This window comes from Mustela nivalis (genome assembly GCF_964662115.1).
Source record: "Mustela nivalis genome assembly, chromosome: X".
Classification (NCBI taxonomy): Eukaryota; Metazoa; Chordata; class Mammalia; order Carnivora; family Mustelidae; genus Mustela; species Mustela nivalis.
In genome coordinates, this window is record NC_139040.1 from 81,238,453 (window position 1) to 81,310,541 (window position 72,089).

Below are 72,089 nucleotides of genomic sequence, written 5' to 3' on the forward strand. Positions count from 1 at the left end.
GTTATATCTCATTTATGAGATGTTATTTGCACAAAGACCCAGGAAGTGAAGGAGGGTGTTATACAAATATTAAAGGAAAAGATTGCTCTAGGCAGAGCAAGTAAGTATATAGACTTTGTGTGAACAGCTGGTCTGTTACTTTTGAGGAAAAGCAAGGAGGCCAATGAGGAGTTCATAGTGGTGGAGAGAGGAAGAAGGTATTGATGCATGACCTTCTAGTACATTGAAACGCCTTCAGTTTTTATTTAATATGAAAGGGGAAGATACCAAAAGACTTCCAACAGCAGAATAAAATCATCTGACTTGATTTTTAGGTTAAGTTGCTGGACCAAAATAAATTTGCAGGGAGAAAGGAGTGCAGCATGTGTGGAAGTGGGGTTATCAATCAATAATTCAGGAACATATGATGGTGTTTTTAGCATGCTGGGTGGTAATAGAAGTGGTGAGGTATGGTTTTTATTTTGTATATATTTTGATGGTGAATATTCTGGTGAACAGGATGGAGTATGTGCAGGACAGACAATATCAACATTTATTTTACCTGCACAAACAGAAGGGTGGAGTCTTCATTCCTGATATGGAGAGAACTCTGAGTTCAAATGTTCTTTCTGATTAAATGGCATAGTGATGATGAGGATTTAGTCAGACAGTGAAAGAGAGCAGTAAGCATAGTGTTAAGCGGTAAGACATTATAATACATTTGAACATCAAAAAACGTTGTGTTGGATCATCTGTTTATGTGAGTAAATAAATAAATAAAGCTTCCTGGGGTTCTGATAGAGGTAAAGAAGACTACTATATGATCCAAAGGGGCACGTGCACCAAATGTTTATAGCAGCAATATCCAAAATAGCCAAACTATGGAAAGAACCTAGATGTCCATCAACAAATGAATGGTATATATACATATATATGTATATATATATATATATATACACACACGATGGAATACTATGCAGTTATCAAAAGAAATGAAACCTTGCCATTTGCGATGACATGGATGGAACTAGAGGGTATTATGCTTAGCAAAATAAGTCAACCAGAGAAAGACACTATCATATGATCTCCCTGATATGAGGAAATGGAGGTGCAATATGGGGGACAGGAAAAGAGTAAATGAAACAAAATGGGATCGAGAGGGAGACAAACCATAAGAGACTCTTAATCTCACAAAACAAACTGAGAGTTGCCGGGGGGGTGGGGAGGGTTGGAGAGGGTGTGGGGTTATGAACATTGGGGAGGGTAGGTGCTGTGGTGAGTGCTGTGAAGAGTGTAAACCTGGCGATTCACATACCTGTACCCCCGGGGCTAATAATACATTAGATGTTAATTAAGAAAAAAAGAAGAAGAAGAAGAAGACTACTATATATCCCATGCTATGGTTTTCAGCAAAGGGTGTGTAATCAGGCATATTTTATTAAAGTAACAAAGTAAAATGATGTTCGAAAATTGGATTAACAGAAAACATAAAAATCAGAGATTTTAAAAAGAGATATCGGAAAGTGTAGAGAATATAGTCAATGATATTATAATAGTGTTATATGGTGACAGATGGTGGCTATGTTTGTAGTGATCATAGAATAATGTATGGAGATATTGAAAACCTGAAACCAATGTAACACTGAATATCAACTATACTCAAATAAAAGAATAGTAAAAAAAAAAAAAACATTTTCATTTAAAAAGATAAAAAGAGGGACAAGAATTTGAAAATTGAATTTCAAAAAGAGTAAATATGAGGCTAATACATACTCTAAACCTTGAGGAAAACACCATTTTGAACATGCTTCATATTTTGAGAAAACTCAAATAAATCAATACCATAAAAGAACCCATTTTAACTGAGAGATGTAATGAATGCTCAAGAAATAATTTTATGACAGGATAATTCTTCCTTATGAAACAGCATACAGAAACCAGGGGAAAAACCTAGAAGCAAAATCAACTATACTGAAAATAAGAATTAGGAAAAAGATAAATGATGAAAGATAAGAAAATTAGACCTGCGACAGAGACCTAGTGAAGAGAACTTTTAGCTTGCGGTTTAATGTTTTTGAGAATAATCTAGAGTTCATAACTGCCTTGAGGCAGGCTGGTTGTAGGCAGTTTAGGCAGACCCCTAAGACAGGCCTACTTTGGGCAGGTGGTGTTGGAGGAGGCCATTGGGCTGGACAAAGACAAATCCAACCATTTGACTAAAGTGTCTGTGAAGATGTTGAAGTCAGATGCAACAGAGAAAGACCTGTCAAACCTAATCTCAGAAATGGAGATGATGAAGATGATTGGACAGCACAAAGACACCATCGACCTGCTGGGTCCTGCACACAGGACGGTCCTTCGTACACTCTCACGGAATATGCCTCCAAAGACAACATACAGGATTACCTGCAGGCCTCCTGACCTGGAGTACACTGTTACAATATCAGCCACAATGCAGCAGAGCAACTCTCCTCCAAGGACCTGGTATCCTGTGATATCAGGTAGCCTGAGTCATGGAGTACCTTGCCTCCAAGAAGTGCATACACCAAGACCTGGCCACCAGGGAAGTGCTGGTGACAAAGGACAACATGATGAAGATCTCAGACTTCAGCCTTGCCAGAGATATCACCATATCAGTTACTATAAAAAGACAACCAACAGTGGACTGCCTGTGAAGTGCATGGTCCCTAAGGCCACGTTTCACCAGATCTACATCCACCAGAGTGACTTCTGGTCTTTTGGGGTGATCCTGTGAAAAATCTTCACTCTGGAAGCCTCCCATATCCTGGAGTGCCTGTGGAGGTGGTTTTCACGCTGCTGAAAAAGTCATTTGATGGATATGCAAATAAGTGCACAAGAGAGTTATACACAATAATGAGGGGTGGCTGGCATGTGGTACCTTCAAGCTGGTGGTAGAAGACCTGGATCATACTGTGGCCTTGACCTCCAACCAGGAGTACCCGGACCTGTCCTTGGCCCTGGAACAATACTGTCAATGCTTTCCCAACACCCAAAGCTCCACCTGCTCCTCAGAGAAGAATTCCACCTTCTCTCATGTGCCGTTGCCCAGGGAGGCCTATCTTCCATGACACCCAGCCCAGCTTGCCAATGGTGGACTCAAATGTCTAGTATCCCTATTACTCCTGTCCATATTCTGTCATAAGCTGTAACCCTTACCCCCCACCCTCCCTGCAAGACTCACTGCCTTCTCCTTTGTCCCTTTCCTACTGGCAGGAGCCAGCTGCTTACCTGAGGCCTTCACCCCTTGAAGTTCACCTCTCTTCCCCTTCCTCTTCCTCCTCCTTACAACCTGCTCAGGAAAGAAAGGCACAGAGAGGCAGGTACTTGCTCGTGGCTACTTCCTTCCCTCCCATATGTTGGACCAAGACCCCTCCCTGGCATCTGCTACTGCCTGGACGTCTAGGGAGTGGGAGATGAGGCATGCCAGTGAAAGATGTCGGAGCTTTCCTGCTTTGGTTTTGTCTGCTTAGCATAACATGTAAGACTGAGTTCTGGTGGCAGGGACCTAGTCCTTGGGGCTAGAGCACTAGCGAGGGGAGGTCAACTGCTCTGGGCCTTGGCTAAGAGCAAACCCTGCTCCAGAGATATGGTGCCAAGGGCTTATTAATTTGGATACTAATTTGCTTTGCTGACCCAATACCTGGTATCAAAAGATGGGAAGGCAAAGACTGGAAGCAGTGTTGTGACCATGGGGTCCAGCCCCAAACTATGAAGAAAACACAAAGTGTATAAATCTGAGTAAGTATATATTTACACACCTCTTTAAATAGGTTGTTATCAAAGATTTAATCAATGGATAATATACTCCTCGTGGCTGTGAAGCATCAGTTGCCATATATTAAAAACAAAGAAAAGAGGTGTCTGGGTGGCTTCATCCATAAGTGTCCCTTCTTTTCAGGTCATAATCCCAGGGTCCTGGGATGGAGCCCCACATCAGGCTCTATGCTCAGTGGGAAACCTGCTTCTCTTTTTCCCTCTGCCCTGCTTATAGTTCCTCTTCCTGTCTCTCTGTCAAATAAATAAAATATTAAAAAAAAAGAAACAAACAAAATGTTTTTAAAAGGTCTTTTTTTTTTTTAATTTTCTAGGGTTCCCTGGATGACTCAGTTGTTTAGGCAGATGTTTGCCTTTGGCTGAGGTCATGATTCCAGTGTACAGGAATCCAGCCCTGCATGGGACTACTTGCACCCCAAGGAGCTTGCTTCTTCATCACCCTTTGCACGTAATTACCCCCACTTGTGTGCTTCCTGTCTCTCTCTCACTCTCTCGCTGTCAATAAACTAAATAAAATCTTTTACTAAATAAATCAATCAATCAATAAATAAATTTCTAAACCTACTTTCAGTTTAGGTCCCTTAACAAAAATTGCTACTGATTCATTAAAAAAAAAAGAAAACATAATTTAGAAAGATGCTTCCAGAGCTAAAAAGCTGTTTTTTTTTCCAGGATTAAATATAGAAGTGCTTTGTAAAGTAAAAGAAAAAATATGCTACATTAACACTAATCACACTATAACTTTGGTGGTTATATCAAGATAATGAAAAGTGATTTTAAAGCAAATTTCATTATCAGACATAAAGATCAAGTCAAAATTACAGAAGAGTAAAAGGATGAATTCATCAGGGAGTATAATAATGCTTGACTTTTAATACTTAATAACAGATTTGGGGATATATAGGGAAAACTAAGAACAAAAATCAGAACTTCTACCTTAGAAGAGAAATGGAAAAAAATTTCAACACCTTTATTTTAAGATTATATAGACAAATGGTCATCAAATTGGTGAGATATGTAAGACTTGAATAAAATTATCAACTAACTAGATATGCTTGATATTACAGAACACTCCCAACAACCGCAGACTACATATATCTTAAGCCATGATTTTCTTTGCAAAGGTCAACATTGTTAATGTTCTAGTCATACCTCCGTGTACCAGGAAAGAAGTAGCATATTTCTTGAAAGACACAACTATCAAAGCTCCATTGAGAAACCGTAAAGATGGAGAAGGGCTTTGCAAATTATATATCTGATAATGGACATCAACTCTGATTGTTAAAATATGAATAAAAATAAAAAACCTTACTAATAATCAAACAGAGTATCCAATTTTACATGTGAAGAAAATTATTGAAGAGACATGTCACCAAAAGGATATGGATGGCTTATAAGCACATGACAAATTTCTCAACATTTAGACATTAAAGAAATACAAATTAAAATCATAATGAGACATCTATTAGAATGGCTAAAATTATAAAGGCTAATTGTACTTCGTCTGAGCTAGATTGAGAAGCAACAAAAAATCTAAACTGTTGTGGGCATGTATCATGATACCACCACTTTGGAAAATAGTTTGAAATTTTTTTTAAATGCAAAATATGTTGCAGTTACACGAATAGCCATTTTACTTCTAGGCATTTAACCAAGAGAAACAAACCCTATGTTCGTACAAGTACTTGTATATGAATTTCATAGCAGCTTTATTTTTAAGAATTGAAAACAGTGGAAATGTTCATCAATGTCCATCAATAGAGCAAAGACAAATTATGATCTATTCATTAAAGAGATTACTATTCAACATCAAAATGAACTATTAACAATTGGAGATTCTCAAAGTAATGGTGCTGAGAAAAGAAAAGCCAGGCAATGAATAGTATATACTATGTGATTCCATGACTATAAAAAATCTAGAAAATACAAATTTATATATAGTCACAGTCATCCAATATATTGGTGTGATTTTAGTGCCTTCTTCTGTGCTCCCATAGCTTCCTACACTTGGATCTCTGAGCATTTGTTACACCATGTGAAAATATGAACTCTTTTTCTTTATTCTGTCTTACTAGAATAAGAATCCTTGAAATTTTATGGACATTTGAACTCTCAGTTATTAGCAGAAATTCTATCACACAGTAAGTTTCCAAATATAAAAGCCAAAGTTTTACAATGACTTCTAAGCTTTTACATGATCTAGCCACTCATGTAACCTCTGTGACCTCTTTCCCTGCTACTCTTCAGTCCCTCACAGTGGCCTCCTTGCTATTCCTCAGATATGCCAGGCACGATCCAACCTTATGGCCTTCAAGATAGCCAATTCCTTTGTCTGGAGTGACCTTATTGCTGATAGTTCTGGCAATTGCATCACCTTTCCATACCTTTGTTCAATTGTTAGCTTCATTGTAACTACCCTGATCTTCCTATTAAAAATTTTACCTCCCCATCCCCTGCCTAGCAACCTTGATTTTTCTCACCCTGATTTAAGTTTTCTTTTTCCCCATTGTACTCATCATTTTTGAATGCACTATGCAATTTTTATTAATGTTTATAGCTGTTAATTGACTCACCCTTTAAAATAAAAGTTCTACAAAGCCAAGTATTTCATTTACCAGTGTAGCCTGAAGTAATATCTGCCATATAATAGACAGTAGACAACTGGTAAATTTTAGAATAAATTAATGTTGAGAGTATACTGAATTTCATAAGTCATTTCTATATTTTTTTCCAAAAAATAAACTATGAAAAACATACCTTAAATTTACTTTCTAAATATTTTATAGCATATAATGGACAATATACATAAGCCTTAAAGAAACAATCATATAAATAACCATTTTATACCTACTTAAAAATTGTATAATACCACACTCCTAGATCCTCTCTGAATGTTCTAAAATAACACTTCAAAGGAAATACATTTTTAAAAATTACAGATTTTTTGGCAAATAATTTAATAAAATAAAAGTTTCATTCATCTATATAGATCATAATAAATGTTTTTAATAAGCATGAAATTATAACTCTGAAGTGTGGTAAAAATAAACCACCTGCTAAGGGTGAGAGAACAAAAATAAACATCATTTTTCCAAATAAGAGGAATTTATTACCTTTGAATCAAAGCATGTGGATTTGTTCAAACGGGCAATAAAGGAATATGGAAACACAAACCATAGAATGTCATATTTTAGATTTCTAAAAGACTTCATAGTGAAGAGTATACATTTTTTAAATGCTACATTATGCTACATAATAACAAGATGACAGGTTGTGACAAATAGCATTTAAAAAGCTCTACTCATAATGGAACGGAATGTGTCATTTCCCTATAATTTTATATATGTCATTAATTTACTGTATCTGGATACAACATATTACCAAACAGATGTTCATCCAAGACTAAATTATTTTTAATGGAACATAATATTTTGAACCTACATATATTAATCATTTTTCGATCTAACATTTATAGTCTTGCTAAATAATTTATCAGTTGTCGACAAAAAAAAATACGATAAAAAGTCGTGTTTGGAAAAGTAGATTTTCTTTGAAATTTGCATTTAAATAAAAATATTTGCTGATATTTTTAAAACTTTAAATGTAATTTTATATATATCTGACCTATCAGATGGTATAAAATTTTTTGAGAAAATATGACATATTTTTTTGATCTCGGTTGAAGGTATTAATAAAGAGCAACTGTTTGTATTATTTGTACTGTGATATCTTATTTAATAAACATGAATAACTGGTATAAAATATGTTTTTTTAAAAATTTTATTTATTTACTTGACAGAGATCACAGGAAGGCAGAGAGGCAGGCAGAGAGAGAGGAATGGAAGCAGGCTCCCTGCTGAGAAGAGAGCCCACTGTGGGACTCAATCCCAGGAACCTGGAATCATAACCTGAGCCGAAGGAAGAGATTTTAACCCACTGAGCCACCCAGGTGCTCTAAAATATGTTCTTTTTTTATATAGAATTATAGTTCTTGCCAAAATATGGAACTAGCTGGAACTGAATGCCTCCTTCAAAGTCAGCTCTGGAGAAATTAGGCAAGTGTAATATGGAACTATTTCAGATATGAACCAAAAACAAAGAAATGTTGATAAATTCCTTAAAAGACTCAAAGTTGCACTTGACTGGTATGTTTCAAGCTTTATTCCTGGTTTGAGGACAGGTTTTAATAGGCCTGCCACTGTAGAAATCAGCTGGATGTTTAGAGGCTATCAGAACTGTACAAAAACCTTGAAGGGGTAAAGACTTGAAAATTCTTTAGAGAGATTAGCTCCCTAAGGCATTATTCATCCAAACATTTTCCTCCAAACAATTAAGGCTGATGGATGAGGGGCACCTGAGGGGCTCTCTCATCACGTGGGTGGTGGGTTAAGCCTCTGCCTTCATCTCAAGTCATGGTCTCTGGGTCCTGGGATCCAGCCCTACATTGGGCTCTGCTCAAAAGGAAGACTCCTTCCCTCCCTGCTTGCCTGCCTCTCTGCTTACTTGTAGTCTCTCTCTCTGTCTCTCTGTGTCCAATAAATAAATAAAATCTTATAAAAAGGCTGATGGATGATAAATTATGAAAACTGCTCCCTCCAAATGATGCTTCTTCATAAGGATTTAAGAATTTAAAATTGTAAGAATTTAAAATTAAAACTTGATCGTAGGATTTATGTTACAGAATAACATCAAGTGAAGGCAGTTATTATTAGATCTGAAGTATTTGTGATTCTGAATTCTTGGCCTCATTAGTAAATTTATTTTTAAATTCTCTCATGGAGTGGTGATTGGCCTTCAGTCTTTCATTGATGTACATCATTGGGTCAAATGAGATGTGTGTGCCCAGAACTATGTATACTCTTCTTTGTATTTCACTGGAGATGGCATTTCTGAGTTTTTTTTAAAAGATTTTATTTTTTTATTTGACAGAGAGAGAGCACAAGTAGACAGAGAGACAGGCAGAGAGAGAGAGAGAGAGGAAAGCAGGCTCTCCACTCAGCAGAGAGCCCGATGCGGGACTTGATCCCAGGACCCTGAGATCATGACCTGAGCCGAAGGCAGCGGCTTAACCCACTGAGCCACCCAGGCGCCCCCTGAGTTTTGTTCAATTGAATTTGGACAGATGTTTTAATAGTCACTTCTAGAGTTGGCCCTGGAGAATATCTTCCTTTTTTTTTCTCTTCCCGATTCTCTGAAAAACCCTGACTAATTCACATTATCACAGTGATATCACAATTCAAGTTTTTCCAAACACTATAGCTGCAAAATAGAAGGAAGCTACTCAGAATGTAATGCTATTGTGAATGATTGAGAAAGAAAACATTATTATAGTTTAGCTACCAGGTTTCAATGTATTTTATTGTTGCTTAGAAAATCTTAGCATACCCAGACTTTACAGAGATTTGATGATCCTAAGAGGAGCTGAACTCATGGACCAAAATAACTATGCACATAAAAAGTACAATTACTTACCTAAAAAAGATGATGTGGTTAACTTTATATGGCAATCCAAGTGTTATTGGAACAGGAATTTAAAAAATAGCTTAGGTGCACCTAGGTGGCTCAGTGGAATAAGCCACTGCCTTCGGTTCAAGTCATGATCTCAGGGTCCTGGGATCAAGCCCCACATCAGGCTTTCTCCTCAGCAGGTAGGCTGCTTCCCTTCCTCTCTCTCTGACCACCTCTCTACCTACTTGTAATTTCTCACTGTCAAATATATAAATAAAATATTTTAAAAAATAGCTTATAAGTATATGATAAAATAATGATATACATATACAAAGAAAAGAAAGATACTATACTGTGAATATAAATTAAGTGAAAATTGTTGAAATAAAGAATACAATAAATGGAGACTAAGATGAATAGAGCTGTAAAATGAATAAGTGAGTTGGGAAAAACAAACAAAGAAACAAATTAATGACTTCTGCCCAAATGCAGCAGAAGAGAAAAAAAATAAAGAAAATATTTAAATAAGTACTGAGATAAATTTTGGAGAATTAAAGAAAGATAAAAGATACCAGACTTAAAATGATGCCAAACATGAGAAATCAGAAACAAAACAAACCAAAAACCACACACACAAAAAACCACTCATATAGGGCGCCTGGGTGGCTCAGTGGGTTAAGCCGCTGCCTTCAGCTCAGGTCATGATCAGGGTCCTGGGTTCGAGTCCCACATGGGGTTCTCTGCTCGGTGGGGAGCCTGCTTCCTCCTTTCTCTCTCTCTGCCTGCCTCTCCAACTACTTGTGATTTCTCTCTGTCAAATAAATAAATAAAATCTTTAAAAAAAACACTCATATATATTATGGTGAGTTTTAAGAATATCAAAAACAGAGAAGAGCATAAATGATGCCCAAGAGAAGAACAGATCACCTAAAATGTACAAGAATAATACTGACAGCAGAATTCTCAATAGTACTAGCATATAAAGGAGACAGCTGGGTGTTTGTATAGATGGAAAAGATATTTGAAACTAGATATTATACATCAAGCCAAATTCTTGATTAAATTTGAGAGCACAGTAAAAATACAATGAAGCATGTTAGGTCTTAGAACATTTATCACACAGAGACACACATTTTAGAAAACTTCCTTGGAGGACAGCTCAATTTAGATAGAGAAAACAGAATTATGTACTCAAAGGCACATTTTGAAGGAAGGATTGAATATAGTCTGCACTGCAAATATTCTTTAATCGTATGTTCTGAATTTCCTAAATTTAAGAAGTATTTGTTCAAATATTTATCTTTAAATAAACCCTAGGAGACTTTTTCTTGGATTCTGGAAAATCAGTCCATTTGGATACAAATCTTTTTGTCACTGATGGAAATTTTGATAGCCCTTAACTGTGGAATGTCTAATGTATTGTTACAGCAATTGTGATTTGCCAATACATGGGTGATGTGTGTGTGTTGTGCGTGTTTATTTTTATTTTTGATGGTTTTACTCTTCTATGAGATTTTTATGTAGACATAATTTTAATAAATTATGATTTGTTGAAATTTATCTGAGGTTATATATAATAAAATGAAATTTGTGTGGACTGAAGAAGTGCATCTCCATTTTTTTTTTTTAAGAGTAGACTGGTCTTTAAAAATTGTCCTAAGAAGTACATTATATTCATTATTAAATTTGATAATATACAATAAAGTATTTATGGTCATATGGAACCATATCAAATTCTACTATTAATTCATATTAATAATTACCATAAGAGGAAAAAGGGATATTTTTCAAAATGAAAATTAGTGTATTTTTCAAAATATAATATAGTGTTATTCACTGAACAGAGGGAACAAATGTCAAAGTTTAACACAGTTTACAGAATGTTTTAACATAAATTGAATTTAAAATCTGACCAAATTTCACAGTTCTAAGTAAAATGATAGCATTTTAAATCCTTGAAAAGTGGTAAGTGACCCAAAACATTGCTTAGAAAAACAAATTTAACACTACACTAGTCTGAGATGGTTAAGTTATGGTACAGCTTGCCATTGTGTATCATCAAATGGTATATTTTTTTCTTTTGGTCTTGTCATTATATTTTATTTTAGCCATTCTGATAAGTGTGTAGTGATATCTCAGTGTCATTTTAATTGCATTTCCTTGATGTCTAATTATGTCAAATTATATTATTTTGATGTTTAATGTTCTGAGCTTTCTCAGTTCAAGACCATGAAGCCACTTAGGAAAAATACAGTTGCAGATGCACTCATAGACCAACTCTTATTTAGAAATAAGAACAAACATTACTACCCATTCCAACAAAAAATAGATTTGTTATGCAGTAGGGATTTTATAAATTACCTGACACAAGTTATATAGTAAGATGAAATGGGACAGGTGGCTTCTTGCAGCTATATACAACATCAATTGAATTTCAATTTTCAGTATAATTTTTCCAAGGTATACACAGAATATATATTCAATGTAAATTGTGAACATTTTAAACTCTGTATATGGAAATTAATCAATTTTAAGTTTATACCAATCAAAATTAACGGAAGTTTATTTTAAATTAGTTAGCTTTCTCTATATTGCAAGACAGAATAATCAAGAATTGGTAAGAAAAAAATAATCTCTGTAAAATTACTGGGGGTGCATTATAAAGTGTTCGGTAAACGATCAAACTCACAATTTGGATTGAATGGCAAGTGACTTAAAATCTGGAACTCATTGTCAATTTTTTTTTTCTTCATTGTGTCTTAAATGTGGAACAACAATGAGGTATTTCAAAGAGGTGAACCACAGATAAATTTCTCTAAGGGTGTGATGAGGGTTACTCAAAAAGGAACTTGACAAGGCTTTTAAAGATACCGACAATCATTATAACATAACGTGACTGATTGTTACCGTGCTCTTAACTGGGCAAACAATTGTTGGCTTCCAAGAAAGACTAACACAGTTGAGATTGTTGTAGCTGCCTTCTAGCACAGGGTCTCATGAAACAGGGATTCTAGCCACTGGCTGTGCAAGGCATGAGGCCTGTTAGTGATTCTATTTTTTCCTCTGCAGAATGGGTCTTTCTATATTCCAGGTCCTTTCTACCCCAATAAATAATGCGGCGATTCTCTCAGTCAGTTGTACTTTTGGTTTAAACAGCCAACTGTCTCTTAAAAGGGACTTTTTTTAAAGTCCTTTAAAAAAAAAGTTCTTTCAAAAAAATCTTTTTTTTTATTTTATATTTTAATCCCATATGTTTACTCTGATCCTGGAACTTTGTCATTTTGACCTTCTCTGCTGATTAAAATATTCTCTCCAAAATGTCAGTTATTTGCAGGTACTTGCACTGTAGACATTCTTTACATATTTTTTAAAAAATCCATTCACGATTCTTAGTGAAAATCCCGGGAATCTGAAAGACTACCATTTGCTATTCATCGAACAGTTACTGTCTCCACTATGTGACAGGGTTTCAGAGAACGTGAGCTCAAAAGAGATGTAACCTTTTTTCCACATTCTGCTACCATGTTCATTTCTATGTTACTCAGTGGAGCCTTCTTTGTAGAAACATATTATCCAATCTTTTATAAAGCTGAATTTAAATTCTGTCCCTTCATTCCCCGCAAAGCTTAAAAAGCCAAGCAAATTTTGTTCCATTTTTTAAGAGCCCATAGATGGCACTTTTTTAATGTTGCGTTTTTGAGTTTTGATCACTCTTTATGTTACTTCTACTTCACAGATAAACAATTGCTAATGACAATGTGAACTTCCTACAAATGTGCAATCAAAATCCCTAGGTACACATTACTGAAGTTCTTCGTTCCCTTTAAACATTATTTCTCTCTTGATATGCATTCTTGTTTTGTATTATATTGCATTATAAAGTTTTTTTTAACAGACTGCATTTTTTAGAGTAGTTTGGGGATCAAAGTAAAATTCCCTTTCCCCACATACACACAGCCTTCCCCATTATCAACATCCTGTACCACGGTGATAATTTTTCACGCTCACTGACCCTACACTGACACATCATTATCACCCCAAAGTCCACAGTTTACATTAGAGTTCACTCTTGGTGGGGCACCAGGGTGGCTCAGTGAGTTAAGGCTTCTGCCTTCGGCTCAGGTCATAATCTCATGGTCCTGGGATGGAGCCCCAGACCAGACTCTCTGCTTGGCAGGGAGCCTGCTTTCCCCCAGCCCCTGCTTTCCCTGCCTGCCTCTCTGCCTGCTATGGTGCCTGTCAAATAGATAAATAAAATCTTAAAAAAATTTTTTCTCATAGAGTTTACTCTTGGTATAGTATCTTATGCATTTTGACAACTGTGTAGCGATATATATCTAAAATATCATACATATCATACAGAACATTTTCACTGGCCTAACAATCCTCTGAGCTCTGCCTGTTCATCCTCCTCCTCTCCTAACTGCTACAAACTGCTGACCTTTATACCATTTGCATAGTTCTGCCTTTTCTAGAAGGTCATATAGTTGGAACCTTGCAACATGAAGCTTTTTCAAATTGACTTCTTTCACTTATTATGACGAATTTTAAGTTTGTTCCATGTCTTTTCATTGCTTGGTAGCCATTTCTCTTTATTGCTGAATCATATCCCATTGTTCAATGGACCACAGTTTATCTATCCATTCTCCTACTGAAGGACATCTTGGTTACTTCCAACTCTTGGCACTTATGGGTAAAGCTGTTACAAACACAGGTTTATATGCAGGATTCTGTGTACACAAAGTTTTTGCTCTTTTGGGTGAGTACCAAGGAGCACGATTGCTGGGTCATATGGTAAGAATATGTTTAGTTTTGTAAGAAACTGCCCAACTGTCTTCCAAAGTGGTAGCACCATTTTGGTGTTCTCACCAGAATGAATAAGAGTTTCTCTTGTTCCTCATCGTCAAAAGCATTTTATGTTGTCAGTATTTTGGATTTTAGTCATTCTAATAGATGTGTAGTGATATACCATTGTTTTATTTATTTATTTTTAAAAAAGATTTTATTTATTTATTTGACAGAGAGATGACAAGAAGACGGAAAGGCAGTCAGAGAGAGAGAGAAAGGGAAGCAGGCTTCTGCTGAGCAGAGAGCCCAACGTGGACCTCGATCCCAGGACCCTGACATCATGACCTGAGCCAAAGGCAGCATCTTAACCCACTGAGCCATCCAGGCGCCCCTCTTTGTTCTTTTAATTTACAATTCCTTAAATAGACATGCTGTGGATCATCACAGCATCTTTTCATAACATTATTGCCATCTATATATCTTCTTAAGTGAGGTGTCTGTTCCAGCCTTGCCAATTTTTCAATCAGGTCATTCATTTTATTGTGTTTGAGTTAATAAATAAATAAATACATAATAATAAATAAATAAATAATAAATAAATAATAAATGCATGAATGAATTTATTATATATTTTATATATGTTATATATAGTATATTTTATATATTATTATATATTAAATAATAATTTATTAAAAATAAATTTACTAATGATGTCAAGAATTCAGAATCACAAATACTTCAGAATTAATAATAACTGCCTTCACTTGATGTTATTCTATAAGATAAATACTACAATCAAGTTTCAATTTTAAATTCTTACAATTTTAATTTCTTAAATGCTTATGAAGAAGCATCATTTGGAGGGATCAGTTTTCATAATTTATCATCCATCAGCCTTTTTATAAGATTTTATTTATTTATTGGACACAGAACGAGAGAGAGAGAGAGAGATCACAAGTAATCAGAGAGGCAGGCAAGCAGGGAGTAAGCAGTCTTCCTTTTGAGCAGAGCCCGATGTGGGGCTGGATCCCAAGACCCAGAGACCATGACTTGAGATGAAGGCAGAGGCTTAACCCACCACCCACGTGATGAGAGAGCCCCTCAGGTGCCCCTCATCCATCAGCCTTAATTGTTTGGAGGAAAATGTTTGGATGAATAATGCCTTAGGGAGCTTATCTCTCTAAAGAATTTTCAAGTCTTTACCCCTTCAAGGTTTTTGTACAGTTCTGATAGCCTCTAAACATCCAGCTGATTTCTACAGTGGCAGGCCTATTAAAACCTGTCCTCAAACCAGGAATAGAGCTTGAAACATACCAGTCAAGAGCAACTTTGAGTCTTTTAAGGAATTTATCAACATTTCTTTGTTTTTGGTTCATATCCGAAATAGTTCCATATTACACTTGCATAATTTCTCCAGAGCTGACTTTGAAGGAGGCATTCAGTTCCAGCTAGTTCCATATTTTGGCAAGAACTATAATTCTATATATTAAAAAAAAACATATTGTAGAGCGCCTGGGTGGCTCAGTGGGTTAAAATCTCTTCCTTCAGCTCAGGTTATGATTCCAGGTTCCTGGGATTGAGTCCCACAGTGGGCTCTCTTCTCAGCAGGGAGCCTGCTTCCATTCCTCTCTCTCTGCCTGCCTCTCTGCCTTCCTGTGATCTCTCTCAAGGAAATAAATAAAATTTTTAAAAAAACATATTTTATACCAGTTATTCATGTTTATTAACTAAGATATCACAATACAAATAATACAAACAGTTGCTCTTTATTAATACCTTCAACCAAGATCAAAAAAATATGTCATATTTAATCCAAAAATTTTATATCATGTGATAGGTCAGATATATATAAAATTACATTTAAAGTTTTAAAAATATCAGCAAATATTTTCATTTAAATGCAAATTTCAAAGAAAATCTACTTTTCCAAACATGACTTTTTATCTTATTTTTTTTTTAATTTTGTCAACAACTGATAAATTTTTTAGCGAGACTATAAATGTTAGATTGAAAAAAATGATTAATAGATGTAGGTTCAAATTATTATGTTCCATTAAAAATGATTTAGTCTTTGATGAACATCTGTTTGGTAATGTGTTGTATCCAGATATAGTAAATTAATGACATATATAAAATTATAGGGAAATGACACATTCCGTTCCATTATGAGTAGAGCTTTTAAAATGCTATTTGTCACAACCTGTCATCTTGTCATTATGTAGCATTTAATAAGTATATACTCTTCACTATGAAGTATTTTAGAAATCTAAAATATGACTTTCTATGGTTTGTGTTTCCATATTCCTTTATTGCCAGTTTGAACAAATCCACATGCTTTGATTCAAAGGTAATAAATTCCTCTTATTTGGAAAAATGATGTTTAGTAATGTTCTCTCACCCTTAGCAGGTGGTTTCATTTTAGGACACTTCAGAGTTATAATTTCATGTTTTTAAAACATTTATTATGATCTACATAGATGAATGAATCTTTTATTTTATTAAATTATTGGCCAAAAAAATCTGTTCTTTTTAAAAATGTATTTCTTTTGAAGGGTTATTTTAGAGCATTCAGAGAGGATCTAGGAGTGTGGTATTATGCAATTTTTAAGTAGGTTTGAAATGGTTATTTATATGATTGTTTCTTTAAGGCTTATGTCTTATTTTGGTTTTTTTTTGTCTTATTTTGTCTTATTTTGTCCATTATATGCTATAAAATATTTTGAAAGTAAATTTAAGGTATGTTTTACATAGTTCATTTTTGGAAAAAAAATATTGAAATGACTTATGAAATTCAGTATACTCTCAACATTAATTTATTCTGAAATTTACCAGTTGTCTACTGTCTATTATATGGCAGATATTACTTCAGACTACACTGGTAAATGAAATACTTGGCTTTGTAGAACTTTTATTTTAATGGGTTAGACAATTAAAAGCTATAAAGCTTAATAAAAATTGCATAGTGCATTCGAAAATCATGAGTACAATGGGGAAAAAGAAAAATTAAATCAGGGTGAGAAAAATCAAGGTTGCTAGGCAGGGGATGGGGAGTTAAGAATTTTAATAGGAAGATCAGGGTAGTTACCATGAAGCTAACAATTGAAAAAAGGTATGGAAAGGTGATGCATTTGCCCAGAACTATCAGCAATAAGGTCACTCCAGACAAAGGAATTGGCTATCTTGAAGGCCATAAGGTTGGATCGTGCCTGGCATATCTGAGGAATAGCAAGGAGGCCACTGTGAGGGACTGAAGAGTAGCAGGGAAAGAGGTCACAGAGGTTAAATGAGTGGCTAGATCATGTAAAAGCTTAGAAGTCATTGTAAAACTCTGGCTTTTATATTTGGAAACTTACTGTGTGATAGAATTTCTGCTAATAACTGAGAGTTCAAATGTCCATAAAATTTCAAGGATTCTTATTCTAGTAAGACAGAATAAAGAAAAAGAGTTCATATTTTCACATGGTGTAACAAGTGCTCAGAGATCCAAGTGTAGGAAGCTATGGGAGCACAGAAGAAGGCACTAAAATCACACCAATATATTGGATGACTGTGACTATATATAAATTTGTATTTTCTATTTTTTTATAGTCATGGAATCACACAGCATATACTATTCATTGCCTGGCTTTTTTTCTCAGCACCATTACTTTGAGAATCTCCAATTGTTAATAGTTCATTTTGATGTTGAATAGAAATCTCTTTAATGAATAGATCATAATTTGTCTTTGCTCTCTTGATGGACATTGATGAACATTTCCACTGTTTTCAATTCTTAAAAATAAAGCTGCTATGAAATTCATATACAAGTCCTTTTACGAACATAGGGTTTGTTTCTCTTGGTTAAATGCCTAGAAGTAAAATGGCTATTCGTGTATCTGCAACATATTTTGCATTTAAAAAAATTTTCAAACTATTTTCCAAAGTGGTGGTATCATGATACATGCCCACAACAGTTTAGATTTTTTGTTGCTTCTCAATCTAGCTCAGACGAAGTACAATTAGCCTTTATAATTTTAGCCATTCTAATAGATGTCTCATTATGATTTTAATTTGTATTTCTTTAATGTCTAAATGTTGAGAAATTTGTCATGTGCTTATAAGCCATCCATGTCCTTTTGGTGACATGTCTCTTCAATAATTTTCTTCACATGTAAAATTGGATACTCTGTTTGATTATTAGTAAGGTTTTTTATTTTTATTCATATTTTAACAATCAGAGTTGATGTCCATTATCAGATATATAATTTGCAAAGCCCTTCTCCATCTTTATGGTTTCTCAATGGAGCTTTGATAGTTGTGTCTTTCAAGAAATATGCTACTTCTTTCCTGGTACACGGAGGTATGACTAGAACATTATCAATGTTGACCTTTGCAAAGAAAATCATGGCTTAAGATATATGTAGTCTGCGGTTGTTGGGAGTGTTCTGTAATATCAAGCATATCTAGTTAGTTGATAATTTTATTCAAGTCTTACATATCTTACCAATTTGATGACCTTTTGTCTATATAATCTTAAAATAAAGGTGTTGAAATTTTTTTCCATTTCTCTTCTAAGGTAGAAGTTATGATTTTTGTTCTTAGTTTTTCCCTATATATCCCCAAATCTGTTATTAAGTCAAGCATTATTATACTCCCTGATGAATTCATCCTTTTACTCTTCTGTAATTTTGACTTGATCTTTATGTCTGATCATGAAATTTGCTTTAAAATCACTTTTCATTATCTTGATATAACCACCAAAGTTATAGTGTGATTAGTGTTAATGTAGCATATTTTTTCTTTTACTTTACAAAGCACTTCTATATTTAATCCTGGAAAAAAAAACAGCTTTTTAGCTCTGGAAGCATCTTTCTAAATTATGTTTTCTTTTTTTTTTAATGAATCAGTAGCAATTTTTGTTAAGGGACTAAACTGAAAGTAGGTTTAGAAATTTATTTATTGATTGATTGATTGATTTAGTAAAAGATTTTATTTTGTTTATTGACAGCGAGAGAGAGAGAGAGTGAGAGAGAGAGAGAGAGAAAGCGCACAAGTGTGGGTAATTAGGTGCAAAGGGTGATGAAGAAGCAAGCTCCTTGGGGTGCAAGTAGTCCCATGCAGGGCTGGATTCAAGTACACTGGAATCATGACCTCAGCCAAAGGCAAACATCTGCCTAAACAACTGAGTCATCCAGGCACCCCTGATAATTAAAAAAAAAAAAACTTTTAAAAACATTTTGTTTGTTTCTTTTTTTTTAATATTTTATTTATTTGACAGACAGAGAGACAGGAAGAGGAACTATAGCAGGGCAGAGGGAAAAAGAGAAGCAGGTTTCCCACTGAGCAGAGAGCCTGATTTGGGGCTCCATCCCAGGACCCTGGGATCATGACCTGAAAAGAGGGGACACTGATGGAGGAAGCCACCCAGACACCTCTTTTCTTTGTTTTAATATATGGCAACTGATGCTTCACAGCCACGAGGAGTATATTACCCATTGATTAAATCTTTGATAACAACCTATTTAAAGAGGTGTGTAAATATATACTTACTCAGATTTATACACTTTGTGTTTTCTTCATAGTTTGGGGCTGGACCCCATGGTCACAACACTGCTTCCAGTCTTTGCCTTCCCATCTTTTGATACCAGGTATTGGGTCAGCAAAGCAAATTAGTATCCAAATTAATAAGCCCTTGGCACCATATCTCTGGAGCAGGGGTTGCTCTTAGCCAAGGCCCAGAGCAGTTGACCTCCCCTCGCTAGTGCTCTAGCCCCAAGGACTAGGTCCCTGCCACCAGAACTCAGTCTTACATGTTATGCTAAGCAGACAAAACCAAAACAGGAATGCTCCGACAGCTTTCACTGGCATGCCTCATCTCCCACTCCCTAGACGTCCAGGCAGTAGCAGATACCAGGGAGGGGTCTTGGTCCAACATATGGGAGGGAAGGAAGTAGCCACGAGCAAGTACCTGCCTCTCTGTGCCTTTCTTTCCTGAGCAGGTTGTAAGGAGGAGGAAGAGGAAGGGGAAGAGAGGTGAACTTCAAGGGGTGAAGGCCTCAGGTAGGCAGCTGGCTCCTGCCAGTAGGAAAGGGACAAAGGAGAAGGCAGTGAGTCTTGCAGGGAGGGTGGGGGGTAAGGGTTACAGCTTATGATGGAATCTGGACAGGATTAATAGGGATACTAGTAATTTGAGTCCACCTTTGGCAAGCTGGGCTGAGTGTCAGGGAAGATAGGCCTCCCTGGGCAACGGCACCTGAGGAGCAGGTGGAGCTTTGGGTGTTGGGAAAGCATAGACAGTATTGTTCCAGGGCAAGGACAGGTCCGGGTACTCCTGGTTGGAGGTTAAGGCCACAGTATGATCCAGGTCTTCTACCAGCAGCTTGAAGGTACCACATGCCAGCCACCCCTCATTATTGTGTATAACTTACTGGTGCACTTATTGGCTTATCCATCAAATGACTCCTTCAGCAGCGTGAAAACCACCTCCACAGGCACTCCAGGATATGGGAGGCTTCCAGAGTGAAGACGTTGCACAGGATCACCCCAAAGACCAGAAGTCACTCTGGTGGATGTAGATCTGGTGAAACGTGGCCTAGGGACCATGCACTTCACATGCAGTCTACTGTTGGTTGTCTTTTTATGGTAACTGATGTGGTGATATCTCTGGCAAGGCTGAAGTCTGAGATCTTCATCATGTTGTCCTTTGTCACCAGCACTTCCCTGGTGGCCAGGTCTTGGTGTATGCACTTCTTGGAGGCAAGGTACTCCATGCCTCAGGCTACCTGATATCACAGGATACCAGGTCCTTGGAGGAGAGTTGCTCTGCTGCATTGTGGCTGATATTGTAACAGTACTCCAGGTCAGGAGGCCTCTGGGCCTGCAGGTAATCCTGTATGTTGTCTTTGGAGGCATATTCCGTGAGAGTGTACGAAGGACCGTCCTGTGTGCAGGACCCAGCAGGTTGATGGTGTCTTTGTGCTGTCCATTCATCTTCATCATCTCCATTTCTGAGATTAGGTTTGACAGGTCTTTCTCTGTTGCATCTGACTTCAACATCTTCACAGACACTTTAGTCAAATGGTTGGATTTGTCTTTGTCCAGCCCAATGGCCTCCTCCAACACCACCTGCCCAAAGTAGGCCTGTCTTAGGGGTCTTCCTAAACTGCCTACAACCAGCCTGCCTCAAGGTAGTTATGAACTCTAGATTATTCTCAAAAACATCAACCACAAGCTAAAAGTTCTCTTCATTATGTCTCTGTCGCAGGTCTAATATTCTTATCTTTCATCATTTATCTTTCTCTAATTCTTATTTTCAGTATAGTTGATTTTGCTTCCAGGTGTTTCCCCTGGTTTCTGTATGCTGTTTCATAAAGAAGAATTATCCTGTCATAAAATTATTTCTTGAGCCTTTATTACATCTCTCAGTTAAAATGGGTTCTTTTATGGTATTGATTTATTTGAGTTTTCTCAAATTGGGAAGAATGTTCAAAATGGTGTTTTACTCAAGGTTCAGAGTATGTATTAGCCTCATATTTACACTTTTTGAAATTCAATTTTCAAATTCTTGTCCCTCTTTTTATCTTTTTAAATTAAAATGTTTTATTTTTACTATTCTTTTATTTGAGTATAGTTGATATTCAGTGTTACATTGGTTTCAGGTTTTCAATATCTTCATACATTATTCTATGATCACTACAAACATAGCCACCATCTGTCACCATATAACACTATTATAATATCATTGACTATATTCTCTACACTGTCCCATATCTCTTTTTAAAATCTCTGATTTTTATGTTTTCTGTTATTCCAATTTTCGAACATCATTTTACTTTGTTACTTTAATAAAATATGCCTGATTACACACCCTTTGCTGAAAACCATAGCATGTGATATATAATAGTCTTCTTCTTCTTCTTTTTTTCTTAATTAACATATAATGTATTATTAGCCCCAGGGGTACAGGTCTGTGAATCGCCAGGTTTACACACTTCACAGCACTCACCACAGCACATACCCTCCCCAATGTTCATAACCCCACACCCTCTCCCTACCCTCCCCACACCCCCGGCAATTCTCAGTTTGTTTTGTGAGATTAAGAGTCTCTTATGGTTTGTCTCCCTCTCGATCCCATCTTGTTTCATTTACTCTTTTCCTGTCCCCCATATTGCACCTCCATTTCCTCATATCAGGGAGATCATATGATAGTGTCTTCCTCTGGTTGACTTATTTTGCTAAGCATAATACCCTCTAGTTCCATCGATGTCATCGCAAATGGCAAGATTTCATTTCCTTTGATGGCTGCATAGTATTCCATCGTGTGCATATATATATATATATATATATATATATATATATATGTATATATATGTATACCATTCATTTGTTGATGGACATCTAGGTTCTTTCCATAGTTTGGCTATTCTGGATATTGCTGCTATAAACATTTGGTGCACGTGCCCCTTTGGATCATATAGTAGTCTTCTTTAGCTCTATCAGAACCCCAGGAAGCTTTATTTATTTATTTACTCACATAAACAGATGATCCAACACAACGTTTTTTGATGTTCAAATGTATTATAATGTCTTACCGCTTAACACTATGCTTACTGCTCTCTTTCACTGTCTGACTAAATCCTCATCATCACTATGCCATTTAATCATAAAGAACATTTGAACTCAGAGTTCTCTCCATATCAGGGAATGAAGACTCCACCCTTCTGTTTGTGCAGGTAAAATAAATGTTGATATTGTCTGTCCTGCACATACTCCATACTGTTCACCAGAATATTCACCATCAAAATATATACAAAATAAAAACCATACCTCACCATTTCTATTACCACCCAGCATGCTAAAAACACCATCATATGTTCCTGAATTATTGACTTGATTGATAACCCCACTTCCACACATGCTGCACTCCTTTCTCCCTGCAAATTTATTTTGGTACAGCAACTTAACCTAAAAATCAAGTCAGATGATTTTATTCTGCTGTTGGAAGTCTTTTGGTATCTTCCCCTTTCATATTAAATAAAAACTGAAGGCGTTTCAATGTACTAGAAGGTCATGCATCAATACGTTCTTCCTCTCTCCACCACTATGAACTCCTCATTGGCCTCCTTGTTTTTCCTCAAAAGTAACAGACCAGTTGTTCACACAAAGTCTATATACTTACTTGCTCTGCCTAGAGCAATCTTTTCCTTTAATATTTGTATAACACCTTCCTTCACTTCCTGTGTCTTTGTGCAAATAACATCTCATAAATGAGATATAACTACGCAACAAAAAATAAAAATAACTCTCATCCCAGCATTCTCCAATGGTTTTTTCCTTTCTTGTATTTCTTTGTAACACTTATCACCATCAACCATCCATCATTATTCTATTACTGGTTTATTTTCTTATTGGAGACAGAGAGAGAGAGAATTGGGAGGGGGCGCAGAGGAAGAAGAAAACACCCCACTGCCTAGAAAGCCTGCGGGGAGTTACATCCCAGGACCCTGAGATCATGACCCAAGCCAAAGGCAGTCACTCAATGGTCTGAGCCACCGAGGTGCCCCTCTATTATTTGTTTATTTCACTATTATATTTCAAAAAAAATGTAAGCTCTTTGTGGTCAGGTATTTTATATGTTTGATTAATTGAAGTATTCTCAGAAAGGTAGCTGGAAGATTGTCAGGGATCACTAAACTGTATTTTGTTGTTATTATTGGGCTCCTTTATGGGCTTTACCTCTTACGCTAGACGTCTATCCTTCAGATGTAAGCAATAAGTATAGAGCCCTGCTGCCTGTTCAAATGAGTAAAAAGCCTGTATTAAGTGGATTTTTAAAAGCTAAATGAATGGCTTAATAGTTGTATATAGGGGGAAAGGGAACATATTTTCCACGCTTTAGAAGTGGAGTTCTTTTATAGAGTTCTTGTACAAGCCTACACTATTGAACAATAATGGGCAGTTGTACATTCCAATTATACAAACACTTTGGTAATTTATATCCTTTTTTTGTAATTCATGACTGGATCATTTAATTCCTTAGGAGCATTATAGCATTTCAACTTTTCATGTTCAATAAACTTATTGGGGTTGCTACCTTTTTTGTTCAAATGGAGAAATAGTCATGATTTAATCTAAATAAAGTGTTATTGATTGTGTTGTTTTCTAGGAATGAGTCGCACATGCTCGTTTAAAAGTTTTGATAAATTCCCAAGTCTGTCACCGATAAAAACCTTTTGTAGATTAGTAACTTGATCAAAACAGAAAAGTTATGTAACACTCAATTGTTATACTATCTTTGTTTCCATCATGCATTGTAATAACACCCATCTTAATTCTATTGAAGACAAGTCATCGCCAGATGGCTTTCTGGCATTGATTGCATGATATGACATCTAGTATAACTAAAAGTTTTTGGTTTTAGTAGCATATAAATCAATTTAGAAAAATATATGTATTTGAATATAAGGTAAAGTTTTAAATTATTTGGGAATAGTAAACTAAATTTTTTTTGTAAATTTTTATTTTCCTAAATTTCATTGAGCTCTTTTGCAATAAGAAACAAGTTACAAAAAATGAAGGTTTATTTACCCCAATTCAAAATTATTAGGAATATAATCATAGAGGTTGAAGTATTTAAAATATTGAACCCAAAATATTTTATTAGGTAAATTTGTGAATGCTGAGCATTCACTGTTAAAATATACTAATCCTATTGATAGACTGGTAGAAGCCTAAAATCAAATATTTATTAAATATTTATATCCATATCTTTTCATGGCTTGGTAATTCATTTCTCTAGCATTAAATAATATTCCATTGTTTGCATGTACTACACTTTATTTGACCTTTCACCTATGGAAGGGTATCTTGGTTGCTTCCAAGATTTTGTCAGTAATGAATAAAACTACTATAGACATCTTTGTGGGTATAGATTTCATCTTCTTTGGATAAATACCAAGAACTGCTACTGCTGAATCATCTGGCAAGAATATGTTTAGTTTTGTAAGAAACTGCCAAGTTGTTTTCCATTCTTTATTCTCAATAGGCATGGAAGAACATTCCTGTTGCTCCACATCCTCACCAACATTTTGTGTTCTGTTGTCAGTGCTCTGGATTCTGGGTATGTCGGCTTTCTCTTTTTTGTTTTAATTTGCATTTTCCTGATGACATATGATGTGAAGCATCTTTTTATATGCTTATTTGCCATCTGTAATATTTTCTTTTGTGAGGTATCTGCTAAGGTCTTTGGCTCATTTTTAATCAGGTTTTTACCCCATTGTTGAGTTTTAAGGGGTCTTTGTGTATTTTTGATTAACAGTCCTTTGCCAGATGTGTATTTTGCAAATTTTTTCCCATAGTCTGAGCTTTGCCTTTTCATTCTCTGGGCATTGTGTTTCACAGAGTAGACATTTTTAAATTCAGTGCTTGTGCTTTTGTAGCTAAAGTTATTTCCAAAACCAAGGTCATTTAAATTTTCTTCTATATTACCTTCTACATGTTTCATGTTTAGGTTTATAATCCAATCTGAGTTAATTTTTGTGAAGAGGGTATGATATCTGTCTGGATTTATTTTATTTTATTATTTTATTTTATTTTATTTTATTTTATATTTTTACATTTAGCTTCACCATTACTCCAGAACCATTTGTTTAAAAGATTGTATTTTGGTCTCTTGTAATGCTTTTGCTTTTCTATTCAATATAAAATATAATTGTTAATATGTATTCCGTTCCTTTAATCTAGTCTTTCTGTGTTATTACAATATCTTGCTTACAAATATCGTTTGGGTATACTTTTTTTAAAGATTTTATTTATTTATTTGACAGAGAGAGAGATCACAAATAGGCAGAGAGAGAGCTGAGGAGAAGCAGGCTCCCTGCTAAGCAGAGAGCCCAATGTGGGACTCGATCCCAGGCCCCTGGGATCCTGACCTGAGCCGAAGGCAGAGGCTTAACCCACTGAGCCACCCAGGTGCCCCATCGTTATGGTAAATTTTGAAGGCAGTCCTCAGTCTTTGTTCTCCTTCAACACTATGTTGACTATTGTGAGTATTTGCTTCTCCATATAAACTTTAAAATAATTTTGTTAATATTAAAAAAAAAAGAACTTGCTGGAATGCATTAATTGTATAAATAAACTTGGAAACCAGTGGCCTCTTGAGCTTAGCAGGAGATAGACCATGGACATCAGTTGTCACAGTGGTGCCTCGGGCAGAACCTATTGCAAATCCCTAGGCAAAATGAGACCTCAAGGATCTAAGTGTCCACCTGTCTGAAAGCTGGGGAATCTAGATAAGGGAGGGAAAATTAGTTATGATAAAACATATCAACAAACATCAATAAATTTTGTTAAACTAATTGTCATGGCTCATATCCTATATGACCAACAGAGGGACCATCAAAAGGAAAGCATCCGTTATGTTTATTGTGAAATTTTTTATTCAAAATAAAGCAATGAGAGAGGAAGACACAATGAGAAAATTACCATTTTTTAAATGGTAAACTTCTTACAAAATGGAATAGGTTTTATATTTTAAGTAGTATATTGAAAAGTAAAACATTGGGGCACCTGGGTGGCTCAGTGGTTCGGGCTGCTGCCTTTGGCTCGGGTCATGACCTCAGGGTCCTGGGATCGAGCCCTGCATCGGGCTCTCTACTCCGCAGGAAGCCTGCTACTCTCTCTCTCTCTCTCTCTCTCTCTCTACCTGCTTGTTATCTCTGTCTGTCAAATAAATAAATAAAATCTTAAAAAAAAGAAAAGAAATGTAAAACACACAGAAATAAAATTTTAATTTAAAAAATTATGTAATTTTTTAAAAACCTTAAAAATAGCAGAACCATTTTTCTTATAACTGGAAAATACATTGTATATATATCTATCAAAAATAACTTGTCGGGCGACTGGGAGGTTCAGTGGGTTAAGCCGCTGCCTTCAGCTCAGGTCATGATCTCAGGGTCCTGGGATGGAGCCCCACATCGGGCTCTCTGCTCATTGGGGAGCCTGCTACCTCCTCTCTATCTCTGCCTGCCTCTCTGCCTACTTGTAATCTCTCTCTGTCAAATAAATAAATAAAGTCTTTTTAAAAAATAACTTGCAATGGGAGCGCCTGGGTGGCTCAGTGGGTTAAAGCCTCTGCCTTCGGCTCAGGTCATGATCCCAGGTTCCTTGGATCCAGTCCCACATCAGGCTCTCAGCTCAGAAGGGAGCGTGCTTCCTCCTCTCTCTCTGCCTGACCCTGCCTACTTCTGATCTCTGTCAAATAAATAAATAAAATCTTTTATAACAAAAAATTAAAAAAACTTGTCATTTCTGGAATCAGGAGCATATGGAAAAAAATAATATCTGAGGACAATACTTCTGCCATGTTTTGTGCCTTGTTAATATTTTTAAACAGTCAGCCAACTTTTAGCTTTATTGAAATACCTGCTAATATACCAGCAGTGCCTTTTGGAGCCCTATGACTATAAAAATTAATTGCAAATATTCAAAATGTTTACTATGGTGTCACTATTTAGGGCCACCACCAAGCATGTTTCAGAAGTAAGCAAAACTGTTACTCTTCTGTAAGGCAAAAGGTCATGCTTTCAGGAGTTACATCTGCTGTACCAGGAGGTGAATCAAGTAATGATTTTTCTATGAAATAATTCACTTTTCAATCTAACATTCCTTATTCCACATTATAATAATAAAAACTAGGAGGAGACTAAAACAAACAAACAACTACAACTACAACAACCAGCTTTTCCTTCAGTGGAAAAGTAAATATAGCCTGAAATTTATTTTTAAATATTTTTAAGATAAGCGTTTTTGTTAGAAAACCATATATTTTATATTACTAAGAAATAACAGGCAAAGTTTTATTAACTTCTAAAAAGTCTAGTTACTTCTATTTATCTATTAACTCATCTCTTTATGAAGTAGAACATGATCACACCTATTGTATCTACCCAAGTTTGTATGCTTTGGTTATTTTATGTTTGCTATTTCCTTGCTTAATTTTTACAATATTTGATACATAATAGTATCTTTAAGTCCATCTATGGTTTCAGAGAATTTGTTTGAACTTCATAAAAATGTACCATATTTTTGCACTGTCCTTGTTTTACTTCTCTATTAACTTTCCAAGATTTATTCAATTTAGAGTGTGTAGCTATCAGTTATTTTTATTCCTCCGTAATGCTATGTTTACAAATTTGTATTTATCTGTACTTTTAAAAGTATCTTAATTATATACCATTTCTCATCTCACGTAACACTCACGTTACTTCTACACTTATCAGATATTATGTAACTGAAAACCACAACTCAGCAACAATATAGCACCATTTTTCAAAATTAAATGGCTTACCAGAATTCTTTAATTCTATCCTTTATTTGTATTAGATGACCCTTTATTCTGGTATTTGGCATTGTTCATATGGAGGAAAGCTTATAAGTTGATATTCCATAAATAGAAGGATTTATTATGATTGATTAATTATTTTCATTTAGAATGCATAGAATATGGTTGATTTAAATATTTCTTTCTTACTCTCTGCCTGGAACATAGTGCTATCTATGTAATAGCCACTAAAATATTAAGTTAATTACCTGGACTTTAAACATCATATGAATAGGAATAACATACAGAACTCTTCTCAGATTGGGACACCTGGGTGGCTCAGTCAGTTAAACGTCTGAGCTGTTAGCTCAGGTCAGAATCGTAGGGTCCTGGGACTCAGTTCTGCCACAGATTCCCTGCTTAGCTGGGAGTTTGCGTCTCCCTCACTCTGCTGCTCCCCCTGCTTGTGCTCTCTCTCACTCACAAATAAATAAAATTAAAAAAATGAATTCTTCTCAGATAGCTAATATACAATATCGTCTTTTTATTCATCAAATATAAAGTGCCATATATTAATGAAATTCAGACTACTTCAAATTCATTTTTTAACCAGTAAGAAAGTACTGAGAACAAGCCAAAAATGTCTTTAATGAATTAAAGAAATAGATTGATTTTCAATATCTTAATGTTTCTAAAATAAATTGCAAGATTTTTATACTAGATATCAGTGTAAATATTCATTATACAATGATATTCTAAAAATAAGCCTTAGAAAACTACTTGACACATATGATGACAATAACGAGTTTGACAAAAGTCAGTTTCGGTAAAACTTACAACACCTACCACCTGAAACTCTTGTTCTATAATTTCATTATTTTAATTTACAAAAATACAAAAGTAATATATCAGAGTAAGTATATTGATAGCTTTGAAGGTATGCTCTGGTTGTGCACTGTTTACTATTTAAAGGGGATTCAAATATGTGATGCTTATGGTGTGACTCTATTAAAATTCAACAAGTTCAGAAGCATACGAGGAATAGAATAAAGACAAAAGATGACCCTTCCTTATCCTAAAGATAGACAATGGTATATATGTGGTAGTTGGGGAGAGAATCCAGTCAGTAGATGGAGGATGTGGTAGTGAAAAAAAAAAAGACACAAAGTTTTGGTTGACCGTTTAGCACTATATTTAACAAAGTGAAATTGTGTGTTAACAGCTTTGAATAAAATCCAAAAAATATTTTCAATTCATTGAAGATTATTTAGGAAAAACTTGGAAAATACAACTTGATAAGGATTCCAATAAAAGATTCATAAGCAATACAAGTTTCAGAATTTTTGTATATTTTCCCTAAAAAGCCATTTGATTTAAATTAAAAAGAATTCTATTTACCTTTCACTTAAATAAGAGGAAATTATTTGGTTTTGTAAGATGTCAATAAAATAAATGAACATATCTCTAGAAAACAGATATGCACACTAATTTAAAAATAATAGTGCTTAAGCTGTTCAGCAAACATTTGTAAAATTCCTTGCCATCAGCTAGCTCTGGAGTTCTGCTAGGTGAGTAAGGCCATGTATGTTACTGCTCAGAGTACTGACGCAAAGCAATTGTCCCCTTCATCTCCATTTTTTGCCATTGATATGTCATGCTATGTTGTTTAGAGATACATAAATGGCCCTACATGAAGGCCTTGTTTTGTGTGTATATGGGTGACTGTGATTTAACTTTCAAATCAGATGGCTCCTGATTTACAATGATTCAACTTATGATATATTTGGCAATGATGTGAAAGTGAAAGTGATTCAGTAGAAACTGTACTTTGAATTTTGAATTTGGGTCTTTATAAAAAGGGCCAGTGACATGTGGTATGGTGCCGTCTTGTGATGCTGGGCAGGGGCAGTGAGCCACAGCTCCCAGTCAGCTAGAAGATTACAGGGGTGAACACCTGATATTCTTACAACCATTCTATATATAACCATTCTTTTTTTAGTGTAATATTTAATAAATTGCATGTGATATTTGATACTTTGTTATAAAATAGGCTTTGTTTAAGATGATTTTGCCTAAATGCAGGCAAATGTAAGTTTAAATAAGCTTAAGGTAAGCTATGATATTTGATAGTTTAGGGGTATTAAATGCATTTTCAGTTTTTTATGTGTGTCTCTGGACATAGCCCCCTTGTAAGCTGAAGAACATCTCTATATGTATATGTAGCCTTGGTATGGTTTACATATTATTGGCATGAAACATCTAGAACAGTACGTGTGCCATATAATTATCTACAACATCAAACAAGTTTCTTGAAAACTTGTGCCAAAGGGGTTATGTCTTTAAGGATTCTTATTTCAGAAAGGTTCTCTCAAACGTAAGATTGTTCAGAAGTTAAGTGAAAATCTGACCAAACTCAACATTTTTCCATTTTCCCTAGTGAGCAAAGATAGCTAAAATCTATCTGCCATTTTCAACACTGTACTCAACGACTGTAATTCTAATTTAAGAACAGATTATTTATATCAAAACCACATGTTGGCCTAATCTTACACAATATTCATAAATCTCACTCAGAGCCTTGGACACTTTTATTTGTTGAGTCTATATGATACTACGGACATTCATCTTTTCTGACCTCATAGCTTCATGTCTGTCCATACTTTTAAAAATACATGCATCAGTTCCATTGTAAAATGTCTGGGTTATAAAATGTGCTATGCTATCAAAATGGTACTAAGAACATACAAATGACCTGATGTAATGAACTGGACCAGATTGCCAGATATCACATTTCATACCAGAAAGATTTAGTGTTAAGTTTTAAAATGGCCAGCTATACTTCGACTGAATTATAACTCATTTAACTTCTTTCTTTGTGTACAGTATTATACATTAGTCAGTACTATAGTAAATAAGTACTTTGGACAGATGTAAATATGCTGTAATAAAAAATGTTTTTCTTCTTTCTTTTAGTCCTTTTTACTTGTAAGACTATCCACAAATACTATGCCTCCCCCAAAATGATTTGCAATCCAAATTTTTCTCTAAATGAATTTATAGCACAGAAAAAAAATATATATATACACTTACAGTAGACATGTTCAAAAATAGTTACACAACAGCTGGGCCCTAAATGTAAGCGGTATAGTTGTTTTGTTTTGTTTTGTTTTCTTTAAAAAAAAAGAGAGTTTATGTGAAATATTGGGATTTTATTTCGAGGCCTAGTATTTCAAGACAGTTAACTACACTTACAGTGTCAACAGCCTCTTGTTGGCAGTATGATTTTATTGGTCCATGGAATAACAACAAGAATTTACTATTGTTTCTTTCTTTTATGACACTCACAGAAAAACAAATTGACACATTTGCTCAAGACCAACCAGAATCATTTTAACCTATCAAAATTGATGGGAGGCCTTCACTGCCAAAGTCACTGCTGGGTTTTCACAATTCATTGCAGACAATCTGCTACTCCCATTATGATAAAGGAGAGAAGAGTCATAATCAGGGAAGAAATCTAGATTAAAATACTTGTAATTATCATTGAATTATTTAGCCTGCTATAGGATTATTATTATTAGTGTCATTTGATAATTTTCTCTCATTTTATTAAACACAACTGTGAGTAATTACCCTACCTAATATTTCTCTGTATTGGCTGACAAGCTAGCAAACATTCATGAAAATATCCATTAGCCACACATATAAAATGCTGCATTATGATGCTGTTGAATCAGAACATACCACTACCTGATCCTGTAGCTCTTTGAGGATTTGCAAATCAATTAATTCTATGTTTATTGGATTCTTCCCATACAATTAGAAAATTTATAATAGAGTCCATGAACATTATTAGTTTTACCATTTTAAACCAGCAATCACACTTTGATTTTTACAACAAAACCAGAAATATAAACACACACATTTGGATCAGTTTTCTGTTAGTCTGTCTGGACTTCAAAATCCTATTCCTCAAGATAATGCACACCAAAGTTCTGGATTAAACAAGAAATTAGATGGCACCTGAACACTTGGTTTAATATTCTCCAAAGGACTATGCAACTTATTTCTTACATTATGACATTGCTTTACATAGATCCACACTTTTATAATGTTAGTATTTTTAATAATCAATAAAGTCAATTAATCATGATTAAAAATCAAACATAAAAATTTCTACTTTTTGCTTTTGCCCCCTCCATTTAGAACTTATTTATAGCCTGATAATTCAAAGGTCCCTATGTTTATGAAAATCTGGACAGAAATAGCTCTAAGATCCCATTTAGAACTTGATATTAATCTAAGTCTTTTGGCTCCATTTATCCTGAGAGCAAAGAGTAGGACAAAGGATTTGAGTACTGTTAGTTTATCTGGGAGATTATCCAAGGTAGAAAAGAAAGGGAAAGTGACACAGTGAAGAAGCAACTTTGTCAAAGAGGTACATTGTTGATATAATTGTTGTGGATAGAAAATGAAGGCTTGCTTTTACTGAAAGGTCCTGAGAAACTGCTTTACGTTGTCCTCATGAAGACCTGAAAACTGACAATTTTATCTATGGTTCTTATTTCCACTTCACTGAGAGCTGTCCTCAGAGGACATTAACTCTCCTACACTTTTGGGTTGTGTTGGACACATTCTAAAATGAGAGAGAGAACATGAGATGCTATCAGTGTTAAGTAACTGCAATTCCCATGGAACTATCCACCACAGGTTTGGCTATAATCAGGTGTTGGGCCTTGATATCAGAGGGATTTGAGGCAGTATCATTTTAGGTTAATCATTATATCTGAAATTTCCAAAAACTTCAACTGATGAAACTTTGATTATAAATCTATAAATATAACAATAAATCTACAGTATTCAAATTATTTTCACAGACAAAGCATCAATTGATTAATATTTAAATGTTACAAAATACTGAACTGAAAGAATTTGGTCATATAACAACGTGTAAGAAGTAGAACTTAGGTCTAAGTTAGAACTCAGGATGCATTGGAGAATCAGTTAAGAAATTGAATGGAGGGACGCCTGGGTGGCTCAGTGGGTTAAGCCACTGTCTTCGGCTCAGGTCATGATCCTAGGGTCCTGGGATCGAGCCCCAAATCGGGCTTTCTCTCTGCCTGCCTCTCTGCCTGCTTGTCCTCTGTCTCTGTCAAATAAAAAAATAAAATCTTTAAAAAAAGTGATTGAATGGATGTCTGACTATCTTATAGGTTTGCTAAAAATCAGTGACTTTGTGTTCACGTGTGGCTATGTAGGAATTTTTAAATCTCTCTAAGAAGTTATTAAATTTGATTATATAATGGCAGTAAAGGATGGGAAAAGCAAAGTACAAACCCCATAAAGACAAAGGCACTGAGTATGAGAAAAGAGTAATAGATAAGAAGAATCAATGCATTTGAGGAAAGTGGGAATTGAAATACACAATGATTGTTGACTTTTTTAGATGGAGAAAAAAAACTAGCTTGCAAGAAGGAATTAACAGAAGACATGTTGTGATGTGAGACAGAATCCTAGAAAAGGCAGTAACGTGGAATGAAGGAGTAGGGAGAGCATATCAGGTAATTTGGATAGGAAGGAGTTAGGAGGTAATTGCTTGATAAATTTTATATGGCCCACTTAAATGCACAGATTTCTCTTCTTTAATTTATATGGAGAACAGGGTGTCCTTTCTCTTCACTTTCAGAGCACCAGAGGTGTACTCTTTCAGACTGAAAACCTGAAAAGCTCAGGACTCAGTTGCTTAAGCACAGCTGAGAGGACATATTTCAATTAAGATTTACATTTTGCTGTATGTAGTAGACTTTCAAAAGTGGTTTAACCATATTTTTTCATTTAACAAGAAGACTACAGAGAGTGTTTTCTGGTGTTGGTTCAGAGTCTTCAGAAAGTCAAGTGAACTATCTTAGAGGTTTTCATGGCTTTTTATTCACAGTTGCAAAAATTGCTGTTGGAGTTCTCACTGTTAAGCCCACATTTCTGGCAGAAAGATAGAGGTAAAAGAGCATGATAGCTTGTACGACTGATACTTTGTCATATGGTTACAATATAACTAGAAAAGAGACAATAAAATATTTGATGTTGTTTTAAGTTTCCTTGTTGTCAATCCCTCAGTGCTTTCTGATATTAAAGGAAAAAGTAGATGGATATTGACCTGGCAACTATCAACACCTGTCAGTCTCTCTTGGATAACCAATTTCTCTATAATCTCTTCTTCCCAGTAAAAAAAAAATAAAATATATTCATAACCTACACTGTGCCATCTCAAGTTACTGCACCAAGATAAAATTACAATGATTTTTAGTTGTTCTAAATGGACAGAATACCCTTCCTAATGATATCATGTCTTATAAGATAGATAATTGGCTTGCTACCAATATACCCAGATGTGACTGTGGAACAGGAAAAAAATAATAATATTTATTTAATCCTTGGGTTGACCCTGTTTTCACAGATGCATTACTATTAGAAAAGGTTGGTTTGGGACATTGGAATGAATTTACTTAATGGGTCTGTATGTAATTGGGTTGGAGGATATTTGTAATTTCTACAAAAATTATTAGAATTCTATCTTATTCTCTTTTGTTAATTTTTACATGTTAAAAAAGCCAACGTTTTTGTCTAGCAGATAAGATCTTAAATCCTAACAAAACTCAATTTTTTTTCTTTTTTTTTTTAAGTTTGAGAGCCTCATCTTCTCCCATGCTGCTTTAAATACAACTCAAAAAAAAGGAGCTAAGTTGGGCAGTAAGAACAGACTTTTTATTTTATTTTATTTATCTGATTTTTAATTAAAAAATTAAAGATTGTATTTATTTATTTGAGAGAGAGAGCATGAGTGGGGCAGGGGTAGGTAGCTGCAAAGAGAGACTGAGAAGTATACTCCCTAATGAGCAGGAAGCCCGATATGGAGCTCGATCCCAGGATCCTGACGGAGATCATGACCAGAGACAAAGGCATATATATACATGTGCAAAATCCCTTTCATTCTGGGAAACAATACTTTACAAGAGATGTTTGAAAAAGTACTGTGGAATCAACTTTAATTGGAGAAACAAAAATTTAATTGACTTTTGTAAAGCTACAGCGATCCAAATGATGGGAATCCCAGCCCGTTTAGGTTGTGGACCACAGAGTATTCTTTTCTGTAATATTTTATTTTCTTCCATGTCAACTAACTCCAGTCCAAGTTCACTGATCTCTTTTTAGATAGTGCACCCGTTTCTCCATGGGGTTGTTTCTGCGAGTTGCAGGTATGGCACCTGATGGCAAGCCCAAGTCTGCCCTTGGGACAGGTGGTCAAGGAGATGCTTTCCCCTTGGGACCAGAGGCACAGGACAGGCCTGCTTTCTGCCCAGACTCCTTCTTCAGAGTTGAGCACGTGCCTCTGCCCTAGTCGTCCCCTCATGTCTCCTTAGCAGCCAGGCTTCCATCTCTCAGCACAGGGAGCGGGTGACACTTGTCTTGCCACCAGCCTGCTGTTTGTGCCACGTCAGGCTATCCTGCTTCCGGAGCGTTTCCCGACCCCAAGGCCAACGGCTCCTTCTCTTCTCTGGGGGCGGCGACCAGTTATTCATGTTTATTAACTAAGATATCACAATACAAATAATACAGTTGCTCTTTATTAATACCTTCAACCGAGATCAAAAAAATATGTCATATTTAATCCAAAAATTTTATATCATCTGATAGGTCAGATATATATAAAATTACATTTAAAGTTTTAAAAATATCAGCAAATATTTTTATTTAAATGCAAATTTTAAAGAAAATCTACTTTTCCAAACACGACTTTTTATCATATTTTTTTTTGTCGACAACTGATAAATTGTTTAGCAAGACTATAAATGTTAGATCGAAAAATGATTAATATATGTAGGTTCAAAATATTATGTTCCATTAAAAATAATTTAGTCTTGGATGAACATCTGTTTGGTAATATGTTGTATCCAGATACAGTAAATTAATGACATATATAAAATTATAGGGAAATGACACCTTCCGTTCCATTATGAGTAGAGCTTTTTAAATGCTATTTGTCACAACCTGTCATCTTGTCATTATGTAGCACTATGTAGCATTTAAAAAATGTATACTCTTCACTATGAAGTCTTTTAGAAATCTAAAATATGACATTCTATGGTTTGTGTTTCCATATTCCTTTATTGCCAGTTTGAACAAATCCACATGCTTTGATTCAAAGGTAATAAATTCCTCTTATTTGGAAAAATGATGTTTATTTTTGTTCTCTCACCCTTAGCAGGTGGTTTCATTTTAGCACACTTCAGAGTTATAATTTCATGCTTATTAAAAACATTTATTATGATCTACATAGATGAATGAAACTTTTATTTTATTAAATTATTTGCCAAAAAAATCTGTAATTTTTAAAAATGTATTTCCTTTGAAGGGTTATTTTAGAGCATTCAGAGAGGATCTAGGAGTGTGGTATTATGCAAATTTTAAGTAGGTATGAAATGGTTATTTATATGATTGTTTCTTTAAGGCTTATGTATATTGTCCATTATATGCTATAAAATATTTTGAAAGTAAATTTAAGGTATGTTTTTCATAGTTTATTTTTTGGAAAAAAATATAGAAATGACTTATGAAATTCAGTATACTCTCAACATTAATTTTTTTTTAATGTACCAATTGTCTACTGAACCTATTATATGGCAGATATTACTTCAGGCTACACTGGTAAATGAAATACTTGGCTTTGTAGAACTTTTATTTTAAAGGGTGAGACAATTAAAAGCTATAAACCTTAACAGAAATTGCATACGGTATTCAAAAATGATGAGTACAATGGGGAAAAAGAAAAATTAGATCAGGGTGAGAAAAATCAAGGTTGCTAGGCAGGGGATGGGGAGTTAAGAATTTTAATAGGAAGATCAGGGTAGTTACAATGAAGCTGACAATTGAACAAAGGTATGGAAAGGTGATGCAATTGCCCAGAACTATCAGCAATAAGGTCACTCCAGACAAAGGAATTGGCTATCTTGAAGGCCATAAGGTTGGATCGTGCCTGGCATATCTGAGGAATAGCAAGGAGGCCACTGTGAGGGACTGAAGAGTAGCAGGGAAAGAGGTCACAGAGGTTAAATGAGTGGCTAGATCATGTAAAAGCTTAGAAGTCATTGTAAAACTCTGGCTTTTATATTTGGAAACTTACTGTGTGATAGAATTTCTGCTAATAACTGAGAGTTCAAATGTCCATAAAATTTCAAGGATTCTTATTCTAGTAAGACAGAATAAAGAAAAAGAGTTCATATTTTCACATGGTGTAACAAGTGCTCAGAGATCCGAGTGTAGGAAGCTATGGGAGCACAGAAGAAGGCACTAAAATCACACCAATATATTTGATGACTGTGACTATATATAAATTTGTATTTTCTAGATTTTTTATAGTCATGGAATCACACAGTATATACTATTCATTGCCTGGCTTTTCTTTTCTCAGGCTCATTACTTAGAGAATCTCCAATTGTTAATAGTTCATTTTGATGTTGAATAGAAATCTCTTTAATGAATAGATCATAATTTGTCTTTGCTCTATTGATGGACATTGATGAACATTTCCACTGTTTTCAATTCTTAAAAATAAAGCTGCCATGAAATTCATATACAAGTCCTTGTACGAACATAGGGTTTGTTTCTCTTGGTTAAATGCCTAGAAGTAAAATGGCTATTCGTGTAACTGCAACATATTTTGCATTTAAAAAAATTTTCAAACTATTTTCCAAAGTGGTGGTATCATGATACATGCCCACAACAGTTTAGATTTTTTGTTGCTTCTCAATCTAGCTCAGACGAAGTACAATTAGCCTTTATAATTTTAGCCATTCTAATAGATGTCTCATTATGATTTTAACTTGTATTTATTTAATGTCTAAATGTTGAGAAATTTGTCATGTGCTTATAAGCCATCCATATCCTTTTGGTGACATGTCTCTTCAATAATTTTCTTCACATGTAAAATTGGATACTCTGTTTGATTATTAGTAAGGTTTTTTATTTTTATTCATATTTTAACAATCAGAGTTGATGTCCATTATCAGATATATAATTTGCAAAGCCCTTCTCCATCTTTACGGTTTCTCAATGGAGCTTTGATAGTTGTGTCTATCGAGAAATATGCTACTTCTTTCCTGGTACACGGAGGTATGACTAGAACATTATCAATGTTGACCTTTGCAAAGAAAATCATGGCTTAAGATATATGTAGTCTGCGGTTGTTGGGAGTGTTCTGTAATATCAAGCATATCTAGTTAGTTGATAATTTTATTCAAGTCTTACATATCTTACCAATTTGATGACCATTTGTCTATATAATCTTAAAATAAAGGTGTTGAAATTTTTTTCCATTTCTCTTCTAAGGTAGAAGTTATGATTTTTGTTCTTAGTTTTTCCCTATATATCTCCAAATCTGTTATTAAGTATTAAAAGTCAAGAATTATTATACTCCCTGATGAATTCATCCTTTACTCTTCTGTAATTTTGACTTGATCTTTATGTCTGATAATGAAATATGCTTTAAAATCACTTTTCATTATCTTGATATAATCACCAAAGTTATAGTGTGATTTGTGTTAATATAGCGTAGTTTTTCTTTTAATTTATAAAGCACTTCTAAATTTAATCCTGAAAAAAAAAACAGCTTTTTAACTCTGGAAGCATCTTTCTAAATTATCTTTTTTTTTTTTTAATGAAGCAGTAGCAATTTTTGTTGAGGGACCTAAACTGAAAGTAGGTTTAGAAATTTATTTATTTATTTATTTATTTAGTAAAATATTTTATTTTGTTTATTGACAGCAAGAGAGAGAGAGAGAGAGAGAGAGAGAGAGAGAGAGAGGAAGTGCACAAGTGGGAGGAATCACGTGCAAAGGGAGAGGAAGAAGCAAGCTCCTTTGGGTGCAAGTAGTCCCATGCAGGGCTGGATCCCTGTACACTGGAATCATGAACTCAGCAAAAGGCAAACATCTGCTTAAACAACTAAGTCATCCAGGCACCCCTAGAAAATTAAAAAAAAAAAAAACCTTTTAAAAACATTTTGTTTCTTTCTTTTTTTTAAATTTTTTTATTTATTTGAAAGACAGAGAGACAGGAAGAGGAACTATAAGCAGGGCAGAGGGAAAAGGAGAAGCATGTTTCCCACTGAGCAGAGAGCCTGATGTGGGGCTCCATCCCAGGACCCTGAAATCATGACCTGAAAAGAAGGGACACTGATGGATGAAGCCACCCAGACACCTCTTTTCTTTGTTTTTAATATATGGTAACTGATGCTTCCCAGCCACGAGGAGCATATTACCCATTGATTAAATCTTTGATAACAACCTATTTAAAGAGGTGTGTAAATATATACTTACTCAGATTTATACACTTTGTGTTTTCTTCATAGTTTGGGGCTGGAACCCATGGTCACAACACTGCTTCCAGTCTTTGCCTTCCCATCTTTTGATACCAGGTATTTGGTCAGCAAAGCAAATTAGTATCACAATTAATAAGCCCTTGGCACCATATCTCTGGAGCAGGGGTTGCTCTTAGCCAAGGCCCAGAGCAGTTGACCTCCCCTCGCTAGTGCTGTAGCCCCAAGGACTAGGTCCCTGCCACCAGAACTCAGTCTTACATGTTATGCTAAGCAGACAAAACCAAAACAGGAAAGCTCCGACAGCTTTCACTGGCATGCCTCATCTCCCACTCCCTCGATGTCCAGGCAGTACCAGATGCCAGGGAGGGGCCTTGGTCCAACATATTTGAGGGAAGGATGTAGCCACGAGCAAGTACCTGCCTCTCTGTGCCTTTCTTTCCTGAGCAGGTTGTAAGGAGGAGGAAGAGGAAGGGGAAGAGAGGTGAACTTCAAGGGGTGAAGGCCTCAGGTAGGCAGCTGGCTCCTTCCAGTAGGAAAGGGACAAAGGAGAAGGCAGTGAGTCTTGCAGGGAGGGTGGGGGGTAAGGGTTACAGCTTATGACGGAATATGGACAGGAGTAATAGGGATACTAGACATTTGAGTCCACCATTGGCAAGCTGGGCTGGGTGTCAGGGCAGATAGGCCTCCCTGGGCAACGGCACATGAGAGAAGGTGGAATTCTTCTCTGAGGAGCAGGTGGAGCTTTGGGTGTTGGGAAAGCATAGACAGTATTGTTCCAGGGCCAAGGACAGGTCTGGGTACTCCTGGTTGGATTTCAAGGCCACAGTATGATCCAGGTCTTCTACTAGCAGCTTGGAGGTACCACATGCCAGCCACCCCTCATTATTGTGTATAACTCTCTGGTGCACTTATTGGCTTATCCATCAAATGACTCCTTCAGCAGCGTGAAAACCACCTCCACAGGCACTCCAGGATATGGGAGGCTTCCAGAGTGAATATTTTGCACAGGATCACGCCAAAAGACCAGAAGTCAGTCTGGTGCATGTCAATCTGGTCAAACATGGCCTTAGGGGCCATCCACTTCACATGCAGTCCACTGTTGGTTGTCTTTTTAAAGTAACTGATGTGGTGATATCTCTGGCAAGGCTGAAGTCTGAGATCTTCATCATGTTGTCCTTTGTCACCAGCACTTCCCTGGTGGCTAGGTCTTGGTGTAAGCACTCTTGGAGGCAAGGTACTCCATTCCTCAGGCTACCTGATAGGCACAGGATACCAGGTCCTTGGAGGAGAGTTGCTCTGCTGCATTGTGGCTGATATTGTAACAGTACTCCAAGTCAGGAGGCCTCTGAGCCTGCAGGTACTCCTGCATGTTGTCTTTGGAGGCATATTCCATGAGAGTGTACGAAGGACCGTCCTGTGTGCAGGACCCAGCAGGTTGTTGGTGTCCTTGTGCTGGCCAATCATCTTCATCATCTCCATTTCTGAGATTAGGTTTGACAGGTCTTTATCTGTTGCATCTGACTTCAACATCTTTACAGACACTTTAGTCAAATGGTTGGATTTTTCTTTGTCCAGCCCAATGGCCTCCTCCAACACCACCTGCCTAATGTAGGCCTGTCTTAGGTGTCTGCCTAAACTGCCTACAACCAGCCTGCCTCAAGGCAGTTATGAACTCTAGATTATCCTCAAAAACATTAAACCACAAGCTAAAAATTCTTTTCACTAGGTCTCTGTCGCAGGTCTAATTTTCTTATCTTTCATCATTTATCTTTTTCCTAATTCTTATTTTCAGTATAGTTTATTTTGCTTCCAGGTGTTTCCCCTGGTTTCTGTATGCTGTTTCATAGGGAAGAATTATCCTGTCATAAAATTATTTCTTGAACATTCATTACATCTCTCAGTTAAATTGGGTTCTTTTATGGTATTGATTCATTTGAGTTTTCTCAAAATGGGAAGAATTTTCAAAATGGTGTTTTCCTCAAGGTTCAGAGTATGTCTTAGCCTCATCTTTACTCTTTTTGAAATTCACTTTCAAATTCTTGTCCCTCTTTTTATCTTTTTAAATTAAAATGTTTTATTTTTACTATTCTTTTATTTGAGTATAGTTGATATTCAGTGTTACATTGGTTTCAGGTTTTCAATATCTCCATACATTATTCTGTGATCACTACAAATATAGCCACCATCTGTCACCATATAACACTATTATAATATCATTGACTATATTCTCTACACTGTCCCATATCTCTTTTTAAAATCTCTGATTTTTATGTTTTCTGTTATTCCAATTTTCGACCATCATATTACTTGTATACTTTAACAAAATATGCCTGATTACACACTCTTTGCAGAAAACCATAGTATTTGATTTATAGTAGTCTTCTTCTTCTTTTTTTTTTTAATTAACATATACTGTATTATTAGCCCCAGGGGTATAGGTCTGTGATTCGCCAGGTTTACACACTTTACAGCACTCACCACAGCACATACCCTCCTCAATGTTCATAACTCCACCACCCTCTCCCTACCCTCCCCACCCCCCTGTCAACTCTCAGTTTGTTTTGTGAGATTAAGAGTCTCTTATGGTGTCTCCCTCCCGATCCCATCTTGTTTCATTTACTCATTTCCTGTCCCCCAATCCCCCCACATTGCACTTCCATTTCCTCATATCAGGGAGATCATATGATTGCGTATTCCTCTGGTTGACTTATTTTGCTAAGCATAATACCCTCTAGTTCCATCCATGTCATCGCAAATGGCAAGATTTTATTTCTTTTGATGGCTGCATAGTATTCCAATATATATATATATATATATATATATATAATCCATTTGTTGATGGACATCTAGGTTCTTTCCATAGTTTGGCTATTGTGGATATTGCTGCTATAAACATTTGGTGCACGTGCCCCTTTGGATCATATAGTAGTCTTCTTTATCTCTATCAGAACCCCAGGAAGCTTTATTTATATATTTACTCACTTAAACAGATGATCCAACACAACGTTTTTTGATGTTCAAATGTATTATAATGTCTTACCGCTTAACACTATTCTTACTGTTCTCTTTCACTGTCTGACTAAATCCTCATCATCACTATGCCATTTAATCATAAAGAACATTTGAACTCAGAGTTCTCTCCATATCAGGGAATGAAGACTCCACCCTTCTGTTTGTGCAGTTAAAATAAATGTTGATATTGTATGTCCTGCACATATTCCATCCTGTTCACCAGAATATTCACCATCAAAATATATACAAAATAAAAACCATACCTCACCACTTCTATTACCACCCAGCATGCTAAAAACACCATCATATGTTCCTGAATTATTGACTTGATTGATAACCCCACTTCCACACATACTGCACTCCTTTTTCCCTGCAAATTTATTTTGGTACAGCAACTTAACCTAAAAATCAAGTCAGATGATTTTATTCTGCTGTTGGAAGTCTTTTGGTATCTTCCCCTTTCATATTAAATAAAAACTGAAGGCGTTTCAATGTAGTAGAAGGTCATACATCAATACGTTCTTCCTCTCTCCACCACTATGAACTCCTCATTGGCCTCCTTGCTTTTCCTCAAAAGTAACAGACCAGCTGTTCACACAAAGTCTATATACTTACTTGCTCTGCCTAGAGCAATCTTTTCCTTTAATATTTGTATAACACCCTCCTTCACTTCCTGGGTCTTTGTGCAAATAACATCTCATAAATGAGATATAACCACCCAACACAAAATAAAATTAACTTTCATCCCAGCATTCTCTAATGGCTTTTACCTTTCTTGTATTTCTTTGTAACACTTATCACCGTCAACCATCCATCATTATTCTATTACTGGTTTATTTTCTTATTGGAGACAGAGAGAGAGATAATTGGGAGGGGGCGCAGAGGAAGAAGAAAACACCCCACTGCCTAGAAAGCATGCTGGGGAGTTACATCCCAGGACCCTGAGATCATGACCCAAGCCAAAGGCAGTCACTCAATGGACTGAGCCACCAAGGTGCCCCTCTATTATTGGTTTATTTCACTATTATATTTCAAAAGAATGTAAGCTCTTTGTGTTCAGGTATTTTATATGTTTGATTAATTGAAGTATTCTCAGAAAGGTAGCTGGCAGATTGTAAGGGATCACTAAACTGTATTTTGTTGTTATTATTGGGCTCCTTTATGGGCTTTACCTCTTACACTAGACGTCTATCCTTCAGATGTAAGCAATAAAAATAGAGCCCTGCTCCCTGTTCCAATGAGTAAAAAGCCTGTATTAAGTGGATATTTTAAAAGCTCAATGAATGGCTTAATAGCTGTATATAGGGGGAAAGGGAACATATTTTCCACGCTTTAGAAGTGGAGTTCTTTTATAGAGTTCTTGTACAAGCCTACACTATTGAACGATAATGGGCAGTTGTACATTCCAATTATACAAACACTTTGGTAATTTATATCCTTTTTTTGTAATTCATGACTGGATCATTTAATTCCTTAGGAGCATTATAGCATTTCAACTTTTCATGTTCAATAAACTTATTGGGGTTGCTACCCTTTTTATTCAAATGGAGAAATAGTCATGATTTAATCTAAATAAAGTGTTATTGATTGTGTTGCTTTCTAGGAATGAGTCGCACATGCTCGCTTAAAAGTTTTGTTAAATTCCCAAATCTGTCACCGATAAAAGCCTTTTGTAGATTGATAACTTGATCCAAACAGAAAAGATATGTAACACTGAATTGTTATACTATCTTTGTTTCCATCATGCATTGTAATAACACCCATCTTAATTCTATTTAAGACAAGTCATCGCCAGATGGCTTTCTGGCATTGATTGCATGATATGACATCTAGTATAACTAAAAGTTTTTGGTTTTAGTAGCATATAAATCAATTTAGAAAAATATATGTATTTGAATATAAGGTAAAGTTTTAAATTATTTGGGAATAGTAAACTAATTTTTTTTTGTAAATTTTTATTTTCCTAAATTTCATTGAGCTCTTTTGCAATAAGAAACAAGTTACAAAAAATTAAGGTTTATTTACCCCAATTCAAAATTATTAGGAATATAATCATAGTGGTTGAAGTATTTAAAATATTGAACCCAAAATATTTTATTAGGTAAATTTGTGAATGCTGAGTATTCACTGTTAAAATATACTAATCCTATTGATAGACTGATAGAAGCCTAAGATCAAATATTTATTAAATATTTATATCCATATCTTTTCATGGCTTGGTAATTCATTTCTCTAGCATTAAATAATATTCCATTGTTTGCATGTACTACACTTTATTTGACCTTTCACCTATGGAAGGATATCTTGGTTGCTTCCAAGCTTCTGTCAGTAATGAATAAAACTACTATAGACATCTTTGTGGGTATAGATTTCATCTTCTTTGGATAAATACCAAGAACTGCTACTGCTGAATCATCTGGCAAGAATATGTTTAGTTTTGTAAGAAACTGCCAAGTTGTTTTCCATTCTTCATTCTCAATAGACATGGAAGAACATTCCTGTTGCTCCACATCCTCACCAACATTTTGTGTTCTGTTTTCAGTGTCCTGGATTCTGGGTAAGTACTGGTGTCTCTTTTTTGTTTTAATTTGCATTTTCCTGATGACATATGATGTAAGCATCTTTTTATATGCTTATTTGCCATCTGTAATATTTTCTTTTGTGAGGTATCTGCTAAGGTCTTTGGCTCATTTTTTTTTTAAATATTTTACTTATTTATTTGACAGAGAGAAATCACAAGCCGATGGAGAGGCAGGCAGAGAGAGAGAGAGAGCGGGAAGCAGGCTCCCTCCTGAGCAGAGAGCCCGATGTGGGACTCGATCCCAGGACCCTGAGATCATGACCTGAGCCGAAAGTAGTGGCTTAACCCACTGAGCCACCCAGGCGCCCCTCTTTGGCTCATTTTTAATCAGGTTTTTCCCCCATTGTTGAGTTTTAAGGGGTCTTTGTGTATTTTAGATTAACAGTCCTTTGCCAGATGTGTATTTTGCAAATTTTTTCTCATAGTCTGTTCTTTGCCTTTTCATTCTCTTGGCATTGTGTTTCACAGAGTAGACATTTTTAAATTCAGTGCTTGTGCTTTTGTAGCTAAAGTTATTTCCAAAATCAAGGTCATTTAAATTTTCTTCTATATTACCTTCTATATGTTTCATGTTTAGGTTTATAATCCAATCTGAGTTAATTTTTTTGAAGAGGGAATGATATCTGTCTGGATTTATTTTATTTTATTATTTTATTTTATTTTTATTTCATATTTTTACATTTAGCTTCACCATTACTCCAGAACCATTTGTTTAACAGATTGTATTTTGCTCTCTTGTATTGCTTTTGCTTTTATATTAAATATAAAATATAATTGATAATATATATTCCATTCCTTTAATCTAGTCTTTCTGTGGTATTACAATATCTTGCTTACAATTATCGTTAGGGTATACTTTTTTTTAAGATTTTATTTATTTATTTGACAGAGAGAGAGAGATCACAAATAGGCAGAGAGACAGACAGAGAGAGAGATGAGGAGAAGCAGGCTCCCTGCTGAGCAGAGAGCCCAATGTGGGACCCGATCCCAGGCCCCTGGGATCATGACCTGAGCCGAAGGTAGAGGCTTAACCCACTGAGCCACCCAGGCGCCCCTTTGAAGGCAGTCCTCAGTCTTTGTTCTCCTTCAACACTATGTTGAATATTGTGAGTCTTTGCCTCTCCATATCAACTTTTAAATAAGTTTGTTAATATTAAAAAAAAAACTCTTGCTGGAATGCATTAATGCATAGATAAACTTGGAAACCAGTGACCTCTTGAGCTTAGCAGGAGATAGACCATGGACATCAGTTGTCACAGTGGTGCCTCTGGCAGAACCTATTGCAAATCCCTAGGCAAAATGAGACCTCAAGGATCTGAGAGAATGTCTAAGAAGTACTTGATACATACCTTGGGTATGGTTTATTGAAGTGTCCACCTGTCTGAAAGCTGGGGAATCTAGATAAGGGAGGGAAAATTAGTTGTGATAAAACATATCAACAAACATCAATAAATTTTGTAAAACTCATTGTCATGGCTCATATACAATATGACCAACAAAGGGACCATCAAAGGAAAGCATCCGTTATGTTTATTGTGAAATTTTTTATTCTAAATAAAGCAATGAGAGGGGAAGACACAATGAGAAAATTACCATTTTATAAATGGTAAACTTCTTACAAAATGGAATAGGTTTTATATTCTAAGTAGTATATTGAAAAGTAAAACATTGGGGCACCTGGGTGGCTCAGTTGTTTGGGCTGCTGCCTTTGGCTCGGGTCATGATCTCAGGGTCCTGGGATGGAGCCCTGCATTGGGCTCTCTGCTCTGCAGGAAGCCTACTTCTCTCTCTCTTTCTCTCTCTGCCTGCCTCTCTGCCTACTTGTGATCTCTGTCTGTCAAATAAATAAATAAAATCTTTAAAAAAAAGAAAGAAAAGTAAAACATTAAAAAATAAAATTTTAATTTAAAAAAATTATGTAATTTTTAAAAAAGCTTAAAAATAGCAGAACCATTTTTCTTATAACTGGAAAATACATTGTATATATATCTATGAAAAATACTTGTCGGGTGCCTGGGTGGCTCAGTGGGTTCAGCCGCTGCCTTCAGCTCAGGTCATGATCTCAGGGTCCTGGGAGCCCCACATCAGGCTCTCTGCTCATGGGGGAGCCTGCTACCTCCTCTCTATCTCTGCCTGCCTCTCTGCCTACTTGTAATCTCTCTCTGTCAAATACATAAATAAAATCTTTAAAAAAAATATCTTGTTATGGGGGCGACTGGGTAGCTCAGTGGGTTAAAGCCTCTGCCTTCGGCTCAAGTCAGGATCCCAGGTTCCTTGGATTTAGTCCCACATCGGGCCCTCAGCTCAGAAGGGAGCGTGCTTCCTCCTCTCTCTCTGCCTGACCCTGCCTAATTGTGATCTCTGTCAAATAAATAAATAAAATCTTTTATAACAAAAAATTAAAAAAACTTGTCATTTCTGGAATCAGGAGCATATGGAAAAAAATAATATCTGAGGACAATACTTCTGCCATGTTTTGTGCCTTGTTAATATTTTTAAACAGTCAGCCAACTTTTAGTTTATTGAAATACCTGCTAAGATACAAGCAGTGCCTTTTGGAGCCCTATGACTATAAAAATTAATTGCAAATATTCAAAATGTTTACTCTGGTGTCACTATTTAGGGCCACCACCAAGCATGTTTCAGAATTAAGCATAACTGTTACTCTTCTGTAAGGCAAAAGGCCATGTTTTCAGGAGTTCCATCTGCTGTACTAGGAGGTGAATCAAGTAATGATTTTTGTCTGTAAAATAATTCACTTTTCAATCTAACATTCCTCATTCCACATTATAATAATAAAAACTAGGAGGAGACTAAAATAAACAACTACAACTACAACAACCAGCTTTTCCTTCAGTGGAAAAGTAAATAGAACCTTATGAGTAGCCTGAAATTTTTTAAAAATATTTTTAAGATAAGCGTTTTTGTTAGAAAACCATATATTTTATATTACTAAGAAATAACAGGCAAAGTTTTATTAACTTCTAAAAAGTCTAGTTACTTCTATTTATCTATTAACTCATCTCTTTATGAAGTAGAACATGATCACACCTATTGTATCTACCCAAGTTTGTATGCTTTGGTTATTTTATGTTTGCTATTTCCTTGCTTAATTTTTACAATATTTGATACATAATAGTATCTTTAAGTCCATCTATGGTTTCACAGAATTTGTTTGAACTTCATCAAAATGTACCATACTTTTTGCACTGTCCTTGTTTTACTTCTCTATTAACTTTCCAAGATTTATTCAATTTAGAGTGTGTAGCTATCAGTTATTTTTATTCCTCCGTAATGCTATGTTTACAAATTTGTATTTATCTGTACTTTTAAAAGTATCTTAATTATATACCATTTCTCATCTCACGTAACACTCACGTTACTTCTACACTTATCAGATATTATGTAACTGAAAACCACAACTCAGCAACAATATAGCACCATTTTTCAAAATTAAATGGCTTACCAGAATTCTTTAATTCTATCCTTTATTTGTATTAGATGACCCTTTATTCTGGTATTTGGCATTGTTCATATGGAGGAAAGCTTATAAGTTGATATTCCATAAATAGAAGGATTTATTATGATTGATTAATTATTTTCATTTAGAATGCATAGAATATGGTTGATTTAAATATTTCTTTCTTACTCTCTGCCTGGAACATAGTGCTATCTATGTAATAGCCACTAAAATATTAAGTTAATTACCTGGACTTTAAACATCATATGAATAGGAATAACATACAGAACTCTTCTCAGATTGGGACACCTGGGTGGCTCAGTCAGTTAAACGTCTGAGCTGTTAGCTCAGGTCAGAATCGTAGGGTCCTGGGACTCAGTTCTGCCACAGATTCCCTGCTTAGCTGGGAGTTTGCGTCTCCCTCACTCTGCTGCTCCCCCTGCTTGTGCTCTCTCTCACTCACAAATAAATAAAATTAAAAAAATGAATTCTTCTCAGATAGCTAATATACAATATCGTCTTTTTATTCATCAAATATAAAGTGCCATATATTAATGAAATTCAGACTACTTCAAATTCATTTTTTAACCAGTAAGAAAGTACTGAGAACAAGCCAAAAATGTCTTTAATGAATTAAAGAAATAGATTGATTTTCAATATCTTAATGTTTCTAAAATAAATTGCAAGATTTTTATACTAGATATCAGTGTAAATATTCATTATACAATGATATTCTAAAAATAAGCCTTAGAAAACTACTTGACACATATGATGACAATAACGAGTTTGACAAAAGTCAGTTTCGGTAAAACTTACAACACCTACCACCTGAAACTCTTGTTCTAAAATTTCATTATTTTAATTTACAAAAATACAAAAGTAATATATCAGAGTAAGTATATTGATAGCTTTGAAGGTATGCTCTGGTTGTGCACTGTTTACTATTTAAAGGGGATTCAAATATGTGATGCTTATGGTGTGACTCTATTAAAATTCAACAAGTTCAGAAGCATACGAGGAATAGAATAAAGACAAAAGATGACCCTTCCTTATCCTAAAGATAGACAATGGTATATATGTGGTAGTTGGGGAGAGAATCCAGTCAGTAGATGGAGGATGTGGTAGTGAAAAAAAAAAGACACAAAGTTTTGGTTGACCGTTTAGCACTATATTTAACAAAGTGAAATTGTGTGTTAACAGCTTTGAATAAAATCCAAAAAATATTTTCAATTCATTGAAGATTATTTAGGAAAAACTTGGAAAATACAACTTGATAAGGATTCCAATAAAAGATTCATAAGCAATACAAGTTTCAGAATTTTTGTATATTTTCCCTAAAAAGCCATTTGATTTAAATTAAAAAGAATTCTATTTACCTGTCACTTAAATAAGAGGAAATTATTTGGTTTTGTAAGAAGTCAATAAAATAAATGAACATATCTCTAGGAAACAGATATGCACACTAAGTTAAAAATAATAGTGCTTAAGCTGTTCAGCAAACATTTGTAAAATTCCTTGCCATCAGCTAGCTCTGGAGTTCTGCTAGGTGAGTAAGGCCATGTATGTTACTGCTCAGAGTACTGACGCAAAGCAATTGTCCCCTTCATCTCCATTTTTTGCCATTGATATGTCATGCTATGTTGTTTAGAGATACATAAATGGCCCTACATGAAGGCCTTGTTTTGTATGTATATGGGTGACTGTGATTTAACTTTCAAATCAGATGGCCCCTGATTTACAATGATTCAACTTATGATATATTTGGCAATGATGTGAAAGTGAAAGTGATTCAGTAGAAACTGTACTTTGAATTTTGAATTTGGGTCTTTATAAAAAGGGCCAGTGACATGTGGTATGGTGCCGTCTTGTGATGCTGGGCAGGGGCAGTGAGCCACAGCTCCCAGTCAGCTAGAAGATTACAGGGGTGAACACCTGATATTCTTACAACCATTCTATATATAACCATTCTTCTTTTTTTAGTGTAATATTTAATAAATTTCATGTGATATTTGATACTTTGTTATAAAATAGGCTTTGTTTAAGATGATTTTGCCTAAATGCAGGCAAATGTAAGTTTAAATAAGCTTAAGGTAAGCTATGATATTTGATAGTTTAGGGGTATTAAATGCATTTTCAGTTTTTTATGTGTGTCTCTGGACATAGCCCCCTTGTAAGCTGAAGAACATCTCTATATGTATATGTAGCCTTGGTATGGTTTACATATTATTGGCATGAAACATCTAGAACAGTACGTGTGCCATATAATTATCTACAACATCAAACAAGTTTCTTGAAAACTTGTGCCAAAGGGGTTATGTCTTTAAGGATTCTTATTTCAGAAAGGTTCTCTCAAACGTAAGATTGTTCAGAAGTTAAGTGAAAATCTGACCAAACTCAACATTTTTCCATTTTCCCTAGTGAGCAAAGATAGCTAAAATCTATCTGCCATTTTCAACACTGTACTCAACGACTGTAATTCTAATTTAAGAACAGATTATTTATATCAAAACCACATGTTGGCCTAATCTTACACAATATTCATAAATCTCACTCAGAGCCTTGGACCCTTTTATTTGTTGAGTCTATATGATACTACGGACATTCATCTTTTCTGACCTCATAGCTTCATGTATGTCTATACTTTTAAAAATACATGCATCAGATCCATTGTAAAATGTCTGGGTTATAAAATGTGCTATGCTATCAAAATGGTACTAAGAATATACAAATGACCTGATGTAATGAACTGGACCAGATTGCCAGATATCACATTTCATACCAGAAAGATTCAGTGTTAAGTTTTAAAATGGCCAGCTATACTTCGACTGAATTATAACTCATTTAACTTCTTTCTTTGTGTACAGTATTATACATTAGTCAGTACTATAGTAAATAAGTACTTTGGACAGATGTAAATATGCTGTAATAAAAAATGTTTTTCTTCTTTCTTTTAGTCCGTTTTACTTGTAAGACTATCCACAAATACTATGCCTCCCCCAAAATGATTTGCAATCCAAATTTTTCTCTAAATGAATTTATAGCACAGAAAAAAAATATATATATACACTTACAGTAGACATGTTCAAAAATAGTTACACAACAGCTGGGCCCTAAATGTAAGCGGTATAGTTGTTTTGTTTTGTTTTGTTTTCTTTAAAAAAAAAGAGAGTTTATGTGAAATATTGGGATTTTATTTCGAGGCCTAGTATTTCAAGACAGTTAACTACACTTACAGTGTCAACAGCCTCTTGTTGGCAGTATGATTTTATTGGTCCATGGAATAACAACAAGAATTTACTATTGTTTCTTTCTTTTATGACACTCACAGAAAAACAAATTGACACATTTGCTCAAGACCAACCAGAATCATTTTAACCTATCAAAATTGATGGGAGGCCTTCACTGCCAAAGTCACTGCTGGGTTTTCACAATTCATTGCAGACAATCTGCTACTCCCATTATGATAAAGGAGAGAAGAGTCATAATCAGGGAAGAAATCTAGATTAAAATACTTGTAATTATCATTGAATTATTTAGCCTGCTATAGGATTATTATTATTAGTGTCATTTGATAATTTTCTCTCATTTTATTAAACACAACTGTGAGTAATTACCCTACCTAATATTTCTCTGTATTGGCTGACAAGCTAGCAAACATTCATGAAAATATCCATTAGCCACACATATAAAATGCTGCATTATGATGCTGTTGAATCAGAACATACCACTACCTGATCCTGTAGCTCTTTGAGGATTTGCAAATCAATTAATTCTATGTTTATTGGATTCTTCCCATACAATTAGAAAATTTATAATAGAGTCCATGAACATTATTAGTTTTACCATTTTAAACCAGCAATCACACTTTGATTTTTACAACAAAACCAGAAATATAAACACACACATTTGGATCAGTTTTCTGTTAGTCTGTCTGGACTTCAAAATCCTATTCCTCAAGATAATGCACACCAAAGTTCTGGATTAAACAAGAAATTAGATGGCACCTGAACACTTGGTTTAATATTCTCCAAAGGACTATGCAACTTATTTCTTACATTATGACATTGCTTTACATAGATCCACACTTTTATAATGTTAGTATTTTTAATAATCAATAAAGTCAATTAATCATGATTAAAAATCAAACATAAAAATTTCTACTTTTTGCTTTTGCCCCCTCCATTTAGAACTTATTTATAGCCTGATAATTCAAAGGTCCCTATGTTTATGAAAATCTGGACAGAAATAGCTCTAAGATCCCATTTAGAACTTGATATTAATCTAAGTCTTTTGGCTCCATTTATCCTGAGAGCAAAGAGTAGGACAAAGGATTTGAGTACTGTTAGTTTATCTGGGAGATTATCCAAGGTAGAAAAGAAAGGGAAAGTGACACAGTGAAGAAGCAACTTTGTCAAAGAGGTACATTGTTGATATAATTGTTGTGGATAGAAAATGAAGGCTTGCTTTTACTGAAAGGTCCTGAGAAACTGCTTTACGTTGTCCTCATGAAGACCTGAAAACTGACAATTTTATCTATGGTTCTTATTTCCACTTCACTGAGAGCTGTCCTCAGAGGACATTAACTCTCCTACACTTTTGGGTTGTGTTGGACACATTCTAAAATGAGAGAGAGAACATGAGATGCTATCAGTGTTAAGTAACTGCAATTCCCATGGAACTATCCACCACAGGTTTGGCTATAATCAGGTGTTGGGCCTTGATATCAGAGGGATTTGAGGCAGTATCATTTTAGGTTAATCATTATATCTGAAATTTCCAAAAACTTCAACTGATGAAACTTTGATTATAAATCTATAAATATAACAATAAATCTACAGTATTCAAATTATTTTCACAGACAAAGCATCAATTGATTAATATTTAAATGTTACAAAATACTGAACTGAAAGAATTTGGTCATATAACAACGTGTAAGAAGTAGAACTTAGGTCTAATTTAGAACTCAGGATGCATTGGAGAATCAGTTAAGAAATTGAATGGAGGGACGCCTGGGTGGCTCAGTGGGTTAAGCCACTGTCTTCGGCTCAGGTCATGATCCTAGGGTCCTGGGATCGAGCCCCAAATCGGGCTTTCTCTCTGCCTGCCTCTCTGCCTGCTTGTCCTCTGTCTCTGTCAAATAAAAAAATAAAATCTTTAAAAAAAGTGATTGAATGGATGTCTGACTATCTTATAGGTTTGCTAAAAATCAGTGACTTTGTGTTCACGTGTGGCTATGTAGGAATTTTTAAATCTCTCTAAGAAGTTATTAAATTTGATTATATAATGGCAGTAAAGGATGGGAAAAGCAAAGTACAAACCCCATAAAGACAAAGGCACTGAGTATGAGAAAAGAGTAATAGATAAGAAGAATCAATGCATTTGAGGAAAGTGGGAATTGAAATACACAATGATTGTTGACTTTTTTAGATGGAGAAAAAAAACTAGCTTGCAAGAAGGAATTAACAGAAGACATGTTGTGATGTGAGACAGAATCCTAGAAAAGGCAGTAACGTGGAATGAAGGAGTAGGGAGAGCATATCAGGTAATTTGGATAGGAAGGAGTTAGGAGGTAATTGCTTGATAAATTTTATATGGCCCACTTAAATGCACAGATTTCTCTTCTTTAATTTATATGGAGAACAGGGTGTCCTTTCTCTTCACTTTCAGAGCACCAGAGGTGTACTCTTTCAGACTGAAAACCTGAAAAGCTCAGGACTCAGTTGCTTAAGCACAGCTGAGAGGACATATTTCAATTAAGATTTACATTTTGCTGTATGTAGTAGACTTTCAAAAGTGGTTTAACCATATTTTTTCATTTAACAAGAAGACTACAGAGAGTGTTTTCTGGTGTTGGTTCAGAGTCTTCAGAAAGTCAAGTGAACTATCTTAGAGGTTTTCATGGCTTTTTATTCACAGTTGCAAAAATTGCTGTTGGAGTTCTCACTGTTAAGCCCACATTTCTGGCAGAAAGATAGAGGTAAAAGAGCATGATAGCTTGTACGACTGATACTTTGTCATATGGTTACAATATAACTAGAAAAGAGACAATAAAATATTTGATGTTGTTTTAAGTTTCCTTGTTGTCAATCCCTCAGTGCTTTCTGATATTAAAGGAAAAAGTAGATGGATATTGACCTGGCAACTATCAACACCTGTCAGTCTCTCTTGGATAACCAATTTCTCTATAATCTCTTCTTCCCAGTAAAAAAAAAATAAAATATATTCATAACCTACACTGTGCCATCTCAAGTTACTGCACCAAGATAAAATTACAATGATTTTTAGTTGTTCTAAATGGACAGAATACCCTTCCTAATGATATCATGTCTTATAAGATAGATAATTGGCTTGCTACCAATATACCCAGATGTGACTGTGGAACAGGAAAAAAATAATAATATTTATTTAATCCTTGGGTTGACCCTGTTTTCACAGATGCATTACTATTAGAAAAGGTTGGTTTGGGACATTGGAATGAATTTACTTAATGGGTCTGTATGTAATTGGGTTGGAGGATATTTGTAATTTCTACAAAAATTATTAGAATTCTATCTTATTCTCTTTTGTTAATTTTTACATGTTAAAAAAGCCAACGTTTTTGTCTAGCAGATAAGATCTTAAATCCTAACAAAACTCAATTTTTTTTCTTTTTTTTTTTAAGTTTGAGAGCCTCATCTTCTCCCATGCTGCTTTAAATACAACTCAAAAAAAAGGAGCTAAGTTGGGCAGTAAGAACAGACTTTTTATTTTATTTTATTTATCTGATTTTTAATTAAAAAATTAAAGATTGTATTTATTTATTTGAGAGAGAGAGCATGAGTGGGGCAGGGGTAGGTAGCTGCAAAGAGAGACTGAGAAGTATACTCCCTAATGAGCAGGAAGCCCGATATGGAGCTCGATCCCAGGATCCTGACGGAGATCATGACCAGAGACAAAGGCATATATATACATGTGCAAAATCCCTTTCATTCTGGGAAACAATACTTTACAAGAGATGTTTGAAAAAGTACTGTGGAATCAACTTTAATTGGAGAAACAAAAATTTAATTGACTTTTGTAAAGCTACAGCGATCCAAATGATGGGAATCCCAGCCCGTTTAGGTTGTGGACCACAGAGTATTCTTTTCTGTAATATTTTATTTTCTTCCATGTCAACTAACTCCAGTCCAAGTTCACTGATCTCTTTTTAGATAGTGCACCCGTTTCTCCATGGGGTTGTTTCTGCGAGTTGCAGGTATGGCACCTGATGGCAAGCCCAAGTCTGCCCTTGGGACAGGTGGCCAAGGAGATGCTTTCCCCTTGGGACCAGAGGCACAGGACAGGCCTGCTTTCTGCCCAGACTCCTTCTTCAGAGTTGAGCACGTGCCTCTGCCCTAGTCGTCCCCTCATGTCTCCTTAGCAGCCAGGCTTCCATCTCTCAGCACAGGGAGCGGGTGACACTTGTCTTGCCACCAGCCTGCTGTTTGTGCCACGTCAGGCTATCCTGCTTCCGGAGCGTTTCCCGACCCCAAGGCCAACGGCTCCTTCTCTTCTCTGGGGGCGGCGACCAGTTATTCATGTTTATTAACTAAGATATCACAATACAAATAATACAGTTGCTCTTTATTAATACCTTCAACCGAGATCAAAAAAATATGTCATATTTAATCCAAAAATTTTATATCATCTGATAGGTCAGATATATATAAAATTACATTTAAAGTTTTAAAAATATCAGCAAATATTTTTATTTAAATGCAAATTTTAAAGAAAATCTACTTTTCCAAACACGACTTTTTATCATATTTTTTTTTGTCGACAACTGATAAATTGTTTAGCAAGACTATAAATGTTAGATCGAAAAATGATTAATATATGTAGGTTCAAAATATTATGTTCCATTAAAAATAATTTAGTCTTGGATGAACATCTGTTTGGTAATATGTTGTATCCAGATACAGTAAATTAATGACATATATAAAATTATAGGGAAATGACACCTTCCGTTCCATTATGAGTAGAGCTTTTTAAATGCTATTTGTCACAACCTGTCATCTTGTCATTATGTAGCACTATGTAGCATTTAAAAAATGTATACTCTTCACTATGAAGTCTTTTAGAAATCTAAAATATGACATTCTATGGTTTGTGTTTCCATATTCCTTTATTGCCAGTTTGAACAAATCCACATGCTTTGATTCAAAGGTAATAAATTCCTCTTATTTGGAAAAATGATGTTTATTTTTGTTCTCTCACCCTTAGCAGGTGGTTTCATTTTAGCACACTTCAGAGTTATAATTTCATGCTTATTAAAAACATTTATTATGATCTACATAGATGAATGAAACTTTTATTTTATTAAATTATTTGCCAAAAAAATCTGTAATTTTTAAAAATGTATTTCCTTTGAAGGGTTATTTTAGAGCATTCAGAGAGGATCTAGGAGTGTGGTATTATGCAAATTTTAAGTAGGTATGAAATGGTTATTTATATGATTGTTTCTTTAAGGCTTATGTATATTGTCCATTATATGCTATAAAATATTTTGAAAGTAAATTTAAGGTATGTTTTTCATAGTTTATTTTTTGGAAAAAAATATAGAAATGACTTATGAAATTCAGTATACTCTCAACATTAATTTTTTTTTAATGTACCAATTGTCTACTGAACCTATTATATGGCAGATATTACTTCAGGCTACACTGGTAAATGAAATACTTGGCTTTGTAGAACTTTTATTTTAAAGGGTGAGACAATTAAAAGCTATAAACCTTAACAGAAATTGCATACGGTATTCAAAAATGATGAGTACAATGGGGAAAAAGAAAAATTAGATCAGGGTGAGAAAAATCAAGGTTGCTAGGCAGGGGATGGGGAGTTAAGAATTTTAATAGGAAGATCAGGGTAGTTACAATGAAGCTGACAATTGAACAAAGGTATGGAAAGGTGATGCAATTGCCCAGAACTATCAGCAATAAGGTCACTCCAGACAAAGGAATTGGCTATCTTGAAGGCCATAAGGTTGGATCGTGCCTGGCATATCTGAGGAATAGCAAGGAGGCCACTGTGAGGGACTGAAGAGTAGCAGGGAAAGAGGTCACAGAGGTTAAATGAGTGGCTAGATCATGTAAAAGCTTAGAAGTCATTGTAAAACTCTGGCTTTTATATTTGGAAACTTACTGTGTGATAGAATTTCTGCTAATAACTGAGAGTTCAAATGTCCATAAAATTTCAAGGATTCTTATTCTAGTAAGACAGAATAAAGAAAAAGAGTTCATATTTTCACATGGTGTAACAAGTGCTCAGAGATCCGAGTGTAGGAAGCTATGGGAGCACAGAAGAAGGCACTAAAATCACACCAATATATTTGATGACTGTGACTATATATAAATTTGTATTTTCTAGATTTTTTATAGTCATGGAATCACACAGTATATACTATTCATTGCCTGGCTTTTCTTTTCTCAGCACCATTACTTTGAGAATCTCCAATTGTTAATAGTTCATTTTGATGTTGAATAGTAATCTCTTTAATGAATAGATCATAATTTGTCTTTGCTCTATTGATGGACATTGATGAACATTTCCACTGTTTTCAATTCTTAAAAATAAAGCTGCCATGAAATTCATATACAAGTCCTTGTACGAACATAGGGTTTGTTTCTCTTGGTTAAATGCCTAGAAGTAAAATGGCTATTCGTGTAACTGCAACATATTTTGCATTTAAAAAAATTTTCAAACTATTTTCCAAAGTGGTGGTATCATGATACATGCCCACAACAGTTTAGATTTTTTGTTGCTTCTCAATCTAGCTCAGACGAAGTACAATTAGCCTTTATAATTTTAGCCATTCTAATAGATGTCTCATTATGATTTTAACTTGTATTTATTTAATGTCTAAATGTTGAGAAATTTGTCATGTGCTTATAAGCCATCCATATCCTTTTGGTGACATGTCTCTTCAATAATTTTCTTCACATGTAAAATTGGATACTCTGTTTGATTATTAGTAAGGTTTTTTATTTTTATTCATATTTTAACAATCAGAGTTGATGTCCATTATCAGATATATAATTTGCAAAGCCCTTCTCCATCTTTACGGTTTCTCAATGGAGCTTTGATAGTTGTGTCTATCGAGAAATATGCTACTTCTTTCCTGGTACACGGAGGTATGACTAGAACATTATCAATGTTGACCTTTGCAAAGAAAATCATGGCTTAAGATATATGTAGTCTGCGGTTGTTGGGAGTGTTCTGTAATATCAAGCATATCTAGTTAGTTGATAATTTTATTCAAGTCTTACATATCTTACCAATTTGATGACCATTTGTCTATATAATCTTAAAATAAAGGTGTTGAAATTTTTTTCCATTTCTCTTCTAAGGTATAAGTTATGATTTTTGTTCTTAGTTTTTCCCTATATATCTCCAAATCTGTTATTAAGTATTAAAAGTCAAGAATTATTATACTCCCTGATGAATTCATCCTTTACTCTTCTGTAATTTTGACTTGATCTTTATGTCTGATAATGAAATATGCTTTAAAATCACTTTTCATTATCTTGATATAATCACCAAAGTTATAGTGTGATTTGTGTTAATATAGCGTAGTTTTTCTTTTAATTTATAAAGCACTTCTAAATTTAATCCTGAAAAAAAAAAACAGCTTTTTAACTCTGGAAGCATCTTTCTAAATTATCTTTTTTTTTTTTAATGAAGCAGTAGCAATTTTTGTTGAGGGACCTAAACTGAAAGTAGGTTTAGAAATTTATTTATTTATTTATTTATTTAGTAAAATATTTTATTTTGTTTATTGACAGCAAGAGAGAGAGAGAGAGAGAGAGAGAGAGAGAGAGAGAGAGAGGAAGCGCACAAGTGGGAGGAATCACGTGCAAAGGGAGAGGAAGAAGCAAGCTCCTTTGGGTGCAAGTAGTCCCATGCAGGGCTGGATCCCTGTACACTGGAATCATGAACTCAGCAAAAGGCAAACATCTGCTTAAACAACTAAGTCATCCAGGCACCCCTAGAAAATTAAAAAAAAAAAAAAACCTTTTAAAAACATTTTGTTTCTTTCTTTTTTTTAAATTTTTTTATTTATTTGAAAGACAGAGAGACAGGAAGAGGAACTATAAGCAGGGCAGAGGGAAAAGGAGAAGCATGTTTCCCACTGAGCAGAGAGCCTGATGTGGGGCTCCATCCCAGGACCCTGAAATCATGACCTGAAAAGAAGGGACACTGATGGATGAAGCCACCCAGACACCTCTTTTCTTTGTTTTTAATATATGGTAACTGATGCTTCCCAGCAACGAGGAGCATATTACCCATTGATTAAATCTTTGATAACAACCTATTTAAAGAGGTGTGTAAATATATACTTACTCAGATTTATACACTTTGTGTTTTCTTCATAGTTTGGGGCTGGAACCCATGGTCACAACACTGCTTCCAGTCTTTGCCTTCCCATCTTTTGATACCAGGTATTTGGTCAGCAAAGCAAATTAGTATCACAATTAATAAGCCCTTGGCACCATATCTCTGGAGCAGGGGTTGCTCTTAGCCAAGGCCCAGAGCAGTTGACCTCCCCTCGCTAGTGCTGTAGCCCCAAGGACTAGGTCCCTGCCACCAGAACTCAGTCTTACATGTTATGCTAAGCAGACAAAACCAAAACAGGAAAGCTCCGACAGCTTTCACTGGCATGCCTCATCTCCCACTCCCTTGACGTCCAGGCAGTACCAGATGCCAGGGAGGGGCCTTGGTCCAACATATTTGAGGGAAGGAAGTAGCCACGAGCAAGTACCTGCCTCTCTGTGCCTTTCTTTCCTGAGCAGGTTGTAAGGAGGAGGAAGAGGAAGGGGAAGAGAGGTGAACTTCAAGGGGTGAAGGCCTCAGGTAGGCAGCTGGCTCCTTCCAGTAGGAAAGGGACAAAGGAGAAGGCAGTGAGTCTTGCAGGGAGGGTGGGGGGTAAGGGTTACAGCTTATGACGGAATATGGACAGGAGTAATAGGGATACTAGACATTTGAGTCCACCATTGGCAAGCTGGGCTGGGTGTCAGGGCAGATAGGCCTCCCTGGGCAACGGCACATGAGAGAAGGTGGAATTCTTCTCTGAGGAGCAGGTGGAGCTTTGGGTGTTGGGAAAGCATAGACAGTATTGTTCCAGGGCCAAGGACAGGTCTGGGTACTCCTGGTTGGATGTCAAGGCCACAGTATGATCCAGGTCTTCTACTAGCAGCTTGAAGGTACCACATGCCAGCCACCCCTCATTATTGTGTATAACTCTCTGGTGCACTTATTGGCTTATCCATCAAATGACTCCTTCAGCAGCGTGAAAACCACCTCCACAGGCACTCCAGGATATGGGAGGCTTCCAGAGTGAATATTTTGCACAGGATCACGCCAAAAGACCAGAAGTCAGTCTGGTGCATGTCAATCTGGTCAAACATGGCCTTAGGGGCCATCCACTTCACATGCAGTCCACTGTTGGTTGTCTTTTTATAGTAACTGATGTGGTGATATCTCTGGCAAGGCTGAAGTCTGAGATCTTCATCATGTTGTCCTTTGTCACCAGCACTTCCCTGGTGGCTAGGTCTTGGTGTAAGCACTCTTGGAGGCAAGGTACTCCATTCCTCAGGCTACCTGATAGGCACAGGATACCAGGTCCTTGGAGGAGAGTTGCTCTGCTGCATTGTGGCTGATATTGTAACAGTACTCCAAGTCAGGAGGCCTCTGAGCCTGCAGGTACTCCTGCATGTTGTCTTTGGAGGCATATTCCATGAGAGTGTACGAAGGACCGTCCTGTGTGCAGGACCCAGCAGGTTGTTGGTGTCCTTGTGCTGGCCAATCATCTTCATCATCTCCATTTCTGAGATTAGGTTTGACAGGTCTTTATCTGTTGCATCTGACTTCAACATCTTTACAGACACTTTAGTCAAATGGTTGGATTTTTCTTTGTCCAGCCCAATGGCCTCCTCCAACACCACCTGCCTAATGTAAGCCTGTCTTAGGTGTCTGCCTAAACTGCCTACAACCAGCCTGCCTCAAGGCAGTTATGAACTCTAGATTATCCTCAAAAACATTAAACCACAAGCTAAAAATTCTTTTCACTAGGTCTCTGTCGCAGGTCTAATTTTCTTATCTTTCATCATTTATCTTTTTCCTAATTCTTATTTTCAGTATAGTTTATTTTGCTTCCAGGTGTTTCCCCTGGTTTCTGTATGCTGTTTCATAGGGAAGAATTATCCTGTCATAAAATTATTTCTTGAACATTCATTACATCTCTCAGTTAAATTGGGTTCTTTTATGGTATTGATTCATTTGAGTTTTCTCAAAATGGGAAGAATTTTCAAAATGGTGTTTTCCTCAAGGTTCAGAGTATGTCTTAGCCTCATCTTTACTCTTTTTGAAATTCACTTTCAAATTCTTGTCCCTCTTTTTATCTTTTTAAATTAAAATGTTTTATTTTTACTATTCTTTTATTTGAGTATAGTTGATATTCAGTGTTACATTGGTTTCAGGTTTTCAATATCTCCATACATTATTCTATGATCACTACAAATATAGCCACCATCTGTCACCATATAACACTATTATAATATCATTGACTATATTCTCTACACTGTCCCATATCTCTTTTTAAAATCTCTGATTTTTATGTTTTCTGTTATTCCAATTTTCGACCATCATGTTACTTGTATACTTTAACAAAATATGCCTGATTACACACTCTTTGCAGAAAACCATAGCATTTGATTTATAGTAGTCTTCTTCTTCTTCTTTTTTTTTAATTAACATATAATGTATTATTAGCCCCAGGGGTATAGGTCTGTGATTCGCCAGGTTTACACACCTTACAGCACTCACCACAGCACATACCCTCCTCAATGTTCATAACTCCACCACCCTCTCCCTACCTTCCCCACCCCCCTGTCAACTCTCAGTTTGTTTTGTGAGATTAAGAGTCTCTTATGGTGTCTCCCTCCCGATCCCATCTTGTTTCATTTACTCATTTCCTGTCCCCCAATCCCCCCACATTGCACTTCCATTTCCTCATATCAGGGAGATCATATGATTGCGTATTCCTCTGGTTGACTTATTTTGCTAAGCATAATACCCTCTAGTTCCATCCATGTCATCGCAAATGGCAAGATTTTATTTCTATTGATGGCTGCATAGTATTCCAATATATATATATATATATATATATATATATATATATTCCATTTGTTGATGGACATCTAGGTTCTTTCCATAGTTTGGCTATTGTGGATATTGCTGCTATAAACATTTGGTGCACGTGCCCCTTTGGATCATATAGTAGTCTTCTTTATCTCTATCAGAACCCCAGGAAGCTTTATTTATATATTTACTCACTTAAACAGATGATCCAACACAACGTTTTTTGATGTTCAAATGTATTATAATGTCTTACCGCTTAACACTATTCTTACTGTTCTCTTTCACTGTCTGACTAAATCCTCATCATCACTATGCCATTTAATCAGAAAGAACATTTGAACTCAGAGTTCTCTCCATATCAGGGAATGAAGACTCCACCCTTCTGTTTGTGCAGTTAAAATAAATGTTGATATTGTATGTCCTGCACATATTCCATCCTGTTCACCAGAATATTCACCATCAAAATATATACAAAATAAAAACCATACCTCACCACTTCTATTACCACCCAGCATGCTAAAAACACCATCATATGTTCCTGAATTATTGACTTGATTGATAACCCCACTTCCACACATACTGCACTCCTTTTGCCCTGCAAATTTATTTTGGTACAGCAACTTAACCTAAAAATCAAGTCAGATGATTTTATTCTGCTGTTGGAAGTCTTTTGGTATCTTCCCCTTTCATATTAAATAAAAACTGAAGGCGTTTCAATGTACTAGAAGGTCATGCATCAATACGTTCTTCCTCTCTCCACCACTATGAACTCCTCATTGGCCTCCTTGCTTTTCCTCAAAAGTAACAGACCAGCTGTTCACACAAAGTCTATATACTTACTTGCTCTGCCTAGAGCAATCTTTTCCTTTAATATTTGTATAACACCCTCCTTCACTTCATGGGTCTTTGTGCAAATAACATCTCATAAATGAGATATAACCACCCAACACAAAATAAAATTAACTTTCATCCCAGCATTCTCTAATGGCTTTTACCTTTCTTGTATTTCTTTGTAACACTTATCACCATCAACCATCAATCATTATTCTATTACTGGTTTATTTTCTTATTGGAGACAGAGAGAGAGAGAATTGGGAGGGGGCGCAGAGGAAGTAGAAAACACCCCACTGCGTAGAAAGCCTGCGGGGAGTTACATCCCAGGACCCTGAGATCATGACCCAAGCCAAAGGCAGTCACTCAATGGACTGAGCCACCGAGGTGCCCCTCTATTATTGGTTTATTTCACTATTATATTTCAAAAGAATGTAAGCTCTTTGTGGTCAGGTATTTTATATGTTTGATTAATTGAAGTATTCTCAGAAAGGTAGCTGGAAGATTGTAAGGGATCACTAAACTGTATTTTGTTGTTATTATTGGGCTCCTTTATGGGCTTTACCTCTTACGCTAGACGTCTATCCTTCAGATGTAAGCAATAAAAATTGAGCCCTGCTCCCTGTTCCAATGAGTAAAAAGCCTGTATTAAGTGGGTTTTTAAAAGCTCAATGAATGGCTTAATAGCTGTATATAGGGGGAAAGGGAACATATTTTCCACGCTTTAGAAGTGGAGTTCTTTTATAGAGTTCTTGTACAAGCCTACACTATTGAACGATAATGGGCAGTTGTACATTCCAATTATACAAACACTTTGGTAATTTATACCCTTTTTTTGTAATTAATGACTGGATCATTTAATTCCTTAGGAGCATTATAGCATTTCAACTTTTCATGTTCAATAAACTTATTGGGGTTGCTACCCTTTTTATTCAAATGGAGAAATAGTCATGATTTAATCTAAATAAAGTGTTATTGATTGTGTTGCTTTCTAGGAATGAGTCGCACATGCTCGCTTAAAAGTTTTGTTAAATTCCCAAGTCTGTCACCGATAAAAGCCTTTTGTAGATTGGTAACTTGATCCAAACAGAAAAGTTATGTAACACTCAATTGTTATACTATCTTTGTTTCCATCATGCATTGTAATAACACCCATCTTAATTCTATTTAAGACAAGTGATCGCCAGATGGCTTTCTGGCATTGATTGCATGATATGACATCTAGTATAACTAAAAGTTTTTGGTTTTAGTAGCATATAAATCAATTTAGAAAAATATATGTATTTGAATATAAGGTAAAGTTTTAAATTATTTGGGAATAGTAAACTAAATTTTTTTTGTAAATTTTTATTTTCCTAAATTTCATTGAGCTCTTTTGCAATAAGAAACAAGTTACAAAAAATTAAGGTTTATTTACCCCAATTCAAAATTATTAGGAATATAATCATAGAGGTTGAAGTATTTAAAATATTGAACCCAAAATATTTTATTAGGTAAATTTGTGAATGCTGAGTATTCACTGTTAAAATATACTAATCCTATTGATAGACTGGTAGAAGCCTAAGATCAAATATTTATTAAATATTTATATCCATATCTTTTCATGGCTTGGTAATTCATTTCTCTAGCATTAAATAATATTCCATTGTTTGCATGTACTACACTTTATTTGACCTTTCACCTATGGAAGGATATCTTGGTTGCTTCCAAGCTTTTGTCAGTAATGAATAAAACTACTATAGACATCTTTGTGGGTATAGATTTCATCTTCTTTGGATAAATACCAAGAACTGCTACTGCTGAATCATCTGGCAAGAATATGTTTAGTTTTGTAAGAAACTGCCAAGTTGTTTTCCATTCTTCATTCTCAATAGACATGGAAGAACATTCCTGTTGCTCCACATCCTCACCAACATTTTGTGTTCTGTTTTCAGTGTCCTGGATTCTGGGTAAGTACTGGTGTCTCTTTTTTGTTTTAATTTGCATTTTCCTGATGACATATGATGTAAGCATCTTTTTATATGCTTATTTGCCATCTGTAATATTTTCTTTTGTGAGGTATCTGCTAAGGTCTTTGGCTCATTTTTTTTTAAATATTTTACTTATTTATTTGACAGAGAGAAATCACAAGCCGATGGAGAGGCAGGCAGAGAGAGAGAGAGAGCGGGAAGCAGGCTCCCTCCTGAGCAGAGAGCCCGATGTGGGACTCGATCCCAGGACCCTGAGATCATGACCTGAGCCGAAAGTAGTGGCTTAACCCACTGAGCCACCCAGGCGCCCCTCTTTGGCTCATTTTTAATCAGGTTTTTCCCCCATTGTTGAGTTTTAAGGGGTCTTTGTGTATTTTAGATTAACAGTCCTTTGCCAGATGTGTATTTTGCAAATTTTTTCTCATAGTCTGTTCTTTGCCTTTTCATTCTCTTGGCATTGTGTTTCACAGAGTAGACATTTTTAAATTCAGTGCTTGTGCTTTTGTAGCTAAAGTTATTTCCAAAATCAAGGTCATTTAAATTTTCTTCTATATTACCTTCTATATGTTTCATGTTTAGGTTTATAATCCAATCTGAGTTAATTTTTTTGAAGAGGGAATGATATCTGTCTGGATTTATTTTATTTTATTATTTTATTTTATTTTTATTTCATATTTTTACATTTAGCTTCACCATTACTCCAGAACCATTTGTTTAACAGATTGTATTTTGCTCTCTTGTATTGCTTTTGCTTTTATATTAAATATAAAATATAATTGATAATATATATTCCATTCCTTTAATCTAGTCTTTCTGTGGTATTACAATATCTTGCTTACAATTATCGTTAGGGTATACTTTTTTTTAAGATTTTATTTATTTATTTGACAGAGAGAGAGAGATCACAAATAGGCAGAGAGACAGACAGAGAGAGAGATGAGGAGAAGCAGGCTCCCTGCTGAGCAGAGAGCCCAATGTGGGACCCGATCCCAGGCCCCTGGGATCATGACCTGAGCCGAAGGTAGAGGCTTAACCCACTGAGCCACCCAGGCGCCCCTTTGAAGGCAGTCCTCAGTCTTTGTTCTCCTTCAACACTATGTTGAATATTGTGAGTCTTTGCCTCTCCATATCAACTTTTAAATAAGTTTGTTAATATTAAAAAAAAAAACTCTTGCTGGAATGCATTAATGCATAGATAAACTTGGAAACCAGTGACCTCTTGAGCTTAGCAGGAGATAGACCATGGACATCAGTTGTCACAGTGGTGCCTCTGGCAGAACCTATTGCAAATCCCTAGGCAAAATGAGACCTCAAGGATCTGAGAGAATGTCTAAGAAGTACTTGATACATACCTTGGGTATGGTTTATTGAAGTGTCCACCTGTCTGAAAGCTGGGGAATCGAGATAAGGGAGGGAAAATTAGTTGTGATAAAACATATCAACAAACATCAATAAATTTTGTAAAACTAATTGTCATGGCTCATATACAATATGACCAACAAAGGGACCATCAAAGGAAAGCATCCGTTATGTTTATTGTGAAATTTTTTATTCTAAATAAAGCAATGAGAGGGGAAGACACAATGAGAAAATTACCATTTTATAAATGGTAAACTTCTTACAAAATGGAATAGGTTTTATATTCTAAGTAGTATATTGAAAAGTAAAACATTGGGGCACCTGGGTGACTCGGTTGTTTGGGCTGCTGCCTTTGGCTCGGGTCATGATCTCAGGGTCCTGGGATGGAGCCCTGCATTGGGCTCTCTGCTCTGCAGGAAGCCTACTTCTCTCTCTCTTTCTCTCTCTGCCTGCCTCTCTGCCTACTTGTGATCTCTGTCTGTCAAATAAATAAATAAAATCTTTAAAAAAAAGAAAGAAAAGTAAAACATTAAAAAATAAAATTTTAATTTAAAAAAATTATGTAATTTTTAAAAAAGCTTAAAAATAGCAGAACCATTTTTCTTATAACTGGAAAATACATTGTATATATATCTATGAAAAATACTTGTCGGGTGCCTGGGTGGCTCAGTGGGTTCAGCCGCTGCCTTCAGCTCAGGTCATGATCTCAGGGTCCTGGGAGCCCCACATCAGGCTCTCTGCTCATGGGGGAGCCTGCTACCTCCTCTCTATCTCTGCCTGCCTCTCTGCCTACTTGTAATCTCTCTCTGTCAAATAAATAAATAAAATCTTTAAAAAAAATATCTTGTTATGGGGGCGACAGGGTGGCTCAGTGGGTTAAAGCCTCTGCCTTCGGCTCAAGTCAGGATCCCAGGTTCCTTGGATTTAGTCCCACATCGGGCCCTCAGCTCAGAAGGGAGCATGCTTCCTCCTCTCTCTCTGCCTGACATTGCCTAATTGTGATCTCTGTCAAATAAATAAATAAAATCTTTTATAACAAAAAATTAAAAAAACTTGTCATTTCTGGAATCAGGAGTATATGGAAAAAAATAATATCTGAGGACAATACTTCTGCCATGTTTTGTGCCTTGTTAATATTTTTAAACAGTCAGCCAACTTTTAGTTTATTGAAATACCTGCTAAGATACAAGCAGTGCCTTTTGGAGCCCTATGACTATAAAAATTAATTGCAAATATTCAAAATGTTTACTCTGGTGTCACTATTTAGGGCCACCACCAAGCATGTTTCAGAATTAAGCATAACTGTTACTCTTCTGTAAGGCAAAAGGCCATGTTTTCAGGAGTTCCATCTGCTGTACTAGGAGGTGAATCAAGTAATGATTTTTGTCTGTAAAATAATTCACTTTTCAATCTAACATTCCTCATTCCACATTATAATAATAAAAACTAGGAGGAGACTAAAATAAACAACTACAACTACAACAACCAGCTTTTCCTTCAGTGGAAAAGTAAATAGAACCTTATGAGTAGCCTGAAATTTTTTTAAAATATTTTTAAGATAAGCGTTTTTGTTAGAAAACCATATATTTTATATTACTAAGAAATAACAGGCAAAGTTTTATTAACTTCTAAAAAGTCTAGTTACTTCTATTTATCTATTAACTCATCTCTTTATGAAGTAGAACATGATCACACCTATTGTATCTACCCAAGTTTGTATGCTTTGGTTATTTTATGTTTGCTATTTCCTTGCTTAATTTTTACAATATTTGATACATAATAGTATCTTTAAGTCCATCTATGGTTTCAGAGAATTTGTTTGAACTTCATCAAAATGTACCATACTTTTTGCACTGTCCTTGTTTTACTTCTCTATTAACTTTCCAAGATTTATTCAATTTAGAGTGTGTAGCTATCAGTTATTTTTATTCCTCCGTAATGCTATGTTTACAAATTTGTATTTATCTGTACTTTTAAAAATATCTTAATTATATACCATTTCTCATCTCACGTAACACTCACGTTACTTCTACACTTATCAGATATTATGTAACTGAAAACCACAACTCAGCAACAATATAGCACCATTTTTCAAAATTAAATGGCTTAGCAGAATTCTTTAATTCTATCCTTTATTTGTATTAGATGACCCTTTATTCTGGTATTTGGCATTGTTCATATGGAGGAAAGCTTATAAGTTGATATTCCATAAATAGAAGGATTTATTATGATTGATTAATTATTTTCATTTAGAATGCATAGAATATGGTTGATTTAATATTTCTTTCTTACTCTCTGCCTGGAACAGAGTGCTATCTATGTAATAGCCACTAAAATATTAAGTTAATTACCTGGACTTTAAACTTCATATGAATAGGAATAACATACAGAACTCTTCTCTGATTGGGACACCTGGGTGGCTCAGTCAGTTAAACGCCTGAGCCTTTAGCTCAGGTCATGATCTTAGGGTCCTGGGACTCAGTTCTGCCACAGATTCCCTGCTTAGCTGGGAGTTTGCATCTCCCTCACTCTGCTGCTCCCCCTGCTTGTGCTCTCTCTCACTCACAAATAAATAAAATTAAAAAAATGAATTCTTCTCAGATAGCTAATATACAATATCGTCTTTTTATTCATCAAATATAAAGTGCCATATATTAATGAAATTCAGACTACTTCAAATTCATTTTTTAACCAGTAAGAAAGTACTGAGAACAAGCCAAAAATGTCTTTAATGAATTAAAGAAATAGATTGATTTTCAATATCTTAATGTTTCTAAAATAAATTGCAAGATTTTTATACTAGATATCAGTGTAAATATTCATTATACAATGATATTCTAAAAATAAGCCTTAGAAAACTACTTGACACATATGATGACAATAACGAGTTTGACAAAAGTCAGTTTCGGTAAAACTTACAACTCCTACCACCTGAAACTCTTGTTCTATAATTTCATTATTTTAATTTACAAAAATACAAAAGTAATATATCAGAGTAAGTATATTGATAGCTTTGAAGGTATGCTCTGGTTGTGCACTGTTTACTATTGAAAGGGGAATCAAATATGTGATGCTTATGGCGTGACTCTATTAAAATTCAACAAGTTCAGAAGCATACGAGGAATAGAATAAAGACAAAAGATGACCCTTCCTTATCCTAAAGATAGACAATGGTATATATGTGCTTGTTGGGGAGAGAATCCAGTCAGTAGATGGAGGATGTGGTAGTGAAAAAAAAAAAAAGACACAAAGTTTTGGTTGACCGTTTAGCACTATATTTAACAAAGTGAAATTGTGTGTTAACAGCTTTGAATAAAATCCAAAAAATATTTTCAATTCATTGAAGATTATTTAGGAAAAATTTGAAGAATACAACTTGATAGGGATTCCAATAAAAGATTCATAAGCAATACAAGTTTCAGAATTTTTGTATATTTTCCCTAAAAAGCCATTTGATTTAAATTAAAAAGAATTCTATTTACCTGTCACTTAATTAAGAGGAAATTATTTGGTTTTGTAAGAAGTCAATAAAATAAATGAACATATCTCTAGAAAACAGATATGCACACTAAGTTAAAAATAATAGTGCTTAAGCTGTTCAGCAAACATTTGTAAAATTCCTTGCCATCAGCTAGCTCTGGAGTTCTGCTAGGTGAGTAAGGCCATGTATGTTACTGCTCAGAGTACTGACGCAAAGCAATTGTCCCCTTCATCTCCATTTTTTGCCATTGATATGTCATGCTATGTTGTTTAGAGATACATAAATGGCCCTACATGAAGGCCTTGTTTTGTGTGTATATGGGTGACTGTGATTTAACTTTCAAATCAGATGGCTCCTGATTTACAATGATTCAACTTATGATATATTTGGCAATGATGTGAAAGTGAAAGTGATTCAGTAGAAACTGTACTTTGAATTTTGAATTTGGGTCTTTATAAAAAGGGCCAGTGACATGTGGTATGGTGCCGTCTTGTGATGCTGGGCAGGGGCAGTGAGCCACAGCTCCCAGTCAGCTAGAAGATTACAGGGGTGAACACCTGATATTCTTACAACCATTCTATATATAACCATTCTTCTTTTTTTAGTGTAATATTTAATAAATTGCATGTGATATTTGATACTTTGTTATAAAATAGGCCTTGTGTAAGATGATTTTGCCTAAATGCAGGCAAATGTAAGTTTAAATAAGCTTAAGGTAAGCTATGATATTTGATAGTTTAGGGGTATTAAATGCATTTTCAGTTTTTTATGTGTGTCTCTGGACATAGCCCCCTTGTAAGCTGAAGAACATCTCTATATGTATATGTAGCCTTGGTATGGTTTACATATTATTGGCATGAAACATCTAGAACAGTACGTGTGCCATATAATTATCTACAACATCAAACAAGTTTCTTGAAAACTTGTGCCAAAGGGGTTATGTCTTTAAGGATTCTTATTTCAGAAAGGTTCTCTCAAACGTAAGATTGTTCAGAAGTTAAGTGAAAATCTGACCAAACTCAACATTTTTCCATTTTCCCTAGTGAGCAAAGATAGCTAAAATCTATCTGCCATTTTCAACACTGTACTCAACGACTGTAATTCTAATTTAAGAACAGATTATTTATATCAAAACCACATGTTGGCCTAATCTTACACAATATTCATAAATCTCACTCAGAGCCTTGGACCCTTTTATTTGTTGAGTCTAAATGATACTACGGACATTCATGTTTTCTGACCTCATAGCTTCATGTATGTCTATACTTTTAAAAATACATGCATCAGTTCCATTGTAAAATGTCTGGGTTATAAAATGTGCTATGCTATCAAAATGGTACTAAGAATATACAAATGACCTGATGTAATGAACTGGACCAGATTGCCAGATATCACATTTCATACCAGAAAGATTCAGTGTTAAGTTTTAAAATGGCCAGCTATACTTCGACTGAATTATAACTCATTTAACTTCTTTCTTTGTGTACAGTATTATACATTAGTCAGTACTATAGTAAATAAGTACTTTGGACAGATGTAAATATGCTGTAATAAAAAA